This window comes from Primulina eburnea, chromosome 12 (genome assembly GCF_022965805.1).
Source record: "Primulina eburnea isolate SZY01 chromosome 12, ASM2296580v1, whole genome shotgun sequence".
Lineage (NCBI taxonomy): Eukaryota > Viridiplantae > Streptophyta > Magnoliopsida > Lamiales > Gesneriaceae > Primulina > Primulina eburnea.
The window spans coordinates 11,805,464-11,877,552 of NC_133112.1; the positions used below are offsets into that span (position 1 = coordinate 11,805,464).

At 38.2% G+C, this 72,089-nt stretch overlaps 1 protein-coding gene across 1 annotated transcript; it reads left to right on the top strand.

The window, feature by feature from the left end:
* The first annotated feature begins 22,612 nt into the window (after positions 1-22,612).
* LOC140806661 (uncharacterized) lies at positions 22,613-27,386 on the top strand. Its single transcript, XM_073163212.1, has 6 exons — positions 22,613-23,555; positions 23,875-24,408; positions 24,592-24,935; positions 25,606-26,041; positions 26,566-27,204; positions 27,268-27,386. The coding sequence occupies exons 1-6, from the start codon at positions 22,613-22,615 to the stop codon at positions 27,384-27,386; spliced, it is 3,015 nt and encodes a 1,004-aa protein (XP_073019313.1).
* Positions 27,387-72,089: the final 44,703 nt, after the last annotated feature.

Sequence of the window (72,089 nt, forward strand, 5' to 3'; positions counted from 1 at the left end):
TAATTGGTGCAGTCACCAATGCCATTTTTATCTTCTCGAATGCCTGCAAACAATTATCATCAAATATAAAAGTCGACTCCTTTTCAAGTAAATTGCACAGGGGTTTAGTGATCTTAGAAAAATCTTTAATGAATCTACGATAAAACCCCAGCGTGTCCGAGGAAGCTCCTTATTCCCTTGATGTTCTTTGGTGGAGGAAGTTTTTCAATGACAACCACCTTGGCTCTGTCCACTTCTAATCCCCGAGACGACACTTTATGTCCAAGGACTATGCCCTCTTGGACCATAAAGTGGCATTTTTCCCAGTTAAGAACTAAATTCTTTTCTTGGCATCTCTGCAAAACAAGGGATAAGTTATGTAAACAATGGTCAAATGACGAGCCAAATACCGAGAAGTCGTCCATGAAGACTTCCATTATCTCCTCCACCATGTCTGCAAATATGGCCATCATACACCTTTGAAAAGTGGCAGGTGCATTACATAGCCCAAAAGGCATCCTCCTAAAGGCAAACGTGCCATAGGGGCATATGAATGTTGTTTTCTCCTGATCTTCCGGAGCTATAGCAATTTGGTTATAACCTGAATAACCATCTAAGAAACAGTAGTGACAATAACCTGCAAGTCTATCAAGCATCTGATCAATAAAAGGCAATGGAAAATGATCTTTTCGTGTGGCATTGTTCAACTTTCTATAATCAATACATACTCGCCAACCAGTTACAGTACGAGTAGATATTAATTCATCATTTTCATTTTTTACCACTGTCATTCCACCCTTTTTTGGTACTACTTGTACAGGAGATACCCAGCTACTATCAGAAATAGCATAAATTACACCAGCATTTAATAATTTCAGTACCTCATTCTTCACAACATCTTTCATTGCTGGGTTCAACCTCCTCTGATGATCCACATAAGGAGTATACGACTCCTCCATCAAAATTTTATGCATGCATATAGTGGGGCTAATTCCCCTAATATCAGATATCGACCATCCTAAAGCAGTTTTGTATTCTCTCAGCACTCTCAATAATTTATCTTTTTCATCACACGAAAGGAAGGAAGAGATAATTACCGGATACGTCGATTTCTCACCTAAAAAAACATAACACAGGTGGCTTGGCAACTCTTTCAACTCTGGGGAAGGTGGTATTACCTCTAGTTTTTCATTTACATCCAACTCGTCGTGCGTTGCATCGTTTCTCTTTTCTTTTTTTAGTGCTTCAAGAGCCACCAATTGCTCTTTCACTTCCCAGTTATCTTCATCAACAGTTCCTGCAGCACCTATCAGACAGCTCTCCAAGGGATCCCTCATTCCTGCACAATCAAGAGACATACATGAGTCTATAACATTAATGCTTTTACAAGTGCTTACCTCATTCGATCCCTTCATGGAGTGATAGATGTTAAAAATAACTTCTTCTCCACCAACTCTCAAGGTGAGTTCACCCTTATGAACATCAATCAATGCCCTTCCAGTCGCCAAGAATGGTCTCCCAAAGATCAATGGAGCATCATGATCTTCTTCATATCTAAAATCACAAAGTCAGCAGGAAAAATAAACTTATCCACTTTTACCAGTACATCCTCGACGATCCCACGTGGATACGTGAGACTTCTGTCTGCAAGTTGTAGGGTGATAGTAGTTGGTTTAACTTCTCCAAGCTCCAATTTCCTGAAAATAGAAAATGACATCAAATTAATACTTGCTCCTAAATCACATAAAGCTTTAATACAATGAGAACCACCAATAAAACAAGGAATAGTAAAACTCCCTGGATCTTTCAATTTTTGTGGTAATTTCTTTTGTAGGATGGCACTGCACTCCTCAGTAAGCTTCACTGTCTCAAACTCTTGCATCTTCCTCTTTTTAGACATCACATCTTTAATAAACTTTGCATAATTCGGCATTTGCTCCAAAGCATCAGCAAATGGTATGTTGATGTGTATCTTCTTGAAAATTTCCAAGAACTTTGCAAACTGATCATCTAATTTCTTCTTCTTGAATCTCTGAGGATAGGGTAGAGTCGGCTTATACACTGGAGGTGGTTCAACTTTGATTTCAGCCGTGGATCCCTCCACTTCACTTTCTTCAACTGTCTTCTCACTGTCCACTCTCTCTTTGGGACTCTGTACTTCTAAGTCCTTCCCACTCCTCAAAGTGATTGCCTTGCACTGCTCTTTTGGGTTCACCTCTGTGTTACTGGGAAATTGCCCCTTGTTCTGATCTTTTAGGGCGTTGGCCAACTGTACCATTTGCGTTTCCAAAGATTTCATTGTGGCACCCATGTTTCCCATGTGAGTCTCCATATTGTTAAGACGAGATTCAGTTCTCGCCATCCTTTTTCCAGACTCAGCAACAAATGTACCTACCAAATCTTCAAATGAAGGCTTTCCCTCCCCCTTTGATGTATTGAACCCCGGTGGAGGATTCAACACATTCTTATTATTAGCATATGAAAAATTTTCATGATTTCTCAAACCAGGATGATACGTGTTAGAGGGAAGGTTACCTCGATATCCTCCGTAGCCACCAAAATTCCTATTATTGATATAATGAGCCTCATCAGGAATTTGTGGTTCTTCAGTAACAACTGATGCATTTTCAACCTCTGATGTACCAGTCTTATTCATTGCTGCAATTTGAGTTGTTAAAGCTGAAACTTGAGCGGTGAGTGATGTAATAGGATCTATGGCATAAATTCCAGCTTGCTTCTTTACTCCTGATCTCTCAGACGGCCACTGATAACTGTTAATGGTCATCTGTTCAAGCAAATCATATGCTTGATCAGGTGATTTTGCAAATATCGTGCCACCAGCTGCTGCATCCACAGTACCTCTTGTTTGTCCATTCAAACCATTGTAAAACAATTCAATCTGTACCCAATCTTCAAAACCATGGTTTGGACACCTCCTCAACAACTCCTTATAACGTTCCCATGCCTCATATAATTGCTCAAAATCAGTCTGCCTAAAAGTACTTATCTCTATTTTCAACTGTGCAGACTTTGCAGGTGGGAAATATTTTGCAAGAAACTTAGTTGCTAACTTCTGCCATGTAGTGATACTCCCCAAAGGAAGCGATTGGAGCCATCCTCTTGCTTGATCCCTAAGAGAAAAAGGAACAAGCGCAATCGAATTATATCCTCAGAAACACCATTTATTTTTACCGTATCAGTAATTTCAAGGAATGTTCTGAGATGTAGATGAGGATCTGCAGTATCTACTCCCCCAAACTGATTCTGTTGAACCATGTTTATCAATGCAGGCTTGAGCTCAAAGTTGTTTGCATTAATAGTTCCTCGTGCTATACCCGAATAATGAGCATTCAATACCGGCCTAAAATGATCTCTGATGGGTATTGCAGGGGCTGGATTTTCATTATCTCTGTTTTCAGCCATTGCTCGAATCTCTTCTCTTCTTGCCTTTCTTAATCTTCTTGCGGTTCTTTCGATTTTAGGATAAAAAATAAGCAAGTCAAGATTTTGCGATCTTCGCATGCACTGTCAGACAAAGACAATAAACAATTCAATGTTTAATGTAGTATAATAAAAACAGCTCTAAATTAAAATCTAGACTAATTGGTAACAATATTAATATAAATTCAAAATAAACACTCCCCGGCAACGGCGCCAAAAACTTGTTGCGTGTTTTCTTAATTGCTTGCAAGTGCACAACGTCAAGTTATAGTATAATGTAATTTTTGAATACAAGTGTCGATCCCATGAGGAATGTATTTCTAAATTTATATTAATACTTGTAATTGAAATAGTCTCGACTTTATTTAGAATAATCAATTGACAGATTTGTTTATACCAGTATCTAGATTTGAAACTAAATTAAATTATATTACCAAAAAGTAGTGAACAATAATGGAATAAAAGATCTAGAGGTTTGACTTCACGCAACTATCCACCATGTGCTATTTTGTGTAGCTATATTATGATTGTCCTTCTTATTCAGTAACCAATAACTCTATAATTATCTACTCCCTCTCCCGAGTGCTAAGTAGATACTAATTATCTAACAAAAGGTTGTAACGTCCCCAGCAACAATCTATAATTAAATAACACAATAAGCACTAAAATCTTTTAATGGCTTCAATAGCACTATATGTCCTCCCAAACTATATAAATACCATCGATGTATTTTTCCCTTTCTTGTTTATAAATTCCCTTTTCCAAGTGATAATTTATAGACATACAAATCATTCAAGATATGGCCAATAAATGAAAGCATTAAGATTGGAAAAAATACAAATGAACAATAAGGAAACTTATATAGCATAAATCATAAATCCCAACACATGGTTTCTAGTTTTGTTTCATCATTCCTCTAGAAATAAGAATTAGTTCATGATAAAAATAACACAACACACAAATCTTAAACAAGACATAGTAAATAAAAATGAAAGTAAAGAAAGAAAAACTTAGAACAAGAGTTTTTGGAGTTCAAATGAAGCTTTTGTCCAAAGATGTGCAAGAACTTTTCCAAGGATGAACTTGATCTTCAATCTCTTCTTTTTAGCCTCCACTCCTTGCCTTTGCTCTCCAAGATGCCCTAGATGATGAATAATGGATGCTTTTTATAGTCCTAGACAAGTCTTGCACGTAAAACACCAAAGTCTTCAAGTCCCATGCGCAGCACACCAAAGTTTCATGATTTCCGGAATATGTCTGTGCACGACCGCAGGTGTGGTGATAACAAGACCGCGGGTGCGGTTGGCTTTCGGCAGAATTTTTCCTTTGCAGCGTGTGAGACCGCGGGTGCGGTCCTAGCATGACCGCGGGTGCGGTCATGCTTCGGCATGTAGCGCAGGTGCAGTCATGTTTTGGAGCGCGGGTGCTGTCCTGCTTCGTTTTATTTTGTCCTTTGTACCTTCTAATTCATCATTATACTACTCCAAACTCTCATGTCTAAGCTTCCAAACTACAATAACAAAAACAACAACAAATCACATAAAATCTGCTCAAGAATCACAAAATTCCAAGTTAAAAACAAATAATAAAAGTACAATAAATTGCACTTATCAGCCCCTAGGGATATAGAAAGACACTAGGTGTTCTTCCTTGTTCAAGCTGTTATTCCAGCATGTATTTTTTCTTGAATTAATTATGTTCTAATCATATATCATCCTACGTTGGCAGCGTACTCGTTGGAAATCATATCATGATCACATATATGTAAAAACGTTGAAAATTTTTGAAAGTATTTGACAATACGTTAAACCATCGAACGTAAATATTTTTCATGAAAAAACAATTGATAGATGGATATTATGATTTGAATGATGCGTAAAAGAGTTTAGAAAACGTGTTTACGTTTAAAACGATCGAATAAGTGATCGTCGGCGAGGAAGGATGAACGGGCGACGAAGACTTCTAGCTTTTATCCCTTGATGATTTTAGAAATTATGTGAGTGTATTTTTCGGTTGATATGGTGCTCTCAAAAGACTAGGTAACATATTTATAGAATTTAATTTTTTCATGTTAATGGGCTTTGGTTTTGGGCCTCAAAGTATAGGAGCAATTGGGTCCTACTCAATTTAGTAATATTGGGCCCAATAACTCTTAAACTATAAAATTTCATCAAATTTAGTTTCTAAAAATAATATTTTTGATCTTTTAAAATTCCTTCGTTTGCCCAAAACCAACTTCCCGTGAAAAATCGAGCTCGACTCGTAAAATAATTCGAACTCTACTATTTTTAGAATAATTAAATCATTTTAATCATATTAAGAAGCCTTGAACATATTTAGTGAAAAATATTTATTCTTGTCTTTCTCGTCCCCGGTATTCTTTCTGTATATTATCGAATATTCGGGTAGAATCCCTCAATTTCATAAAAACATGTAATAAAATCATTTAATCATACAATCATACCCTTAATTATTTACTAAATATCATGCAAGTTTTAAAAATCAATTAAATAAACAATTAAGCAATTCAAGTAATTTTCATGCATGCGGTTTATGTAGATTTGGTTTTTCGGACGTTACACTACAGCTAACACGAAAGTCGCAAATGAGGACCTGAATTCAAAAAAAAGGGAAACATATACGTATATGATGAAAGAAAATATGATACGATGAAAGGAAAATGTTTATGATTATGTTCATGAAAATCTATTTTCGTAAAAGTATTTTCACTATTGCATGTGGATGTATATGTATTACTTGTTATCCTGATTAAGGTTTGCTGAATCAATAGACTCACTAGGTGTGATCGATGCAGGTAAGCATGATATTAATGTTAACGGAGGTTTTGATGGTTGATCTTGCTAGACTAAAGGTGCATACAACCCGACGATCGTCGTTAGTTTTTCTCAAAATAAAGATTAATTTTAAGATTTATGATTACTAAAAGATTTTACGAGTTATTTATGCTTTTGAGAGAATGTTAGAGTTAAGTTTATTTTTGAAATAATTCTAGTTTAGGTTTGGTTGACGATTCACGATTTTATGTTTTAAATTACTTTCTTTTGGATTTTAAATAATAGTTGGTTGGTTTAATTTTTAAAATGGTGTAAAAAATGTTATATATTTATATATGTATATATTCGGCCGAAAGTATTGTAGAATGAGAAAAAAATTTCAATTATATTTTAAGAAAAATGAGTAGTGGACGTTTCAGTTAGTATCAGAGAAATGTTCCTGCAAAAAGTTGTGCCAACGCCAGTTCTGGAAAGTTCAGTCATCAAGTCTCAAGTACGTAAGTTTAATTGCTTTACATTATTTTTATGATGATATCTGCATGTTTACATGGTTTATATGTTTACGATACATGTTTAATAGCTTTTTAAGGTTAAATGTTAAATATGCTTAAAGTTTCTCAAAAAGGGATTTGTATATGCTGCATGAATAGAAATTTAGACTTACATGCATGTTGGTTACGTTTAGAATTTGGAAAACGTTCAGATATAATGCCTTCTAGACGATCACCTAGTACTGATAGGCAAGTTGAGATTACTGAGGATCGTCAAGGGAATGTACCCCCACCTCCTAATGGGGATGCTGCTATACGTGCTCTTGAGGGTATGGCGTGTTTCTTTGAGTGGCAGTTTCAGCAGGCTCCGAGGCCACAACTCGACGTTTATGATCAGTTCCGGAGGCTAGGTCCAAAGGAATTTTCTAGCACCACCGACCCATTTGCTGCTGAGGGTTGGATTCGATCACTTGAAGTGCACTTTCGTTATCCAGATATGGGAGACACTGACCGAGTTTGGTGTGCTACTTATATATTTCGAGATGATGCTTCTCTTTGGTGGGAAGGCGCTGAACATGGTGTCAATCTAGCCAAATTCACTTGGGAACAATTCAAGAACGTTTTCTATGAGAATTATTTTACTGCCGACGTCCGAGGGCGCCTAAAGAAGGAGTTTATGAGTCTTCTTTAGAAAGACACGACTGTGGCTGAGTTTGTTAGGAGATTTGATAGGGGTTATGACTTTGTACCCCTTATTGCTAAAGATGCTGCTAAGAAATTAAGGCACTTTATGGATGGTCTCGAGCTACCATACGCCGTGATGTGATGATGATGCTACCGGTTGATTATGTAGTTGCCATTACTTGTGCATTCCAAGATGAACAAGCCCTGAAAGATATTGATTTTGAGATGTAACACAAAAGCCAGAAACAACAACAGAACTCACAGCCGAATAAGAGGCAATTCACGGGACCTCCGAAAGCTCAAGGGCAACAAAAGCCTCAAGGACAATGGAAGAAGCCGGGACAGCAAAAGTCACTACAGTCTGGAGCACCAAAATCTGAGGACAGGCCACTATGAAAATAATGCAATCGCTTACACTATTGTAAGTGCATGTGGGGAACATATATGTGCTTTATATGCAAGAAAGAAGGACATAAAGCCGCTGATGGCCCGAAGAAGAAAGTACCAACTGTGGGTAGAGCTTATGTTATGCATGGGGAGGAAGATTAGGAGGAGCCAGATATGACTCCAGTCATTGGTAACCTAGTTATTTAACTTTTTTTGTATTGATTTTATTGCATGAGATGTTAATTTGGTTATGAGAATTTATTTGGGATGATAAAGAACCTATAAAAAAAGTAGGTTGCACGCTCTACGATAGATGGATTAAAGAGATGATATTAAAATTATGGAAATTGAGCATGAAATATGAGCCTTATTAATGCAAATGAGATAATTAAATCCAAAAAAAATTTTAAGGCTTAAAATCGAAAAATAATCAAGAATAAGGGCATGCATGGAATTTTCGAAAGTTATGGGAACCAAAATGCAAAAAAAAAAAAAAAAATCCGAAACATAAAGGACTTAATTGCACATAGCCTAAAGTTTAAGGGGCCAAACCGAATCTTTGAAAAGCCCAAGGACTGAAATTGAGATAGATCAAAAAATTATATGATGAATATGGAATTTTCGAAAAGTTCAGGGACTAAATAGAAAAAATTAAAAAAGTCGAGTGGCTCTTTTGCAAATATTAGACAATTAGGGGCTGCTTTCGTAATTTCTGAAATCCTAAGGGTTAAATTATCAATTTCCAAAAGTATGATGCCTAATTTGATGAATTCAGAATTTATTGGGCAAAAATGCAATTTTTCGAAACTTTTAGAAAATTTAAGGGGTAAACTGCAATTTCTTCCAAGAAATAATATGCTCCAATCACTTAATTTTCAAAAAACTTTGGGAAAAAAACGATAGAAATTCCTTAAGCGTTAACACGAATAGTTTTGACGATGTATTCGTCGCAGGAAAGATATTCATACTAGGTGTAGCTACCTACATTGTTTGATTTGGGAGCTACACACTCACTCATATCCGAGACGTTCGTCAAGCGACTAAAAATTATACATGAGTATATGGGATTGGACTTCAAAGTTTCTATTCTTTCCTGTGATCAAATGGTCACCTCGATCATTGTGAAGAATCTGGAGCTTCGTTTGCATAAAGATGTGGTTCGAGTAGACCTCATCGTACTTCCGATACCTGAATTTGACATTATACTTGACATGGATTTGTTATCATTGAATGGATTAGATAGATTTTTGACAGAGGTCCGTTTCTATTTGACCGTCCAGCAGGAAATCTTTTGTCTTTGAGGCAGCAAAGAACAAGAAAATGCCGAACATTATCTCCTGTATGTGTGCGAGGAAACTTATGAGATGAGAAGCCAAGCTTTTCTAGCATGTATTATTTCAGCGCATGTTACCGACAGACAAAAATTAGAGGATGTTGAGATCGTCAGAGACTTTCCTAGCATCTTTCCTGAGGACGTTTATGTCATTCCACCGGATCGAGAAGTGGAGTTTTACATTGAATTGATGCCGGGCACTGTGCCAATTTCTAAGGCACCCTATCGTTTTAGCACCCGCTAAGATGAAAGAGTTAAAAGATCAAATTCAAGAATTTTTGGGCAAGGGTCTTATTCGCCCTAGTTGTTCTCCATAATGTGCACCAGTGTTATTCGTGAAGAAAAAGATGGAAGTATGCGACTCTGTATTGACTATTGAGAGCTGAATAGGGTCACCATTAAGAATAAGTATCCTCTACCTAGAAATGAAGACTTATTCGATCAGTTACAAGGAGCATCAATATTCTCAAAAATAGATCTTCATTTTAGATACCATCACTTAAAGGTTGAGGATTCGGAGGTTCATAAGACAGCGTTTAGGACTCGATATGGGCATTATGAGTTTATGGTAATGCCATTTGGGTTGACCAATGTGCTAGCGATCTATATGGATCTCATGAATCGCATATTTCAGCCGTATCGGGATAAATTTGTTATAGTCTTCATCGGCGATATTTTGATTTATTCGAGTAGCAAAGAGGAGCATAGTCAGCACTTGAGGACATCACTGCAAATACTGCAAGATAGGAAATTATACGCTAAGTTCAGCAAATGCGAGTTTTGGCTTGAGAGAGTGGTATTCTTAGGCCCATCATTTCTAGAAATGGATTTGAGGTTGATCCGAGTAAAGTTGAGGTAGTGAAAGAATGGCCCGTACCTAAGAGCGTAACCGAGATCTGTAGTTTCTTGGGACTAGCTGCCTACTAATGAAAGTTCATACATGAGGTACCCTTGACCACCTTGAAAACTAAGAATGCAAAATTTATATGGGTATCTGAATGCCAAAAAAGTTTTGACAATTTGAAGCAAGCTTTGATTTGAGCGCCAATATTATTGATTCCATATGGGCAAGGAGAGTATGATCTTTATACGGACACTTGGAAACTTGGATTAGGCGCGGTTCTGATGAAAAATGACCAAGTGATAGCATATGCATCTTGACAGTTGAAGGTACATGAGAAAAATTACCCCACACATGATCTATAGCTCGCAACAGTAGTTTCTGCACTAAAGATTTGAAGACACTACTTATATGTGGAGAAGTGCAAGATTTTCACCGACTATAAAAGTTTGAAGTACTTATTTACCCAAAAGTGAACATGAGGCAATGAAGATGGCTAGAGTTGGTAAAGGACTACGACTGTGACATTAGCTACCATTCGGACAAAGCTAATGTAGTGGCAGATACACTGAGTAGAAAGACATCAGTTATTACTTAATTATCACTTCAGAAAGCATTACAGTCCGAGATTCAGCAATTTTAGCATGCAGTATATGCTATGGGCGAGGCCCCTAATCTTGCCACTATGATAGTACAGTCGACTTTGAGGGATAGAATTCGTGAGGGACAATTTACTGATGAGCAATTGCAAAAGTGGAGGCTAAGAGATGAAGCTAAGGGTCGGAAGCTATATTCCGAGGAGGATGACATAGTCCGATATCGAGACCCACTTTGGGTTCCTAGTGGCGATTCACTTAGAGAAGTCGTTATGAAAGAAGCTCATTATACTCCGTACTCCATTCATCTTGGGAGCACGAAGATGTACAAAGATAAGCAGTTATTGTATTGGTGGCCGGGCATGAAACGAGACATCTTACGTTTTGTGTCCGAGTGTTTGACATGCCAGCAAATCAAAGCCGATCATCAGAGGCCAGCTGGAAAGCTTAAGACACTTCCTATTCCCGAGTGGAAATGGAGAAATATTACCATGTATTTTTTTGTGGGATTGCCAAGGACTATCAAGGGATTCAATGCCATATGGGTGATAGTTGATCGTATTACTAAATCAGCACATTTTCTACCTATTAAGACAACATTCACCATGACGCAGTATGCAGAGCTGTATATTCGAGAGATAGACTGACTGCATGGGATTCCAGTGTCCATGATATTAATGTTAATGGAGGTTTTGATGGTTGATCTTGCTAGACTGAATGTGCACACAACTCGATGATCGTCGTTAGTTTTTCTCAAAATAAAGATTTAGTTTAAGATTTATGATTACTAAAAGGTTTTATGACTTATTTATGCTTTTAGGAAGATGTTAGAGTTACGTTTATTTTTAAAATAATGCTAGTTTTAAAAAAAATCTTTTTTATCTCAATGTAGCCCTTATACGATATAATAATACAATTTGTTTTTATTTTTTTAAATTTTAAGAGTATTATAGTCCAACAAATAAGGTATTAATTGGAGCCATTAACCAAAATTTAGGATAAGATGATAAATTACAATTTTTTCATTTTCAATAATTAATTTCTATAAATAAAATATAGATATTAATTATAATTTTGTAATTTCTAATTAAACTATTTGATAAATATTAATGATCTGGCTGATTTAAAATAAGAAATGATGATATTGGATAATGTGGACGTAAATCAAAATTTTTTTTTTATCGAAAATATAGTTATATATTTATAGATATTAACTTTTATATGAATTATAATTTTTATTTAAAGTTAATACTTAAATTTCTAATTAATTATATTAATTTAATCACAACTTTTATGATGTTTTGCATATTTAGAATATAATGATATTCACTGGGAATTCGTATTTTGGGGAAAAAAATTAGTATGACAATATAATAGATATGTATGTATTTATTTAATTTTAAAATTTAGGAAAATGATGGTTAAAAAAATGTAGGAATTAATTTAAATTTCCAAACGGTAGTACATTTATCAACGCTCCCAGATATATAACAATAAATATTATTCCCCAGAATTTTTGTGTATGATAAAAACAAGACATCACGAAACCAACTATGGTTCATATGTATGACACATATCAGTTCAAACCGCCCAGCTCAATAGTTAAAATATCTTTCTAACCAGCTTAAGCTCAAAGAAGTCTCAACCGCGTATTTCAGACCGCTGATATGATCTTCTTCAAAACCAGATCTTTGAAGATAACTATTTATTGCTCAAAGACATTCTCTGACCGTTTTAATACATTCAAAGTATTACACCGCCTTGAAGTCAACGTAAGTATGCATCAGTTCCAAGAATTATCTGCATTTATATCTCTATCCCAGAAAAAGAAGACCAAGTATAGACTTCAAGTTCTGATGCCAAAAAACGGTTACCATATAAGGAACTACTCAAGAAAAGCGTTTCAGAACTATGCTGAGCAAAAAGAACATTAAATGCGTTTATTGAAGAACACTTAATGCTCTTAATAACGAAAGTGACACATCTGTTCAGACCATCAGGTTAACGTTGTTGTGCTATTCCCGACAGTTACGAAGATCGTGTATATTAACGAAGGAGTTTGCTAGCTAAAAGCACTCTTGATTTTCACATCTGAAACTCTTGTTGCTAGCATACACAAAGATCTCAGAGCGCTATCAAAAGCCTACATACTTCATCGCTCTTTCAGCGTGTTTTGAACATCATTACATTCGATCTTCTAAGGATCAATTTCGTGCTACTCAAGCCAAACTAATTGTTCATATCAGTAATCTTTTTGTTATTTGATTTAGTCTTGGTATCTGGTGAACTAAGTGTTCTTAAAATCCAGAAGTGTAAAGTGATCACTAAGAGTTCCAAAATAGGCAGTGTGATAAGTCCTGATTTGAGTGGGCTGTTGCAAGACGTTTGTAAAGCCAAAGTCTTTTAGTGAAATCCTTCCTAAGAAGGAAGAAGGGGTGACGTAGGAGTATTCATTCTCCTAATATCCATAAAAATCTTGTGTAACTTTACTTATCGCAAGCAATTTTTTTTCTGGTATCTAACTATTGATTAAGCATGTTAACGTGTTTAAGTTTCTATTGGATATTGTGAATCCGTTTCCGCACTTAATAGTGGTTCACTTTTCCAACCATTTGAGAAGAATTTTTCTAACCGCCTAAAAACGGTTGAAACCAACACTTTACACGAGAAAATTTGAAATAATTCATTCACCTCCCTCTAAACTCTTTCCCGATCCTAACAAGTGGTATCAGAGCGGGGTTTTCTTAAACACTGATATCTTTCTAAACACTTATGACTTCTTTCAATAAAATTCCGATGTTCTCTAAAGAAGATTATGATGATTGGAAAATTCGTATGCAGGCACATCTTGCAGCCCAAGATGATGTTATGTGGTATATTATCACTAATGGACCGATGAAAATCCTGAAAGTTAATGCAGCTGCCGCTACAATCGAAGGTGCTCCTCAGATGGTGGAAAAACACAGATCCGAATGGACATCTGAAGACAAAAAGAAGGCAAATCTGGACAACGTTGCAAAAGACATCCTCTACAAGACTCTGGACAAAAATATGTTTGCCAAAATCAAAACTTGAACTACTGCTAAGGAAATATGGAAAAAACTCACTCAATTATGTGAAGGCAACGATCAGACAAAAGAAAACAAGCTAACTGCCGCCATCCAGAAGTTTGATAATGCGAAAATGAAACCAGGAGAAACTCTGGCAGAATTTGATGAACGGTTCAGCGGTATTATTATCTAACTCATTTCATTAGGAAAAGATGATTCTAGTCGCGAAATTGCTTTAAAGGTTATGCAAGCTCTTCCCAGAGAATGGTACGTAAAGAATATAGCAATGCAAGAATCTAAAGATCTAAACAAGCTGGAACTTCATGACCTTTTCGCCGATCTTAAAGCGTATGAGTTCGAACTTGGCATACGAACTGAAGGAGAACCATCCACCTCTCAACAAACGAAGGCATGACATGACAGCTACCACAGTGACGCTTCCGGTCGAAGAGTCCACAATTAAGAAATCAGCCGAGAAATTAAGCAATGAAGCCATGTCTTTATTTCTTAAAAAATTCAGTTAATTCATGCGCAAAAATCAATCACAGATGAATAAACCTCACTTCAACAAGAACCATAATGATGATAGTCAAGCTTGTTTTAACTGTGGAAAAAAAGGTCATTTTATTGCAGAATGCAACATGCCAAAAAAAGATGAAAAGAAATCAAGTGACAGAAGACGAGCTAAAGACAACAAAGGATTCATCAAAAAGAAAAGTCAGCGAGTCTTAGTTGCAGAAGAAAATAAAGGCAAATGGGCTGAATCAGAATCTGAGAAGTCCATCTCTGAGGAATCTTCAAGTGAAAGCGAAGATGAGAAAGTAGAATGTCTCATGGCCAAAGAAGATCAAGAAACTACTGATGAATTGTTATTTGACTTTAACTCTGATGAATCCACACGAGAAGATCTTGTCACCGCACTTCACGACATGGTAAATGAGTTTAAGAGGCTATCACAGCAGTTCAATGAAGACAAAATAGAAAAACAAAACTTGGAAAAGAAGTTTACTATCTCTAGATGTTCGCAGCAAAAAGAAGTTAGCAGTTTGAGAGTAAAGTTAAGTCTGTTAATGGCTGAAAACGATGACCTGCGAAGATTGTTCCATGCTACTTTGAAAGAAAATAAAGGTTGATAAATACAGTCAACACTTGGAACAAGTCCTCTGTTTCTCTTAACATGATGCATAGAATGCAGAAACCAGCCGGAGACAGAACCGAGCTAGGCTATAACATTAATGAATGCAGCACTTCTGGAGCATCAAATCAACCGCTACTAGAGAAAGACGGTTTAAAACTGTTGCGACTTTGATTGTTGCACTCCCAAGAGCAGGTTGTCCACAAGTAGTACAATTCGGTGAGTCCGATATCGTATCCACAGAGGAGTTAAAGTAATTACAAGTTCACTACAATGTCTTTTTGTTTTTGTTTTTGTTTTAATTGGTTGAATCTTTAATAGGTAATTTTTAATTGTTCAAATTTTAATTTAAGTAGTAGAGATTAAAGGATCCACTCTTGGTAAATTAATAAAGTTAACATTCACTACAAGAAAAATGCCATACGACATTGGTTTTTAACCGTTGTCGTAGGCAGTTTAAAACTGTTGTTAAAGCCAGTGTTGTTAAATGGTTCGCTCAAAGACAACGGTTTTTCACTGTTGTCGTAGCTACAATTTGCGACGGTTTTTAAAACCGTCGCAAATGAAAAACCGTTGTGGTAGCTACATTTTGCGACGGTTGTGGATAGCATATATAACCGTCGCTAATTAGCGACTGTTCGTTATGCTGTAACTAAATTTAGCGACGGTTTAGTAAGAACCGTTGCTACATATAGCGACAGTGTTCATGTGCAAAACCGTCTCTACTTAGCGACGGTTACACAATTCCGTCGCTAATATTTTAGGTAAAATTAAAAAAAAATTAAGAATTTAATAAATCTGTGTTTTGAATTGGTTCAATCGTTAAAGATATAAAAAATTTTAGGTGTCGTGAAACGATAAAATCGTGTAAAAGATAAAAATTTTAATTGCTTTGAAATTGTAAAAAAATCGTGTAAGAGATAAAAAATTTAATTGTTTTGAAGTGGTAAAAAAATCGTGTAAGAGATAAAAATTTTAGATGTTGTGAAGTGGTAAAATCGTAAAAGAGATAAAAATTTTAAGTGTTATAAAGTTGTAAAATTGTGTAAGTGAGAAAAATTTAAAGTGTTGTGAAGTGAAGTGGAAGAAAATGGAGCGAATTTGCAGGTATTTATAGAGAGTGGTGGAAGAAAATGGAGGGGAGTTTAGGCGGGATCGAAATTTTTTGAAACGTTGCGAAATTATAAATCGACGACGGTTTAAGGAAAATGGTCGCTAGATTTAGCGACAGTTTATATGAAACTGTAGCCAAATTTAGCGACGGTTGTGGAAAAACCGTCGCTACGTTTAAACATGCGACAGTTTTTCTTTAACTGTCGCAAAATTTAGGGACGGTTTAGATTAAACCGTGGCCGATTTATAATTTAGCGACGGTTATAATTTAGCGACGGTTATTTAAAACCGTCACTTATTTTAGCGACCGTTAAAGAAAAAACCGTCGCTAAATATGCCACAAAAATACACCTCCCACAACGGTTTTCTCTAAAACTGTTGTCGAATGTCCCAAAAAAAAAATCGCTAATAGACAACGGTTCTATAAACCGTTGTCTTTGACCCTAAAAAACGCTCAAAGAGAACGTTTTATAAAACCGTTGTCTTTGACCCTAAAAACCGTTGTCTTTTGCATTCAAAAGACAACGGTTTTATAAAACCGTTGTGGTTTGCCCCCAAAAAACAACGGTTGTATAAAAACCATTGTCTTTTTCTTAAAAAACACACTTTTAACAACGGTTTTCGCTAAAACCGTTGTTAAAAGCTTTTTAACAACGGTTTTAACAAAAACCGTTGTTAAAAGTGTGTTGTCGTTTACCATTTTTCTTGTAGTGATTAATGAACATTGTTGAAATTCACTTAATAAAATGGTTCCAATATATATTAAATAATAATATTTATAATATGTTATATATTATTATCTTATAAGTATATAATATATAATAAAACTTGTAAATTTGGTCAAATATTTATTGTGCTATATATATATAAATAATATATATATAAATATATATATATATATATATATATATATATATATAATATATATATTTGTAAAAACTAAATCAAGATTCTCACTTTAAATGGTTGGTAAAATCAAACAAACGTTTAAGTGGTACCAAGAAATTAATATTATGATATATTCATGTATAATAAATCAAGGCATCCACTATAAATGGTTGGTAAAACCAAAAAAACATTTAAATGGTACCAAGAAATTAATATTATGATATATTCATATATAATAAATCTAGGCATCCACTTTAAATGGTTGGTAATACCAAACTAACATTTAAATGGTTCCAAGAAATTAATATTATGACATATTCATATATAATAAATCAAGGCATCCACTTTAAATGGTTAATAATACAAAACTAACATTTAAATGGTTAATAATACAAAACTAACATTTAAATGGTTCCAAGAATTTAGTGTAACATATAGCAACAATAAATTAAAACTCCCACTTATACATAAGTAGGGTATAATAATACTTAAAAAAATAAATATAATATAAACAATAAATAATGATTAAATAATATAAAACATAGATTCTTAAATTTTAATAACCTTATTATCATGCCAAGAGTTTCACCTTTTCATCTCAACTTTTGGAAGTTAGCTACTCATTATTCAAAAGATAAAATTTGAATATGAAATTAACATGCTAATTATATTTAAATGAAGAAATAAAGGAAAAAAAAAGAGAGAAATATTATGAACTCAAAGGTTTTGTTCATAAAATGAGGGATATCTCAATTCATTACAATGCACCCCTATTTATAGCCAATTTGGAGAGACTACCACAAATAAAATATTATTTTTTTACACATAAATTTTCATTGGTGTTCCAAAAAATTATATTTTAATATACATCACTTTTGAATATCTTCCCATCCGAATTTTCTTTTCCACATAAAACAAAACATGTAGATAATTGAGTTGTTTGAATTGTGATATTTTTTTTAACCATTTGACCAAGTAATTTGAGAGATATGGTCAAAATACTAGAGCATGGTAACACTGCCACTTTTTTGGTACAATATATTTCTCTCTCATTTTTTTCTTTTTTTTAAATTTTTATGAGAGATAAATGGGTCGTAGCATATAACTTAAAAATTACATAGATCTTCAACATCTTTCTTTTTTTTTTTTCAGGAAATATCATTTTTTTTCAAAATAAGAACACAAGATCTAATAAATAGATAACATCTTTAATGATCAATAACGGCTCGCAAGCTGTTTCTCAATCCTCTTCACTCAATCACAAAATATGTGTGAGTTTAAAAATTTTAAGCACTTTTATCAGGTATATATTGGGCCATTTACTTTAATAACTGATTTTATCACAATGATTAATCAATCAAAAAGATTTCATAAATCATATTTTTATAGTGATCAGAATATTAAAATTGACTTTTTTTCAAATAAAAATTTAAACATCCTTAGATAGATTAATACATTTTCTAATTTAAACATGTAATGTAATGATATTTTTGCAAAAAATACTAAGATACAAATAATAAACATAGTTTTATTTGAATTTTTTTTTTAAAATTTGTTCTCTCCCAATCAGAATATGATATTGTCCCTAATGTCAAAATAACTATTAATAAAGAGTACAAAATGAAAGAGATATCACCTGTAATTTTATTGAAGATAACAAACTGAAACAAACGCAAACCAATCCACGACTTTTGAATCAATGATTCAACTTTCTTTTTCTTACTGCTTGATTGCAATCAATTGATTTTTGTTATCATCAGACCAGGCTTATAAACAAAAGCTTCCAAATCATCAATTAATTGGTCAGCAGTCGAAGCAGAGAAGAGCATCCTTCGTGAATTTTCTGAAATGAAATTCTGTTCCACAACTTTATCAACAAATGTCAACAAACTGTCATAGTAATTATTGATATTTAACAAGACCACATGTTTATTATGGATATTAAGTTGTGCCCAAGAAACAGTGTGAAAGATTTTTTCTAATGTACAAAACCACCTGGTAGTGCGATAAAAGCATCAGAATTTTCCATCATTTTGGTGATTCTTTCATACATAGAAGAAACTCTTAATTCCTCCCCAATCGTAACACCTGTAATATTTCCTTCAGCTAAAACTGTAGGAATAATACCCAAAACCTGGCTTCCTCCAAGATGAGCAGATGTTTAAACAGATCTCATTAACCCTATATTACCTCCCCCCATATACCAAGTGATTTTTTCTCTCAGCCAATATCTTTCGAAGATTATTCGCTGCTTCTACAAACACTTCATTTTTTCCAGAACTCGACCTACAAAATACACAAATATTTTTCAATGTGTGCAGAGGATCCAGCCATGTTTTTACTTTCTTTTTGGTCTGCGAAAATAGAGAGAAAGATGAGAGATTTTATAGGGGTAATATGTTATCATGACAAAACTATGGGTCACAGCTGTAAGCAGAATAAACAGTAAAAACAATAATGAAACACATACATATAAACAGTAGTGTGATTGTGGCTCACAATTTTTCTCTAGTTTTACGTCCAGAAATGACTTCAACGCCTTCTATGAGTTGAGGATATGTTTCACATCCAATTTTCTTATAAATTGACAAACAAGATCTTTTTTAGTCGGATTCCAAGACTATGACGCTCATCTTGGAATTGTTTCCATAAACAGAGAAGTTCAATATGCACGTGTCCACTAGAATGTGTCTCAAGAGTCAATAAGATGTTATCTAAAGACTCCTTACTTAGCCCATTCTTAATGAAACAAATTTTATCTTCTCTGTTATTGGAAACATATCTCAAAGATCTGCATCATTTGTCACAAGTCCATCTTGCACATTTATGACAAACCCCTAACCTTTTGGCCCTTTGTTTTTTTCGCATAAGTGCTTTTTCCTAATCCAGGAAAATACCGAATGAGCAATGATTGTGGAACTTCTCCTCTTAATCGGACCTTAGCTTCTATTACAAGACGAATATCTTCTGGAATTTCTTTTTGCATTAGCAATCTCAATCTTTCACACCTATCTACATAAATTTTTCTTAGAGCATTTTCAGAAACAGAGGGAAAATATTTATAAATTTTTTGAGAGAATTTCATCCATTTTCAAAAGAAAAAAAATGATTTTTTTTGTATCAGCAATTGTGGGAAACTAATTTAACCGACTATGAGAGTCACGGAGTACCGTTATCCACAATTTAACCGAGAAATAAAAAGATTAAGGAAACCTGAAATAAAAACAAACAAAATGAAATGAAACATAAAATTTAAAGTTCGGAAAGGGAAATAAACTCTTCTTGAAAGATTTCATTTTCTAAAAATGGTTTAAGCTTTTGTCCATTTACTTTAAAAACATCACCATTTTTAGGATTTTCAATATCTACAGCTCCATAGGATACACATGCTTTACAACATATGGGCATGTCCATCTTGATCGTAATTTTCCTGAGAATATGTGAAGTCGAGAATTATAAAGTGATAAGCAAGTATTATATAACATTTTAGGGATTTTATTTTGTCGTATTCGTGCTTATCTGGCATTTTTATTCCGAGTTTTGCGCTTATTTCGTCTCATTATGGCTATTTGCAGGTTTGACCAAAAGAGGGTGAAAACCAAAGAAGTGAAAGAAATGTCAAACTCCGCAATGCCACGTCAGAAATACCCGGAAGAATAGGAAGAAAGCATGAACCAAACACAGACCCTTACACGGACCCCGTGTAAGGGTCCGTGTCATTCAACCACAAAAGAAGAATTTTGCCGAAGAGACACGGACCCAGGCACGAACCCCGGAGACAGGTCCGTGCCATTCAGTTGCAAGATGCAATTTACAGAGCCTCGACGGACCCCTTGACGGACCCCTACACGGGGTCCGTGTCTTTCATCACCCGAGAACCCAACTTACAGTATGTGGAAGGATCTCCAGACGGACCCCTGCACGGGGTCCGTGTCAGCCATTCTCGAGAAAGAAAAAAAAATCCAGAGCCTACACGGACCCCTCTCCGGATGCAGGCACGGGGTCCGTGTGTGCAATATCAGATCGAGATTTTGGCGAAGATTTGCTCGAGATTTAGAGGAAGAATAAAAGGGAAAATCGAGAGAAAGGATAGGGTTGTTGAATTTCTGGAGAGAGCAGCCGACTTCTGAGCCAAAAGAGGAGATTTCATACTTGTTGAAGAAGGCAACGGATCGGGGAGAAAATCGAGGGAGAAACCAACGCGCTTCACACGCATATCTGCGCGCCATCGCTGAGATTTTCTCGTCTCTTTTAATTTCTTAGTTTTATTCATGAATTCAATTATTAAATTTGATTTTAGTTTTGAATTTATGGAGTAGTTTTCTTTTATGATCGGGACCACGATAGGAACAAACGATTGATTTTTGTTATTCATTGAAGTGTTTGATTTATAACATTGTTCTATGTTATTGATTAATGTTTGCATAAATTTCGTGCTTTTAATTTGGCCAATTATTTGCATGTTTGTTGTTTAATCTTGACTCGAAAGAGAATTGATTAAATTTAGCTTCAAAAATATTAATTAACACGCGGTTAAACCGACTAGAAATAGTATTCGGTTTCAGTGTGCGATTTTAGGCGACAGCTGTGATTCTTTCGTTGATGAATGCGTTTTTGGTTAATTAAATTCAATTAGAAATAGTTGGATTGTTAAATGAAAATAGGATTATAAATTCTAGAACTAGATTTATAATTAATATAGAGAATCGCATCGTAACATCAAATGATCTATAGTTAAATGATTCCATTGCATGATATTAATCAAAAGTCTGTTACCGTCGTGTGTCCCGGTCATTCTATTTAAATTTGAAAATCCCAAGTCTGAAGCATCTCTGATAATTGATTCAGTCATTAAATTAGCATAAATTTGCTTACAATTTACGTAGTTGCAATAATAATCAAATCATTCATTAGTGTTTGCCTAGATTGAACAAAATAATTGAATCTTAGTAATTAAATAATAGTCTCTGTGGGATCGATACTTGGACGTCTGTCCAATTACTATAACTTGACCTAGTCCGCTTGCTAGAATTATTCCCAACCGAAATCGTCGGTCAAGTTTTTGGCGCCGTTGCCGGGGACTATTTATTTGATATTAGGATAAATTATTTGTTTGAGACTAGGCTTTTACTCTTAGTTTAAAATTTTTTATTCTTTCTTTAGCATTTTAATTACTTTAGTTTATTCTACTTATTCTCTCTTGGAGTTTAAATCGTGCACTTAAAATTTTTGATTTCAGGGGTTAGCTCGTGTTATATGAGCCGTGCTCAAGACGTCAAGAATCTAGTGCCACTTGATCTTGAGATTGAAAGCACTCTCCGCAGTATCCGCAGAGCTCGAAGGAATAACAACTTGACTCTGGAATTTGAATCTGAAGCAGAACCTGATTTGGACCATAAACCAGAAGTTGAGGAAATGGCCGGGGAAGAGGATAATCGCACTCTGATGGAGCTTCATAGGCCAGCATTTGGAGGGTATGGTTCTAGTATCATCCGCCCTACGATTCAGGCAAATACATTCGAGCTGAAGCCAAGCATCATCCAGATGATCCAAATGCAAGTAAAGTTTGGTGGAGCACCATCTGAAGACCACAATGCACATCTGGAGAATTTTCTGTCAATCTGTGATACGATCAAGTGCAATGGGGTGAGTACTGATGCCATTCGACTCAGACTATTTCCATTCTCCTTGCAAGGAGAAGCTATGGAGTGGCTTCGCGACCTTCCAGCTGGTTCTATCACTACTTGGGATGGGCTAGTTGAGTTCTTCATGCACAGGTATTTTCCCCCTACTAAGATTACACAACTGCGAAATGAAATCACTTCATTAAACAGAGAGATGGGGAATCACTGAATTCAGCATGGGCGAGGTTTAAAAAGATGTTGAGAATGTGCCCGAGACATGGTTTTTCAGTAGGCCAGCAGGTGGAGACATTTTACTATGGGGTAGATCCTTCTGTGAGATCTATGCTTGATGCGGCAGCAAATGGGAGTTTATACAGGAAAACGCCAACCGCAGCGCTCGAAATCATATCTAATATGGCCGAGAGCAATGTGGGTTGGCAAGACAACCGCAGGGAGAAGAAAGTAGGATTCCTTGAGATGGATGCTTTGACAGCGATTACAGCGAAACTTGATGGATTGACACATCAGATGTCACAGTTACAAGCGCAGAAGTCAATACCAGTCAAGTCAGTGAATCAGATCCAAGGAAATGCTGAAATAGTTGGTGGTCCATCTTGTGACATGCCATTCATGCCGGATATGCCTGGTGAGGAAATACAGTGTTTTGGAGGGGATTCAGTAAATTATTTGGGAAACCAGGGGCGTCAGCAAAACAATCCATACAGTTTCTCGTATAATCCAGGCTGGAGGAATCATCCAAATTTCGGGTGGAGACATTCAGAAAATGCTGTTATGCCACTACAGTTTAATCCTCCACAACATCGTATGCAGCAAAAGCCTCCTCAACAACCACCTAAGCCTCCACAAGGTGTTGGACCCTCTATGCCACCCGGTTTCAAGCCACAAGATGGCAAGTCAAACCTTGAGGACATGCTTGCAAAGTACATAGCAGGAAATGAGATGAGATGGCAAAATCATGATGCCATGATGCAAAGAGTGGAGACTCAACTAGGGCAGTTAGCGACACAGATGGCTACACGAGCTCCGGGTTCACTACCTAGTGACACGGAAAAGAATCCTAAAGGTGTCAATGCAGTCACGGTGACGTCTCCCATAAAGCAGGAAGTGATCGTTGTTGAAAGTGATGTGAAGGAGAAGAGGCCATTAAATCAAGGACCCAACGACGCAAGGGAGGAAGGTAAGTCTCTAAACTCGAACTCTCATATTGATATAAATTCACTCCCTTTTCCCCAAAGAGCTAAGCAACTGCAATTGGATACTCAATTTTCAAAATTCCTTGAGATTTTCAAAAAGCTACACATAAATATCCCATTTGCAGAAGCTTTAGCTCAAATGCCCGCATATGCAAAATTTCTTAAAGAAATCTTATCAAACAAGAGGAAATTGGTTGACTTTGAGACAGTTAAGCTTTCGGAGGAATGTTCTGCTATTTTACAAAATAAATTACCTTCCAAAGCTTAAGGATCCAGGTAGTTTCTCTATCCCTTGTACCATAGGAACTTCATTTTTTGCTAAGGCTTTGTGTGACTTAGGTGCAAGCATTAACTTGATGCCTTATTCATGTTTTGAGAAGCTAGGGATAGGTGAAGTGAAACCAACTACAATTTCTCTACAGTTAGCTGATAGATCAATTAAATTTCCTAGGGGAGTTGTAGAGGATGTGTTGGTGAAAGTCGACAAGTTTATCTTTCCAGTAGATTTTGTTGTGTTAGACATGGAAGAGGATCGTGAGATTCCTCTTATTTTGGGAAGACCATTTTTAGCTACTGGGAAAGCTCTGATAGATGTACAAAAGGGTGAGTTGGTGTTGAGACTGAATGATGAGAGTGTGGTGTTTAATGTTTTTCAGTCCATCAAATATCCTAATGATAAATCTGATTGTTTTAGAATTGATGCTACTGACGAGCTTGTTGAGTGCATCTGGCAGGAATTGATCGGTGAAGATCCTTTGGAGGTCTGTTTGACTGATTCACGTTCAGAAGAGTTGGAGAATGAGGATATTAAGGAATACATGCTTTATCTGGAAGCAGGCAGACCGATTTCGAGAACGGTAAACTCTAGGATTGGGGAGCTTGGGCATGTCCCGAGACCTTTAAGGTCATCCATTGAAGAAGCCCCAATCTTAGAGATGAAACCTCTTCCTTCTCATTTGAAATATTTATTTTTGCTTGATAATGATTAACTGCCAGTAATTGTCTCATCTATTTTGACAGGTTTGGAGGAAGAAAAGCTGCTGCGAGTTCTGAGGGATAATATCAAAGCAATAGGTTGGAGCATTGCAGACATCAAGGGGATCAGTTCATCCATGTGCATGCACAAAATTCTGATGGAGGCTGACCACAAGACTTCTACCCAACCTCAAAGACGACTGAACCCAGCTATGCAAGAGGTGGTAAAGAAAGAGGTGATTAAGCTACTGGACGCAGGTATTATTTACCCGATTTCTGATAGTAGGTGGGTTAGTCCAGTGCAAGTAGTTCCGAAAAAGGGTGGGATCACTGTTGTCAAGAATGAGAATAATGAATTGATCCCTACTAGAACTGTTACAGGGTGGCGTGTTTGCATTGATTATAGAAAACTTAATGACGCCACCCGTAAAGATCACTTCCCCCTCCCTTTTATTGATCAAATGTTGGAAAGGTTAGCTGGACATCCTTTTTACTGTTTCCTGGATGGTTATTCAGGTTATATGCAAATTCCTATTGACCCTGAAGATCAGGAGAAAACCACTTTTACTTGTCCTTATGGGACATTTGCATATAAACGAATGCCATTCGGTCTATGTAATGCACCAGCAACCTTCCAACGATGCATGATGGCAATTTTCCATGATATGATTGAGGATTTCATTGAAATATTTATGGACGATTTTTCTGTATTTGGCTCTTCATTCGATACTTGTTTGATTAATTTGTCTAAAGTTTTGGAGAGATGTGAGGAGTCAAAATTGGTGCTGAACTGGGAAAAATGCCATTTTATGGTGAGAGAGGGGATAGTGTTGGGGCACAAAATTTCTGAAAAGGGGATTGAGGTCGATAAGGCTAAGCTTGAAGTGATAGAGAAACTCCCTGCCCCAACAAACATCCGAGGAGTGCGTAGTTTTTTAGGACATGCATGGTTTTATAGACGTTTTATCAAAAATTTTCCTGATTTCTAAGCCACTGACCAATTTACTGATAAAAGATGTGAAATTTGATTTTTCTGATGAGTGTGTGCAGGCATTTTAGGTCCTGAAGGAGAAGTTGATCACCGCACCAGTGATGATAGCACCTGATTGGGGGTCACCATTTGAGGTGATGTGTGACGCAAGCGACACCGCTCTAGGGGCAGTATTGGGACAAAAGAGAGAAAAATGCATTCATGTCATCTACTATGCTAGTATGACACTATCAGCTGCCCAACTGAACTATGCCACTACAGAAAAGGAGCTTCTTGCCGTGGTTTTTGCTCTTGATAAGTTTAGATCGTATCTGATAGGAAGCAAAGTTGTCGTGCATACTGATCATTTAGCCTTAAAATATTTGATGGCTAAAAAGGACGCAAAGCCAAGACTGATTCGTTGGGTCCTTCTGTTGCAGGAATTTGATTTGAAGATAATCGATAGAAAGGGGACAGAGAACCAAGTTGCAGATCATCTCTCGCGATTGGAGAATCCAAGTACAGGTAATGAAATTATTCGCGATGATTTCCAAGACGAGCAACTATTTGCGATCAACAGTCTACCATGATATGCCGATTTTGTTAATTATCTATCAAGTAAGTTCATTACTCCCCATTTTACATACCAGCAAAAGAAGAAATTCTTCTCAGATTTGAAGTATTATTTGTGGGAGGATCCTTATTTGTTTAGAATATGTGCAGACGGTATAATCCGTAGATGTGTTCCCCAAGAAGAGGTAAGCGAAATTTTGTTTCATTGTCATGCTGGTCCGGCCGGAGGCCACTTTGGGGCAACTAGAACTGCGTCCAAAGTCCTCCAGTCTTGTTTTTATTGGCCTACTTTGTTTAAGGATGCGCATGAGTATGTTACAAAATGTTCAAATTGTCAGCGCACAGGTAATATCTCTAGAAGACATGAAATGCCTCTTAATAATATTTTGGTATGTGAGATATTTGATGTTTGGGGTATAGATTTCATGGGTCCGTTCCCGGTTTCTTTTGGAACAAGTATATATTGGTGGCTGTAGACTATGTATCTAAGTGGGTGGAAGCACTTGCATGCAAAACTAATGACTCCACGGTGGTTGTTCAATTTTTAAAGAAAAACATTTTTTCACGTTTTGGAACACCTAGAGCCATTATTAGCGATGGGGGTACTCATTTCTGCAATCGTCAATTCGACAGTCTGTTGGCAAAGTATGGGGTCCGACATAAGGTGGCTACACCTTACCATCCCCAGACTAGTGGCCAAGTCGAGGTATCAAATCGAGAGATTAAGCGCATTCTTGAGAAGACTGTCGGTGCTTCAAGGAAAGAATGGTCTAGCAAACTTGACGATGCACTGTGGGCGTACCGCACTGCTTTCAAAACCCCCATTGGCATATCTCCTTTTAAACTGTTGTATGGGAAATCGTGTCACCTACCTGTTGAACTTGAACATAAGGCTTACTGGGCGACTAAATTTTTGAATTTTGATGCTAAAGCCACAGGTGATGATAGAGTGCTGCAGTTGAATGAATTGGATGAGTTTCGGTTGGAGGCTTATGAGAATACCAAGCTTTACAAAGAGAAAACAAAACGCTGGCATGATCAGAACATTGTCGGTCGAGAATTTGCGGTGGGACAACATGTTCTATTATACAATTCTCGACTGAAGTTGATGCCAGGTAAGTTGCGTTCATGGTGGTCCGGTCCTTACACCATCACGTAAGTTTTTCCATATGGGACAGTGGAGATCGCTAGTGAGGCAACTGGAGCTTTCAAGGTGAATGGACATAGGCTGAAGGTCTATCATGGTGGTGCCATACCCGATGAGCCGACCACAGTGGATCTGCAGGATCCCAACTGAATCAAGGGAGTACAGTCAGGCTATCGACTCTAAATTTAGCGCTTACTGGGAGGCAACCCAGTGTTTAATCTTATTTTTCTTTCTTGTTTTAGTTTATTTTATCTGTTCTAGTTTACTTTCTTTTTGTTTTTCTAGCATTGCTCGAGAGCTCATCTCAATGAATGGTGGTGCAGGTAATTTATCTACTGGCGGTGGAATTTATCAGGTGTGGGAGAATTTATCAAGGCGATCGATTTTCAAAATCTCGCACAGACCAGGGAAGTTTCTGTACAATTCTTGCATCTTGTGCGCTTGATTGAGTTTAAAATTTGAGTTCTAGATTTATAGAATTGTACATGCATGGTATAACATTTGGGTGTGGGTAGTATATTTGATTTTTTAAAAAAAAAATAAAATAAAATAAAATAAATTTTTGACATTGAAAATTTCGATTCTTATAAGTAGGTCCACGGACCCGTTCCCGGACCCCTACACGGGGTCCGTGTTGCCCACTTCCAAACATGCCGAAATCCAGTAAGTCCACGGACCCTGCTCCGGACCCCTACACGGGGTCCGTGTCTGTCACTTTCCACATAGCAGAAATCCAGTAGGTGCACGGACCTCTACACGGACCCCAGCACGGGGTCCGTGTCCCTTATTTTCGCGTCATATCAGAATAAAATCGCGATTTCTGCTACCCAAATCCCTACATCCCCAAAATCGAATCAACTCCCGTCGCCTCCCTTGCACCACCGCCGCAACTCTCCGTCGCCACCTCTCACGTCATCATCTCTCACATTATCACCTACTCTAGCATCCTCTTGAGCACCTCACCACTCCACTTGCACTTTCCTACAACACACACCACCCCACCTCATCCCGACGCCGTCGCCAACCACCGCCGGAGCACAACCCTTCGCCGAGTTTTCGTCATCACCGTCTTCAAGTTTCTGGTAAGAGTGGCTCAACCTTTTCGCCATTGGTGATTGTCCACATTGGGATTTCGTGCCATCTATTCGCTTATTGTGTGGGTCTCCATCATCGGTTATTAGAGTACCGGATTAAGCTTCTTGGCGGCCTGTTATATCTTCATTTTGGTTTAGTTTTGGGATTGAATGCTTATTGGAGGCTATTGACCGTCGATTGGGGCGTTATTTTCTAATTCTTGAGTTGGTGTGGATTTGTGTATTCTTTGGTTGCTTGGGTGTTGTTCTATTTCATTGCATTAGGATTCGTTGGATCAATTCATATTGGTGTGCTCTGTTTGTTGGGGTATTTCGGATTGGCTGATTGAATTTTTGATATTGAATTGTTGGATTTATTGTGCTTGCATTGTTAGAGTGAATTGATAATGCCTCCTCGCAAGTTGACTGGCAAGCGTGCACGCAGCGTTGCTTCCTCCTCGTCTGGGTCTACCAGATTATCTTTTGACGCTTCGAAATTTACGAGTCGGGCGAACTTCGACTGGTACTCGGCCCTTCACGGGAATTCTGTCATCGTGGAGAGATCTATTCACCCACGTATCGATGCCGAGGTGCCACTCCGGGCAGAGTTTGATAAATTTGGGTGGGGACCCCTGTTGGACATAGCCGGGCCATACCACCCTGATCTGGTGTGGCAATTTTATGCCAATTTTGAAGAAAAGGACAAAACCGGGTTGACATCGATCCGTACTTACGTAAAGGGCATCCCCATCGACATCTCTAGTGATTATCTGGCCTTAATTTTGGGCATCCCAAATGATGGCCCTTGGGTAGTGTTCAACCAGATCGATTTCTTCCACTCCGACAGCACGTACCGGATCCCTGACGCTCGGCACCGTCTCCGGTACGTCACATCTCCCACCGGCTCCCGTCTCAGTGTTCTTCCGACCCGCCTCCCGCTCCTTGATCGACTGATCTGTTATTTCACTGGTGCAAATATAATTCCGCGGAAGGCTGGAAACAATGAGGTCCGTCTGATGGACCTGTACATTATTGACAAGATGCTGAATGGCTTGGGGGCTATTCCTGCTATTCCGGTGGCGTCAATTATCCTTTCACATATGCGTACAGTCGCACACATTGACCCCACCAAGAATAAAAAGCCCTATGCCCCGTACCCCATCATCATATCCCAGATTTTAGCGGCCCATGGCGTTGATCTTACTGGCGAGCCTTCATTCTTGCCCACATCCTCACAGATGCTTTCACCACAGGCTATGCAGGGGATGTACTTCATTTTTAGGCAGGGTGCGTGGTATCGGAATCCCAGGAGTAGCCATATCACTCCTCACCCTCGTGACCCACCAGTGCCTGCCCCTACCATTGACGAGCGCGCCTGGGAAGCCCGTGTCGAGGAGGAAGCTGCTTTGGACGCCCGCGCTGGCCCACAGGATTATGCGCCCCCACGACAGCGTGCACCGAGAGGTATCCGTCCGGTCTTCTCGGCCATCTTTGACACCATGGACGACATTCGCACCCGTTTGGCTCGTATCGAGCATTATCAGTAGGCACAGTCGTCTACCGCCGATATTTTTGCGCCATCCTACGACCGATCTGCACTTGACGGGCTGGAGGACTTGGAGCTAGGATCTGATGAGGAGTAGTTGTTTCATTTTTTTTATTTTCAGACTTTTGGAGGGTTGATTTTTCTCTAGCTTTGATTATTACTTTCCGATGCTTTTGTTGATGTTCTGAGACTTGTTTATTTATGATTATTATCTGCTGGCTTTACTTGTGTGCATGATTGGTTTTTCTGTTCATTTTTACGTTTCCTCGTGTATTCGATGTCGTGTTTTTCAGGAGTTGCTGATTTCTACCACATTTTTACCACTTACTCGACCTGTGTCCAGGGAAGTGTTTTTGCTTTACATATCTTGATCATTCATTTTTTTTTATATATATTGTTTTACACTGAGGGCAGTGTCGATTTCAAAGTGTGGGGGTAGGTCAGTTTAGTTTCACATCGTTGCACACCACTTCACAGCACTTTTCACGTAGGATGAAATTATTTTTAGACAACGAACTCCTGTTTCACTTGATATTCTGATTAATTTGTTAGATTTTGGATCACCCGGGAAATCGTTTCACGCCTAGTATTGAATGAGAGGAGTCGTAGTTTCAAGGAAAGAGTCAGACATTAACTAGTTTTGTATCAACATTTCATTCTATGCACGTGGTCAGATTTTTTGCTCATTAATGGTAAATCGGTGTAAGGTGAACTTAAAAAAAAAAAAAAAAAGGGATTCGAACAACGAACCCTAGAACTTGTCTGATTAGCCCTCGAAGCGAAAATACGAACGATGGTGATTTAGGGATGATTTAGGCAATCTTTGGACCGTTTGAGCCTTTCAAGCCTAACCGATACATCATTTATTGTCTCTAGTAACCTTTTTTGAGCCTACAAAAATCGAATGGTGTGTGTCTATGACACACGATTAGCCCCCATTCGTAATTTATTCAATGTCCCACATCAACTACCTGAAGTTTAGCCTATACACTTTTCCCTACCCACTTGTGAGAGAATTAAACTTCCTGTACACATTGAAATGGTTGAAATACCCCAATGGGTTGAAGAAATATGTGTGAAGGAGTCAATGAATCTTTATAAAATTGAAAAAAAAAACAAAAAACAAAAAACAAAAAAAGAAGAGAAACAAAAGAAAAGAAAAGGGAAGAAAGTGTGTAGTATTGAAAACACCCGAAAAATCTGTGGGTGAAAGTTGATGGACAATGAGAAAGAAAGGAAACGACAGGGCTCTAAAAATGATGAAAATGCAGTAGTCGGTGATGAGTCAAAAGTTAAGTGAATGTGCGACAGGATTAATTTTTTCTATCTTCTCTCACTTTTGATTCCCACGCCTTCTTTTGTAGCCGTTAACCGTGGCCTTACGTTATAAGCTTAAAAAGACCTATTAACCTAGTCATCGTCGTTCAACATTTAGTAGAGAGGGGTATGAAAGTCAAGCATATGGGGCGGTTCGATAAAAAACCAAAGAAGTGATCCTAAAACCAAGTAACTGCTGATGAGTACGGGTCTGACATGCACACTACACACATCTTGTTCCGTTGATCTTTACTGTGACTGTTAGATTTTTAAATTGCAACGAAAACGAATCTTGTGATATGCGAAGCGTGATCTTTTAACTGGGGGTGAACGGATTTGACAAATTGAGAAGCTTTGATTGTGTTACTTGAGCTCTGAATCTGAGATATTTCTCATCTTTATTTTGTCTGATTTGTTCGAGGACGAACAAGGGTTAAGTGTGGGGGAGTTGATAAGCACGTATTATATAACATTTTAGGGATTTTATTTTGTCGTATTCGTGCTTATCTGGCATTTTTATTCCGAGTTTTGCGCTTATTTCGTCTCATTATAGCTATTTGCAAGTTTGACCAAAAGAGGGTGAAAACCAAAGAAGTGAAAGAAATGTCAAACTCCGCAATGCCACGTCAGAAATACCCGGAAGAATAGGAAGAAAGCATGAACCAAACACAGACCCTTACACGGACCCCGTGTAAGGGTTCGTGTCATTCAACCACAAAAGAAGAATTTTGCCGAAGAGACACGGACCCAGGCACGGACCCCGGAGACAGGTCCGTGCCATTCAGTTGCAAAATGCAATTTACAGAGCCTCGACGGACCCCTTGACGGACCCCTACACGGGGTCCGTGTCTTTCATCACCCGAGAACCCAACTTACAGTATGTGGACGGATCTCCAGACGGACCCCTGCACGGGGTCCGTGTCAGCCATTCTCGAGAAAGAAAAAAAATCCAGAGCCTACACGGACCCCTCTCCGGATGCAGGCACGGGGTCCGTGTGTGCAATATCAGATCGAGATTTTGGCGAAGATTTGCTCGAGATTTAGAGGAAGAATAAAAGGGAAAATCGAGAGAAAGGATAGGGTTGTTGAATTTCTGGAGAGAGCAGCCGACTTCTGAGCCAAAAGAAGAGATTTCATACTTGTTGAAGAAGGCAACGGATCGGGGAGAAAATCGAGGGAGAAACCAACGCGCTTCACACGCATATCTGCGCGCCATCGCTGAGATTTTCTCGTCTCTTTTAATTTCTTAGTTTTATTCATGAATTCAATTATTAAATTTGATTTTAGTTTTGAATTTATGGAGTAGTTTTCTTTTATGATCGGGACCACGATAGGAACAAACGATTGATTTTTGTTATTCATTGAAGTGTTTGATTTATAACATTGTTCTATGTTATTGATTAATGTTTGCATAAATTTCGTGCTTTTAATTTGGCCAATTATTTGCATGTTTGTTGTTTAATCTTGACTCGAAAGAGAATTGATTAAATTTAGCTTCAAAAATATTAATTAACACGCGGTTAAACCGACTAGAAATAGTATTCGGTTTCAGTGTGCGATTTTAGGCGACAGCTGTGATTCTTTCGTTGATGAATGCGTTTTTGGTTAATTAAATTCAATTAGAAATAGTTGGATTGTTAAATGAAAATAGGATTATAAATTCTAGAACTAGATTTATAATTAATATAGAGAATCGCATCGTAACATCAAATGATCTATAGTTAAATGATTCCATTGTATGATATTAATCAAAAGTCTGTTACCGTCGTGTGTCCCGGTCATTCTATTTAAATTTGAAAATCCCAAGTCTGAAGCATCTCTGATAATTGATTCAGTCATTAAATTAGCATAAATTTGCTTACAATTTACGTAGTTGCAATAATAATCAAATCATTCATTAGTGTTTGCCTAGATTGAACAAAATAATTGAATCTTAGTAATTAAATAATAATCTCTGTGGGATCGATACTTGGACGTCTGTCCAATTACTATAACTTGACCTAGTCCGCTTGCTAGAATTATTCCCAACCGAAATCGTCGGTCATAAAGCAAAACTTTTTTACCAATCTCAAAAGATTTTCTAAAAATTTTTTTATCATGAAATGATTTGAATTTTGTTTTATAGATCCTTGAATTCTCATATGCATCATTTCAGAGTTCATTAAGTTGTAATTTGCACAATTTGTTTCAATCATCCATGCTTGAATTAAATGTTTTGATCACCCAATAAGCTTTATGTTCCAATTCCATAGGCAAATGACAATGTTTTCCGTAAACCAACCTATAGGGAGACATATTCAATGATGTTTTAAAAGATGTTCGATATGTCCAATGTGCATCATTAAGTCGCAGAGACCAATCTTTTCTATTTGAGTTAACAATTTTTTCCAAAATTTACTTTATCTCCCTATTAGCTAATTCAACTTGTCCATTTGTTTGAGGATGATAAGGAGTAGTTACTTTGTGAGTAATACCATATTTTTCATTAATGAAGCAAATGATTTATCAACAAAGTGAGTTCGCCCATCACTTATCATGGCTCGAGGAATTCCAAATCTACTAAAAATATTTTCTTTCAAAAATTTGATGACGATTTTATGATCATTTGTTCGACATGGAATTGCCTCTATCCATTTGGAAACATAATCAACTGCAACTAAAATATACAAGTATCTAAACGACGATGGAAAATGCCCCATAAAATCAATTCCTCAATAGTCAAAGATTTCAATTTCAATGATAGGATTCAAAGGCATCATGTTTCTTTTTGAAATCGCACCCAATTTTTGATAATTTTCACAGATCTTGCAGATTTTGTGGGTGTATTTAAACAAAGTAGGCCAATAAAATCCACACTGCAAGATTTTTGCAGCCGTTTTCTTTGAAGAAAAATGTCCTCCGCATGCTTCTGAATGACAAAATTTAATGGTACTACTTACCTCATTTTCGGGTATGCAACGTCGAAAAATTTGATCTAGACAATACTTGAACAGATACGGATCATCCCAATAAAAGTTTTTTACCTCATTCAAAAATTTTCTTTTATCTTGGGAACTCCATTGCAGTGGCATTTTTCCTGTCACAAGAAAATTTACTATGTTATCAAATCAATGTGTAGTAGTAACTGAAAATAGATGTTCATCAGGAAAATTATCATTAATTGGTGTCATTTCACAAGATGATCTTGTTACTAGTCTCGATAAATGATCGACTGACGACATTTTTGGTTCTAATCGATGACACATGCACGTAGAAGATCCTCCAAACTCTGGATAACTCTCTCTGACTGACCATCCGTCTGAGGATGGAAGGCTGTGCTAAACAACAAGTTCGTACCCACGGCTGAATGCAGACTTTTCCAAAAAGAGAAAGTGAATCTAGGATCTCGGTCAGATACTATAGAAATGGGAATACCATGAAGTCTGGCTATATCTCGGATATACAACTCTACATACTGAATCATTGTGAAAGTCACCTTAATGGGCAATAAGTGCACTGATTTGGTAAGACGATCAACAATCACCCAGATAGCATTTGATCCTTTGGTTGACTTCGGCAGGCCTACCACGAAGTCCATGGTAATATTCTCCCACTTCCACTCGGGAATAGGAAGAGGCTTGAGCAAGACTGCTGGTCTCTGATGTTCAACTTTCACTAGTTGGCACGTCAGACACTCGGATACAAAACGTCAGATATCCTTCTTCATTCCGGGCCACCAATACAACAACTGCAGGTCTTTGTACATCTTCGTACTCTTAGGATGAATAGAGTACGGCGATATGTGGGCCACAGATAAAATATCTGCTCGAATAAAATCTGCTAGGAACCCACATTCTGTCTCAATAACTCACAATACCGTCGCTAACTGTATACAAAATACTGCCCTTGGCCTCATCTCTCTGCCTCCACTTCGCCAACTGCTCATCTACTGACTGTCCACTGTGAATAAGGTCTAGAAGAGAAGACTGAATCGTCATAGTAGATAGATGGGGAACTCTACCTCGAGGATAAGTCTCTAGGTCAAACCTCTGCATCTCAAACTGAAAAGGTACTCAGAATCGCCAAATGAGTCATCACTGCGACTTTCCTGCTCAGTGCATCCGCAACTACATTAGCTTTGCCCGGGTGGCAGCAAATGTCACAGTCATAGTCTTTCACTAGCTCCAATCAACGCCTCTGACGCATATTCAGCTCTTTCTGCGTAAAGAAGTACTTGAGGCTCTTATGGTCGGTAAAGATCTGGAACTTCTCTCCTGTAAGGGCCAAGATCTTGATTCTGTTAATATGAGATTTTAATTATATTAACATGAGATTATTGAAGTTAAATTGATGTGATTATAGCCGGGCCATTACGAGATCGAATTAAACCAAGCATATGACGTATATAACTTCTCGGACAGAATTGTTGGCGCCCGAGCGATAAAGATCGACCGCCCGAGCGCCAATGTTGCTGTAAAATACGTCGCGGGCAGAGGAGTTGGCGCCCGGGCAGTAGATTATAACCGCCCGAGCGCCAAAGGAGCAAATTGAAAGTGCTCGAGCCGAGAGGGCCGCGCTCGAGCGGTATATTATTACCGCCCGAGCGTCGACCCAAGATCAAGAAAAATAAGCCACGTAGCTGTTACATGCAAGTAGATATATATATAAGTTTATGCCTCAGAATTCAGAATAAGGAAGAAAGAAAAGGAACGAGAAATCTCCGTGAAAATCCTTACGCCTTTATATTTCAATCCGTCCGTCAGATTTTAAATCCGACTTCGGTACCGAGTTCCTATCAGCGTAGGCTACAACTGGACGTAAGTTTTACTACGTTTAACATGTTGTGAAATTATGATGTTGTTAGAATTGAGTACACGTCATATATGTGGTTCTTGACATGTTAGACAGCGTAGAATCGAAGTCAGATTAAGAAACGGACTGAATATGGAATTGTTATGACTTTCAGAATGAAATTGAATGAGATGTGATATCAGATTTGTACAGGGATTGATTATAAATTATTAGAACTGGTATATACTGGTTTGGTATCGCCGGTATCGCAAGATTGTACGGTTGTACCGTCAGAATTTGATAAAACAGAGATGTTGTCATTTGATTAGAATATTTATACAGAATATATTGATATGTCATTGCCAGATTGAGTATTGACAGACCTTCTGTTCGAGACTTCGACAGATTCAGAAAGACAACAAGAAAGGTATAAATAAATGTTGATTCGGGATTGCACAACTCGAGTTAGGTTTGACTTGAGTTTCCCTAAATCACATACTTTATTTTATTGCATTGATATTTGCAGATTATCAGATTGATATGTTAATGTATTGACTTAGAACAGAGTCAGAGTCCGAGTCTAGGGCAGACAGCCTAGCTAGGGCAGAACCGCCGAGTCTTTCTCAGAACCGATAAGACTCTACACTTACGGTGTATCGACGAGCTTCAGATGTAGATCGACGTCTATCTCAGACACACTCGATACAGCATACCAAAGTCTAAATTAGATTGGGATCCCTAGATTTGAGATAAGATAAGATTAGATCACGAGTCATTAATTCATGTAGTCAGACTAGATACATGTTTTGATGATTGTTTATGCTTTTATATATGTTTTATATGATTGCATGTATACATTGTTTATACTGGGATATTCATATCTCACCGGAGTTATTCGGCTGTTGTCTTGTTTGTATGTGTGCATGACAACAGGTGGGACAGGTACAGGGTCACAGAGGTGAAGACAGACTGAGATTAGAGTGGTGATACCGGACTCGGACTAGAGCTAGGGTTTAAACACTTGATAGTAGTTGTTGAACCTGAGTATGTATGATTGTATATTTTATCAGATTTGTACTTTTATACTGATATGTATAGGAGTTTGATTCCATTACCTTCCGCATTTTTTAAAAAAAAAAAATTAGACCCTGTTTATTATAATTGATTAATTAGTCCCAATGACGATTAAGAACATGATTAGCGTCCGGGTCCCCACATCTCCGTACAAATAATGCCTCCAAATCTTCAAGGCAAAAACTACGGCTGCCAACTCTAGATCGTGGGTAGGGTAGTTCTTCTAATGGATTTTCAACTGACAAGAAGCATAAGATGTCAGCTTCCCATGCTGCATCAACACTGCACCTAAACCGAGCTTCGAAGCATCGGTATACAAAACAAAGTCTCCGGGCCCTGACAGCATGGCTAATACTGGTGCTGAGATAAGAGCTTGCTTCAAAGTATCAAAGCTCTTCTGACACTCATCGCTTCACAAAAATTTCTCATTCTTCTTCGTCAACGACGTGAGTGGAACTGCAATAGAGGAGAATCCCTGAATAAACTTCCGATAATATCCTGCTAGTCCAAGGAAACTACGGATCTCTGACGCATTCTGCGGTACAACCCAATCTATGACTGGTGCAACTTTCGCTGGGTCTACCTTGATACCGCTGCTAGAAATCATGTGGCCTAAGAATGCCACATTCTCTAACCAGAACTCGCACTTACTGAACTTCGCGAATAGCTGGTGCTTCCGCAAGGTCTGCAAAACTGCGGTCAGATGTCTACTGTGATCCTCTTGATTCTTTGATTAGACGAGAGTGTCTTCTATGAATACTATCACGAACTGATCAAGATACGGCCGAAATACACGATTTAGGAGATCCATGAAGATCACTGGCGCATTTGTCAAACCGAACGACATCACAAGGAACTCGAAGTGGCCATAACGAGTCATAAAAGCAGTCTTGAGAAAATCGGAATTTTTCACCCTCAACTGGTGATAACCAGAACTCAGATCAATCTTTGAGAATACTGAAGCTCCCTGCAACTGATCAAATAAATTTTCAATCCTCGGGAGTGGGTATTTGTTCCTCACTGTAACCCTATTAAATTCCCGGTAATCAATACAGAGCCTCATCGAACCATCCTTCTTCTTCACAAATAAGACTGGTGCGCGGCGCCCATGGTGAAAAACTCGGACGAATGAACTCTTTGTCGAGAAGTTCTTGAATCTGCTTCTTGAGTTATGTCATCTCTGTCGGTGCTAATTGGTACGATGCTTTTGAGATCGGTGCGGTACCTGGCATAAACTCAATAGAAAACTCCACTTCCCGCACATGTGGCATACCAGAGACGTCATCAGGAAACACGTTTAGAAAATCCCTAACAATTGGGACATCGGAGTCTGACTGACTGGGTGTCTCAGGAACATATACAAAAGTCGCTAAAAATGCTCGACACCCTCTACGCATACGCTTCCTAGCCTGGACACAAGGTATATACGCTGTAAAGGAAAGTATCTGTCTGGTTCGAATAAGAACTGCTCTCTCCCAAGCGGTCGGACTAGAACAGATCTCCTCTGGAAGTCAATCAAAACTCTGTTCCTTAATAGCTAGTCCATACCCAGGATGATATCAAACTCTGGCCATCTGCAGTACGATAAGATCCGCATAAACAAGATTACCATGAAGCTCGAGGTCTATGTCTCGGATTACATTAGTAGCTGCCAGCTCCTCTCCAGAAGGCAATACTACCGAATACGCTACGTCTAGCCCAATGGTCTTGATCTGGAGAAAATTCGCAAAGGTGTCCGAAATGAACGAATGAGTAGCCCCTGAATCTATCAAGGCATTCGTAGCTGAACCAGATATAAAAATTCTCCCTGAAAGGTTGGAACATCAAGCTGAGTCTAATAATTACTAGAACTAACTTATAGACATGCGAATGTCAAAGTTCTTCTAATCTAAATTCTCGAAATAACGCTGATTAGAGCATGCAATCCTATCACAAATTCTAATTTTGAAACCTTAACCCAAACCCTCGAAACATTAACTTTCAAATATAAACTTAAAGCTTTAAGATGCCTATCAAGAGCATCGTCTCCGGGTTCGTCTCCGCTGCATGGAGTGCAAAAAATCTGCCTTGAGTAGGCAGACTGTGGGGACCCGAACTTAATTCAATTCTTAATCACTTTTTGGGAATAATTAATCAATTAAAATAAATCGGGTCTAAATTTTTTTTCTAAATACAAGAGTACGCATCATATGAAATAAGTCCTATTTCATTTACAAGATAACTACTCAGATCTAAGTACAAGTCCTGTACAACAATAAATCATAATAACTACTGTTTCTTCACTACACCTCAGGTGATATAACAGATATACTCCTAAGTTCGGATCTCCACGCTAAGTGTCTTCTCTCATCCTCTTCTTGACCCTGATCCAGCCCCACCTGTTGTCATGCACACATACAAAACAAGACAACAGCTAGATAACTCCGGTGAGAATAAATCCCAGTATAAACAATGTAAACATGCAATCATATAAAAACATATATAAAAGCATAAATAAAATATCATTAACATGTAGCAACTCAACAAACATGAATGATAAGAACTTTAAATCAACTAATCATATCAGACTCAACTCAAACGATGCGTCGTCTCAGACTCGACTCAATCCTACTCTAGGGATCTCGGTGTTTGAATAATGATAAATATATCGAATCTCAGTCGATAGGAATGAATCCACCTCTAAACGGCATCGATATAATTCATATATCCAGTGTCTGGGCGAATCGGCCGCAGAATTGACGAATCAACCAAGGACTTGACGAATCAGCCAATAACCGGACGAATCAACCGGTGACTAGGCGAATCAACCACTAACTAGACGAATCAGCCAGTAACTAGGCGATTCAGCCGATGACTAATGAATCAGCAGCCAACACATACATTGGCTATGAATCAATAGCCCACACACATCAATCTCATCAATTGCAAATATTAATGCAAATCAGAGCAATAAAATACCGTATGTGATTTAGGGAAACTCGAGTCAAAGCTCACTCGAGTTGTGCAATCCCAACTCAACAATAATTTATACCTGTCGTTCTGTTATTCTGACTCTGTCGAAGTCTCGAACTCAAAGCCTGTCAATACTCAATCTGACAATAACAATATCGAGGGTACGGTATCAAAACACCACTCAATCAGTACTGGATATAATCAGAACTCAATCAAATTCCGTTTCAACACCATAACGTCATCATCTCAATATATCCAGTAATATTATATCAGTCAGATATCAATTCTAACATCTCCTACTCGATAATAATACAATTCTGATATCAATTCAACTCCAAAATTCATAACAATTCCATAATCAGTCTGTTTCTTAATCTGACTTCGATTCTATGATGTCTAACATGTCATGAACATCATATATGACATGTATTCAATTCCAACAACATCATAATTTCAAAACATGTCAAAACGTAGTAAAACTTACGTCCAGTCGTAGTCTACGTCGATAGGAACTCAGTACCGTAGTCAGATTCAAAATCATATGGACGGATTTCTCGCAAAAGGCGTAAGGACTCTTTTCCAGAGACCTTTTCTCGATTTCTTTCGTACTTTTTTTCTCAAGAATTGCAAAGTATATATATATATATACACACATACACGTACATGAAATAAGCCAAGTGGCTCGGTGTGCCTACTGCACGTCTCACGCATATGCGCGACCTTCCTCCGCGCATATGCGCGAGGCAATTGGCCCTTACTTGGCGCATATGCGCGAGACCATTATCCGAAATTGCCAACTCTCGGGTTGTCTCGCGCATATGCGCGGATACACGTCGCGCATATGCGCGAGGCCCTCTGAACATGGCTTGCCCAGCTCGCGCATATGCGCGCACACCCACCGCGCATATGCGCGAGTCCCTCTGTCCATTTCGCGCATGTGCGCATCTCATGTCGCGCATGTGCGCGAGAGGTACTGTCCTCGCACATAATTGGTTTCACGCCGACTCAAATCGTGTCCCGATTAATTCTTTTATAATCACCTTAATTAATCCACAAATCATTCCGGATTATCATAATCAAAATCTTGGGCCTTACATTTCTCCCCCCACCCCCCCCCCAAGATATGATTTCGTCCTCGAAATCACCGGTAATTAAAATCATATCAAAAGAAGGTATAACAGAATCAATCATTAAACCCATCTTAGTGACATCAATTCTGAACATCGCTACCTTATATCAGACTCTGTCTTCCAGGTAACCTTTTCGATGTTCTGTTGATTTTATTGCATTTCCAACAACAGAATAGCCTTCATTCTGAGTTTTCATTCAAAAGGTATAATCTTATAATACCGCTTTCAATAACTGGTGATAGAATCAATCTCACAATATCGGTTATCCCACATCCGTATATATCAATCAATAACTCTTAACAACTCAATCTTGGCCTCAAATACCAATAGTCATTGCCCGACGTTGGCATATTTCATATCAATTTCCGAGCTATCTTCATTTGCTTCTGAATCAGTTCCATTTTCTTTATCAAATCTCTGATCCTATCAGATCCAATCTCAGGCATCACCGTAGTATCATTCCCATACAAAGGAAATCTACAGCTCTCACTGTACAATATCTCGACTAAAGCTATTTCGATACTCATCTAATAGCTATTATTGTACAATAATTCATCAAGTGACAAGACATTAGGTCACTAGTGCTAAATTCCAGCACGACATTTCCTGGATATCCTCCAGTATCTAGATAGTTCGCTCCGACTATCCTTCAATCTCTAAATCAGAGATGACAAATCATGCTATACATTCTGCCAAAATACAAAATCAACCAAAAATCACGGTATGATATAATCAACTCTGGAATTTAATAAAATCTGACCCCTTTTCTGAAATACCTCTCAGTCGTCTAGTCATATTTGTACGTCATCCTGTACAATATAACATATGTAGATTTGAACAATCGTTCAATCATAACCACATCCTAGTACAATCTTGGCAAGATTTCGATAAATCTATCACCAGATCCATAGAATTATACTCATATTTTTATTCAGGAATCGATAATCTGTATAACCAATCTCCTGGTTTCTGTCTTCCTGTCTTTATCTGTCAGCGATTTAGATATTTCCATACAAATTCTGACATAACTGATTTCATTTGTTTACATCAAAACTGTCCATTTGAATTTATCCCACATTTTATGTTACCAGAATAATATTGAATCTACTACGGTGTGCATCTGACAATACTTGTCATTTCAAATTCGAAATATCTGGCACAAACAAATCAGCTAATTAAATAAAATAAAGCATTACCTACCTGGTATTCTGATTGACACCCTGTTCTGACTATCGAAATCAAGTTTTGAATAGTCTGATCAAACTTCTGAACTGCTGTAATTTTCAAAATCAACTCTGATTCGGACTGTACACTATGAATTCTCCACTGTCTACTATCTGATTCAAACACGGATTCAAAATAACAACAATATTCAATCAAATTCAAAACATCACTCATCAGTACTGATCTGCTAAACTTATAAACCGCAAATATCTGACACTGATATCCACCTCGGCCAACTAATTACGATTTAATTTTGCTAATGTCAACAGATACATCATTTTCTGATATAACACACCCTGAATGTAATCTATTTCAATCAGGGTTCACCATTTCAACAGTTTCTGATATCACATCAAGGCCAAAATCAATCTCTCTGACTAGAATCAGATCTGAAGTCTTATCTTTGGAAAACATCAATAATTTTCATATCATTGGTAAATCAGCCAATGATAGACTCAACTTCAGTAAATCAACTGAGTACATAAGGAGTACCTCTGCTCTTTTCTGTAATAATCGAATCATAGATAGTACATATATTAAAGGAATTCTCAATCTAGAATCCTTATCGTACAATATTCATCCCTGGGCCATCTCAGGTCCGATTCTCACCATCTTCTGGAACTAATCTATGGTAGCTTTGTACTGGGTCAGCATATCAATATCAGTAATGCAGTCCCAAAATCAGACAACACTAAAACAATACAAGCTACCACACAATCTACCTCGATTTCATTCTCATTCTACTGTAGTATATGATATCTTACAGAATTCACTGATATAAAAACTTTCCCCAACCGGTAAGGATATAAAATATCACAGTAGGTATGAATTCAATAGATAAATCATACATCAATGCAATTCATTCCGAAATCATATATATATATATATGATGTACGAGAATCTCTCAATACATGCCTGGAATAATCATAAAAGAACACTTACCTGCCATATCATCATCTGGTGTCTCCTGAGCCTGCTCTTCTGTCAAAGAGAATACTCTAGCCTGTTTTCTAGGAGGCTGGCCACCAATCTGGCTTCTTCCTGGCCTTTGCTGTGACTGAGATGGTGCTGGCTGAAATGAATGAACAGCAGCTGATCGTCTATCCGACTGTGCCGCTGATCCAGATGATTCGGCTCCCTGGGATCGTTGGGAACCCCGCCGTGGACATACTCTGGCGAAATGTCCCTGTTGTTTGCAGAAATGACAACTACCAAGTACTCCTTGGCATTGCTCAATGTAATGTCTCCCTCCACAAGTTTCGCAATAAACTCCGGTATAACTCTGTTGAGAACCACTGGAGCTAGAAGTGCTGCCATCAGACTTCTTAAATTGTTTGCCTCTGGCTTTCAAAAATTCTTTCTTTCCACCACTGCTACTGCCACTCTCGAATCGGGGAGGTGGTTGTTGTGGTCTCGGTGCTGGAGGAATATGTGCAGCTCCTCTCTGCCTAATCAAGCCTGCTTCAGCTCCCTTTGCTCTATTCATGGCATCAGCAAAGTTATTCGGTCGCCCAGTATTTACCAAAGTAAAAATCTTAGGATTCAAGCCATTGATAAACTGATCAGCAACGGCTTCGTCATTGTCAGCCACATGTGGAGCAAACTTCAACAAGGTAGAGAACTTTGTCACATATTCTTCAATGTTCAGCTGACCTTGTATCAAATTGGCAAACTCCGCCCCCTTGTCTTTCCTGTACGACACTGGAAAGAATATCTGATAAAACTCAGTTTTAAATATATCCCAAGTAATAGTCGTACCTCTATCCTCCAAGGCCCTCTTCATCGTAATCCACCAGTTCTTTGCAACATCATGCAATTGGTGCCCTATCAACTTCACCCTCCTCTCATCAGTATATTCCAAAGATTCGAACAACATCTCTATATCATTTAACCAACTTTCACAATCCACGGAATTCTCTGTTCCTTTCAAAGTTGGCGGTTTAAATGACTGAAACCTTTTCAATAACTTTTCCATTGGAGTTGCTGTTACATCCGTTGGAGGATTTGAGGTGCTGCCTTGTTCTGGTACTCTTCCCGGAGGCATATCTAATAATCAAAAGGATTAGTAACCCAATCCAACAAACCTCTTTCAATTCAGTTCTCTCTCCGATCATCTTACTGCTGATCGGGAATCAGTGCTGATTCATTCTCAATAATACATATTACATAAACAAATCAGATAAATCAAGCAACATAAATTATATAAGGCAGTACAGCATAATAGATTGCTAGAATGCAAAAGCAAGGAAGAAAACTCAATCTACCCCGCTCACTAGCTCCTATCTAACTCAATCTCAAGGATCTATCGCTCTGATACCACTTGTTGTGGGGACCCGAATTAATTCAATTCTTAATCACTTTTTGGGAATAATTAATCAATTAAAATAAACAGGGTCTAAATTATTTTTTTAATACAAGAGTACGCAGCATATGAAATAAGTCCTATCTCATTTAGAAGATCACTACTCAGATCTAAGTACAAGTCCTGTACAACAATAAATCATAATAACTACTGTTTATTCACTACACCTCAGGTGATATAACAGATATACTCCTAAGTCCGGATCTCCACGCTAACTGTCTTCTCTCATCCTCTTCTTGACCCTGATCCAGCCCCACCTGTTGTCATGCACACATACAAAAAAAGACAACAGCCGGATAACTCTGGTGAGAATAAATCCCAGTATAAACAATGTAAACATGCAATCATATAAAAACATATATAAATGCATAAATAAGATATCATTAACATGTAGCAACTCAACAAACATGAATGATAAGAACTTTAAATCAACTAATCATATCAGACTCAACTCAAACGACGCGTCGTCTCAGACTCGACTCAATCCTACTCTAGGGATCCCGGTGTCTGAATAATGATAAATATATCGAATCTCAGTCGATAGGAATGAATCAACCCCTAAACGGCATCTATATAATTCATATATCCAGTGTCTGGGCGAATCGGCCGCAGAATTGACGAATCAACCAAGGACTTGACGAATCAGCCAATAACCGGACGAATCAGCCGGTGACTAGGCGAATCAGCCACTAACTAGACGAATCAGCCAGTAACTAGGCGATTCAGCCGATGACTAATGAATCAGCAGCCAACACATACATTGGCTATGAATCAATAGCCCACACACATCAATCTCATCAATTGCAAATATTAATGCAAATCAGAGCAATAAAATACCGTATGTGATTTAGGGAAACTCGAGTCAAAGCTCACTCGAGTTGTGCAATCCCAACTCAACAATAATTTATACCTGTCGTTCTGTTATTCTGACTCTGTCGAAATCTCGAACTCAAAGTCTGTCAATACTCAATCTGACAATAACAATATCGAGGGTACGGTATCAATACACCACTCAATCAGTACTGGATATAATCAGAACTCAATCAAATTCCGTTTCAACACCATAACATCATCATCTCAATATATCAAGTAATATTATATCAGTCAGATATCAATTCTAACATCTCCTACTCGATAATAATACAATTCTGATATCAATTCAACTCCAAAATTCATAACAATTCCATAATCAGTCCGTTTCTTAATCTGACTTCGATTCTATGATGTCTAACATGTCAAGAACATCATATATGACGTGTATTCAATTCCAACAACATCATAATTTCAAAACATGTCAAAACGTAGTAAAACTTACGTCCAATCGTAGTCTACGTCGATAGGAACTCAGTACCGTAGTCAGATTCAAAATCAGATGGACGGATTTCTCGCAAAAGGCGTAAGGACTCTTTTCCAGAGACCTTTTCTCGATTTCTTTCGTTCTTCTTTTCTCAAGAATTGCAAAGTATATATATATATATATATATACACATACACGTACATGCAATAAGCCAAGTGGCTCGGTGTGCCTACTGCACGTCTCGCGCATATGCGTGACCTTCCTCCGTGCATATGCGCGAGGAAATATGCCCTGGCGTGTGCCAAAACTGCATCTCGTGCATATGCGCGCCCTTACTCGGCGCATATGCGCGAGACCATTGTCCGAAATTGCCAACTCTCGGGTTGTCTCGCGCATATGCGCGAATACACGTCACGCATATGCGCGAGGCCCTCTGAACATGGCTTGCACAGCTCGCGCATATGCGCGCACACCCACCGCGCATATGCGCGAGTCCCTCTGTTCATTTCACGCATGTGCGCATCTCATGTCGCGAATGTGCGCAAGAGGTACTGTCCTCGCACATAATTGGTTTCACGTCGACTCAAATCGTGTCCTGATTAATTCTTTTATAATCACCTTAATTAATCCACAAATCATTCCGGATTATCATAATCAAAATCTTGGGCCTTACACAGACTCCCCTGAGGGCAATACTTCAGTAAGTGGTCAGGACTACCACACTTGTAGCACTTCCCTGAGCCATACAAACAATCCCCAGCGTGACGGCGCATGCACTTAGCACAGACTGGGTACTCTACGGTTCTCGGGACTGCCCTTCCCTGTTGCTGCTGTCCTCTATTCCTGGATGTGCCGTGGAAAGGCCTCTTACTCTGATGATGCTGCTGAGGAGGGCGGTATGGAAATTGGACTGGTCGCTTGCCCTGGCGATCTCTCTCAATATCATTCAGATCCTGCTCTGCAGCTAGAGCTCTGGAGACAGCGAAATTGTAGGTAGTATGGCCAGCCACCCTTACATCACGGCGCAAGATCGGCCGTAGACCATCCATAAATTGCCTCAATTTGGCTCCAGCGTCATTTGCAATCAGGGGTACAAAATGGCAACCCGTCTCAAACTTACGGATGAACTCCGTAACAGTCATGTCTCCCTGCCTCAGGGTCATAAATTCCCTGGTCAACCTGGAACGCACCTTGTCAGTAAAATATTTAGAGTAGAATACCTCTGTAAAGCACGTTCAGCTCAGAGTAGCCACATTCAAGGCTACAGATGCTCTTTCCCACCATAAGCGGGCGTCTCATCCAAACAGATAAGTCGCACAATGAACTCTGTCCTCATCTCCAAGCCCCATGAACTCGAAGATAACCTCAAGGGACTTAATCTAGCCCTCGGCAATCATGGGATCTGTTGTCCCTGAGAACTCCTTCGGTCTCATCTTCATGAACCGCTCATAGGTAGCCTCAGGCCCCGTCTGCCTGACTACCCCATCATTGTTCCCCGCAGACTGTACGAAGAACTGCGTCATTCCGTCTAGCATCTGGGCGTTCATGTCCGGTGAAGGAGGTGGTGGTAAATCTCTCTCCTACCTATGATCCTCATCGTCCTCATGACGATGCTCATAATCTCTCATGCGCTCAGGAATGCGTCTAGGAGGCATACTGTTCCGTACATAACCCATACGTAACTAACATGCATAATTTCTATTATTTATTTAAATTTAAATAAATACTGCATAATCATAATCTGGACATAAATCATTTCATGAAAACATGCTGTTAAAAAATATTTCATGCTTTACACGAAATGCGTAAACGTAAAACTTACAGACCGAAGACGTGACTTCATGAACTTCTCGAGATCAGTAGTAGTACAACCATTTTCAAGAACATAAGCTCTGATACCAACTGTAGAGACCCGTATTTCGTATTTGTAAATTTACGGAATTATTTAAAAAAATTATCTTTAAATAAATAACATGCATCATTCATAAAATAAACTGATAAAAAGATTTAATGTTCAAAGTAACAGCGGAAGTAAATATTGTTTACACAACCACAACTTAAAATAATTCAATATGATGAAAATGAGTTTTGTGCATAAAAAGATAAATAAACTGAAGCATGAGGTCATCGGGTTCCTACTACTGTTGACCAAGCTAGCTCACTGGTCCCCACCCTCGGTCCCGACCTCATCAGTACCTATAACAATCAAGTCTAGTGAGTCTAAAGACTCAGTATGCATATATCGTGAATAACAAGTAAATATATCATAAAATTTCGTGCAACAAAAAAATATTGTATCGTAAAGCGTAAGTTGAAAATCGTGTCATGAGTAATTATAAATACGTGCATATCTGAAAATCATACGTAAAAGCTTTGATGGATAGAGCTCTGTCATAACATATCATATCGTAATTTTTGGTAGAGATAATGTTTCTCAAAAGTGGCCCATAACATAACATGCACGTTTGATCAGACTAAACCACAGTATACTGGGCGGTAGAGATCATCATAGCCCTTGGATTGGATATCCCTACCCATACATAATCGTAAACCGGTCGTAAGTCATCGTGTGAAGCAATCCATAAACGTAAGGTGGCCACAAGTCATATAGCATATATCTAAAAAATAAACATTTATATTTTATGCACATAATATAATTATAACACTGTTTTACCCAATGTGTTGGATCGTTCTCAGGCTTGCTGCGACCTAATTCTAACATGGGAACATGCAAATAAATTTAACTTGACCAACACTTCATAATCGAACTAGAAACGAGACAATTACGCCCAACAAAATTAGTATTCCACCATGGCTTCGTACCAACCTGAACCAACATTGAACCATCGTTTAGCCATGATTAAAATACTCCTAAAATACTGGAAAACATATCCCTAGGGCTGTAATACACGAGAATAGTGAATGGAGGACAAAATGGTAAAACTCTCTTTCCTGAGTCATTTTGGCACATTGTAGCGTAAATTCTCGTACGACTTCTAAACTTAACCAAATCACAAAGGCCAAAAGCATGACCTTCCTAACTCATTGAGGTACTGTCAAGTCCAAGGCCATAGGCTAAAAGCCAACCAAGAACTCGAAACAAGCCTCTGAACCGAAACGAGGCTGCTGTCAAAAATGCGTGACAACAGCTGCTCTAGCTGGGCTTCGTTCAAGGGGCTGCTTGTCATTGGGGCTTCAACCACCGACCAGAGTCCATTACCAATGTCCTAAGGTGTGGCGTGAACCATGGCTAAGGGCCCTAGGCCAACCACAATCCAAACAAACACCCAATACAACCAAAGTTAAAACCGAGAACTCAGAAAATCTGTACTGTGATGTATCGATTCGTTTGCTGTCTTACACCGTTCCAGTGACCATATGATCGACCATGGCTCGATCTAGACTTCACGAGGTATTGTGTGAACCATGGCTAAGGGCTAAAAGCCAAACAAGATCCACCCAAACCTCAAAGGGGCCGAAACAAACTCACACGAAAGAAAACAGAAAAATGAAACGGAGGGACACTTGCATGTTTTGTTTAAAAATCAATGGGACCATGAACCAAGCCTTGAAGAGTCATCTTGGTCACGTCCTAGAAATGCTAAGGAAGGGTTCTAACCATGGTTACAGGCCTTAGACCAACCAAGATTCGAACCCTCACCTTAGACAACAAACAAAGGAAATCGAGACACAAAATTTGCAACTATGGAGAGTTGATGTCCATTTCGTTTTTCTGTGGTGAATGGAATTAAACCGATGGACCAACACATTCCTAACACACTCTAAAACATGCCTAGATGCAGCCTTGTGTGCCTGGAATCGAGCCAACCTCCTGAAACCACAAAACAATCAAAATCGTGAGGCAACAAGAAGGAGCCGAAAAATTCTGTGCAGGTTTTCGAAAAAGGGTGCTGTCAAATTCGATGATTTCGTGCTTCCTGAACATAATATGGTTTAAAAGTGTGTATATGACTTGATTGAAGAGAAAAGAAATGTATAAGCATGCCTGAAATTTGTTTAAGAAGAAAACAAACACTATGACGAACACAGCGCGGCGGAGACGGAGTTTCTTTCTTAATTTCTCTCTCGGTTCCTTGTTGATGGTTCACGATTTTTGTGCAGGTTTTGGTTCTGAATTTCGAAGGTGAGGAGTGGGAAGAAGACTAGGAAAAATGAGGGGAAGGTTACCAATTAAATGGGGATTGAATGGCAAGATAAAAATCTTTCTATCCTTGATTCTTTGGGAGATAAGGAAATGAGGTGATATTATGGGATTTAAGGGAGATTTAGGGGAGGTGATGGCCAATTTTTTAATCAAAAAATGAGGGTAGGGATATTGCTTAATTATTAATTAGTGGAGATTTAAAAATGAAGGAATTATTCTATCATGAAGGGTTAAGGAAAGAATAAAAAATGGAGAGTTGCCAATCAAGATTGACTCTCCAAGGGGGTTGCCGAAATCTTGCTAACAAAATGGGGTAAAATATTGCTTAATTATTGAATTCAACTCCTTAAAGTTTTAAACACTTATTATGTATTTTAGTGAATTAATAACTTAATTTAGGATAGTAATTTTCTTGCATGCATGGTTAAGTCTTAAAATAAATTATTAACATGTTAAGTTACAATTTCTTAAATAAAATAGGTCTAGATTAATTTATCCCAATTGGTTACACCTTTTAATTTAGGCTTTTAATTAATTATTGGACATAAAAGAACTTATTTACTACTTAACTCCAATTAATTAAATAAATCCCTAAACATTATTTTACATTAAAATAAATTATTCTTTGGCTTAAATTAAGTCTAGGAATATTTTCTTATTATTAAAATTTATCTCAATACTCCAACTCTAGTCCGGGCTCGCTTATTTATTCGAAAAGATAAAAACTAAACTTCTGCGTAAAATAAATAATCATGACCTAACAAGTTTCAAAATGAATTAAACACTCCATAAATTGAAAGGGATCGATTTTAGGTGCCCGAATGCACAACGGAAGTTCAAAAATTTGTTTTTCAAGAGCAAAAATCGAGCACCTCATGTACTAGTGTGTAGCAAATACAAAAACACCAAAATTTCATACATAGGGTGTTTTAGAAAATATACCTATCAATCACAATGGATTGATGATGGCTCCAACTTAGTTGTCAAACGACTAAGCTCTTCAAAGGATGACAATCTACAAGTTTCACCTTTCTTTTGGACTCTTTTTTTCAAATTAGGTCCACCACTAACAAGGTAGATCCACTCTAATTTTGCATTAGAAAAATTAGAGAATTTTTCTTTGAAAAGTGTGTGCTTTCATCAACAATTGAAGAAGCAAAAATGGAGAATAATTGGATTCAAATTTTGGTCCATCACATGTGGAGTGAAGTGGAGGATGAATTTTCTTGGTTGTGTAAAAAGTTAAAACCACTTTTTAGCATGCCAAGCCTTGGACATTGAAAAAGTAGTCTCCAACCCTTCACCTCCCATGCATGCAATTCTATTTGGACTTGTAACAATTACAAGTCCCATGGACTTTTATTTAAATGTCTCAAACACATTTGAGACCATTTAACCATTATTTGATTTTACTCAAGCCCACTAGTTTAATAATTATTTCTAATTGAGCTCTACAAGGTCCAATGTTGTTTAATTAATCCAACACTTGAATTAATTTAATTATTTGGACTCTACAAGGTCCATTAGTGTTTAATTAATTCAACACTTGAATTAATTTAATTTAGTCCATTATAATGTATATGAAAATCAAAATTTCAAATACATTGCTCGTTTGGCCAACTTTTAATTTAGGAAAAATTCCTCAAATTAAAATTTATATTCACCTTAAAGAAGTCATACTTCTATTTTTATTTACGCTTATAAACTCCTTTATAAGCCGTTCAACACATTGAACTATTTTACTTCTCAACGGGATCTAAAAAGTTAGCACTTGTGTGACCCTCAATGGTTCAATGATACAATTAGCCATGGGTTCACATCACAATGTGATTCAGGGACTAAACATGTCCTTATATGAGCATACCCCAATTACTCCATTCTTACTTATCAACTCCTAGATAACAAGAATGTTAGAACTCAAGTCTGATAGTACCCTAACCAATCATGTTAAACGCCTAGCAGCAGCGCTTACATGATACCCTAGGTATCAAATGATAGTACCTACAAGAACCATTCTATTATGGTTAGCGTACAATACGGTCCCTTCAACTCATATATCCCGACCGATTCGACAACCATTGGTATATCGAGAGTTGGCAATGAATCGATATTATCTGTCATGTTGTAGTTGCATCGATGGTGTAATCTATGAAACCCTTTTCATAATTACCACCATACTCTGATCAGAGATTTCATACTACATACACATAATATATCCATACCCGAAGGTAAGCGGTGAATCCCCGACTACAATGCATCGAATCCTATATGTTTCGACAAAACACCCAACCTTGCCACCTGATGACCCCATGAGAGTCGGTAAAAAATTCAAAGTGTAATGCTAGCACATAGAGTCTCAATGTTGTCCCGGGTCATAAGGACTAATGGTGTACAACCATAAACTAGGACGTTTCCACTCGATAAGTGAGAACCACTTGGAAAGTCCTTTATGGAGGGTTGTTCAGTGCACTCTACCAGGGGCAGCTATCTGCATGCTCGGACATTACAATGTCCCGTACCAATGAAACATGGTACTCACATCGCAGATACTAGTCTCGAACTCGAGCGGCCTATATCCTTCTTAGCGGCGGCTAAATCGATTAGGAACTATTTAGAATATACAGTATTCCAAATATGAGTTTCATGATACTCATCATATGAGCATCTCATATTCTTTCTACTATTTTTATATTCAAGGGCTTTATCTATGCAACTTAGCATGGGTATACAGATAAAGAAGTGTCAAAATAATAATTTCAAATATTATTAAAATAAAGACTGTTTATACATAGAGTTTCATTGTGAACACTCGACCAACACTTGGCTCGACGTGCACCTACTCTAACATAAATATATAAAAATTATTTTTAATTTAAATAATAGCAATTATGGATGGCTTATACGTAATCTGATTTATCGGGTTCTACATAATAAATGCAAAGTCACGCCTTAATCTCTTTTTCTAATCCTTCACACCATAATATATGCTTGATATATGTTTGCATGCAAAAACATGATAAACTTGATGTATTTTCGTTTGTATGGATACACAGGCATATAATTCATGATTTTGTGGTTCCAAACTTGTTTTAATGATGCACAAAGGGGATTCCATGATATTGTAACTTGGAGAGACATTTTTCCAACATGTTGAGGGTCCATAGAAGCCTAGACAATGGGTGAACAAGTAGGGGAGATTACTCGAATGAAAATCGCATGCCTTGGTGTACTAGGGTTTTGTCTAGGGCTTGTATGGGCCTGCGGCTCTTTGCTGCTGATAGGGCACGACTAGGGGGCACCAAGAGGTTTCATGAGGATCCTAGGGAGGCTGCACGGTGGCTGGCTCGAGGGCTAGGCACAAGCCTCATCGAGGAAAGCCGTGCGAGGAGTCCTAGGGCACGAGTGAAGGGTTGCGGCTTCTAGGCTGGTTAGCTTCTATTCAGTAGCTTTTTGGGGTTTGGTTAGAGTCCTAGGGTCGATGGTTAGGGGCTGGGCACGCTGGTTAGGGCTGGAGCGAGGCATACTAGGATTCAAACCATCTAGAACTAGGACTCTTTGTGCAGAAAATTTCAGAAGGTATCATAGGTGGTTCGAACAGTCTAACGTGATAAGTTTGGGTTGAAAAAAGTTTAGTTACGTGTTATTAAGCTTTGCTCCAAGTTTGGTAAGTTTCTGTTAAGTTTCTAGTCCATACGAGTCAAAATCGGGATATACGTCTAAGTTTTAAAACGAATCGAGGAATATAACGAAAATGTAAATTTTAAGGCTAAGGAAAAATTAAGGGAACAAGTTAAGATTGGAATGATTTGGGACGTCATTTTGAGGTCTAAGGATAAAAATAGAAAGTTAGGTTTTCAGGGGACAAAACGTCATTAAACACCCGAAAAATGTTAGATGTCTTGGCAGTGCCCTGAATGCTGTACTAAATGTTAAAATATTTATTTTTAGATGTTTATGGAATTTTATGAATAAACGTTAATGCTAAAAAACTTGTTGTATGCTTGGTTTAAAAGAAAAATGATTTAAACGTGCGTGAATTTTTATAAGTGATGGAAATATGAAAAGTTGAAGGAGGTGAATTGATTGTGACTAATACATGATACAATAATATGTAAGGCCAAGGTTTAGTTGACGGCTGAGAGTGTCGCTGATATCCCCGCCGCCCGGTACGTGGTAATACGTAGATGGATCAATCGACCTACAACTAATACGAAAGTCACAATTGTGGATCTGAATTCAATAAAAGGGAAACATATTCTTATATGATGAAAGGAAATATGATACGATGAAAGAAAAAATGTTTAAGATTATGTTCATGAAAAGTTATTTTCGTAACAGTATTTTCATTGTTGTATGTGGATGTATATGTATTACTTGTTATCATGATTAAGGTTTGCTTAGTTAATAGACTCACTAGGTGTGATCGATGCAGGTGAGCATGATATTGATGTTAATGGAAGTCTTGATGGTTGATCTTACTGGACTGAAGGTGCACACAATCTGAGGACCGTCGTTAGTTTTCTACAAAATAAAGATTAAGTTTAAGATTTATGATTACAAAAGATTTTACGACTTATTTATGCTTTTGAGTGGTTTTTGATTATTAGTTGGTTGGTTGGTTGAATTTTTAAAATGGTGCAAAAAATGTTATATATTTATATATGTATATATTCGGCCGAAAGTAGTCTAGAATGGGAAAAATAATTTCTAGTATATTTTAAGGAAAAACTAGTAGTGTACGTTTCAGAGAGTGTCGATGATGTCTCCACCGCCTGGTACCATGGTTAAACGTTGATGGATCCATTGACCAACAGATGATACGAAAGTCACAACTAATAATCTGAATTCAATAAAAGAAAATGTATACGTTAACGATGATATGATATGAATATGTTTATATTTATGTTTCGGCTTTGGAGATCATGAAAGTTTTTTTAAATTAGAGTATTTTCAATGTTGCATGATATGTATGCGTACTTTGTTATCACGATTTAGATGTGTTTAGTCTTTAGAATCATTAGGTGTGGTGATGTCATGTTGATGAGAATATTGGGGGTGCTGAGGACTTGGTCGACTGAGCTGGGGGTGCACGAGAAATCCATGGACCTTGTATTTTACGCATTACATGATTATAGGAGGACATGTTTAAACAATATTAAAAAGTTGATTATTTTACTGTGTTGAGGGTTTTTGACAAATTTTACTATGCTTGGTATTTTACGTTTAACAGTAAACCTTTCAGTCGATTATACTTTTAAGTTTTTGAAATACAGTTATTTTATTCAGTAGTTGGACTATTTTATAAAATGCATGGTTCGAATTTTATACGTATTTTTGTGTATATATATTCGGCCGAGACTTAATGATTTTTTTAAAAATCAGTAGTTTAGTAGTAGACTTTTCAGTTAGTATCAGAGCAAGGTTTTTTTGTAGAGGGTTGTGCCACCGCTAGATTTAGAAGCTCAGTCTTCAAGCGTCAAGTCTGTAAGTTTTACATGATTTATTTATATCACCTACATGTTTATATGATTATTATGTTTAAGTACATGTTGATATGTTTATATTTTTGAGGTTAAATGATTTAAAAGCTAGATTGAATTGCATGTTTGTTACGTTTAGAATTTGGACTGTATTCAGATAATATGCCTCCTAGACGAGCTCGTAGTGCTGATAGGCATGATGGCAATCCTAGAGGTGACAGAGCTTTTCCACCACCACCACCAGGAGATCTCGCTACATGACTTTTGGAGGCGATAGCACAGCTGATGGAGCGAGCTCAGCAGACTCCTAGACAGCAGCCCGATACGTATGAACAGTTCATGAGGCTGAGTCCAAAGGAGTTTAGTGGCACCACCGACCCTTTTGTGGCTGAGGTTTGGATCAAGTCCCTAGAGCTGCACTTTATATATTTAGACATGGGGATTTCGACAGGGTAAGATGTGCCACCTACATGCTGCGAAACGACACTTCCTTGTGGTGGGAAGGAGCAGCGCATGCAGTGAATCTAGCTATTCTCACATGAACTATTTCAAGGACCTCTTCTACGTCAGGTATTTTATAGCAGACATCAGGAGGCATTTGACTAGAGAGTTAATGATTCTCCGACAGGGGGACGCGTCTGTTGCAGAGTTTGTCCGGAAGTTTGATAGGGGTTGTCACTTTGTGCCTCTTATTGCAACAGACGTTGCGGAGAAGTTGAGGCACTTCATGATGGCCTCAGACCCATGATCAGCAGGGATGTTATGCTGATGAGGCCGATAGATTACGAGGCTCCCACCGGTTGCCAGGCGGAGAAAGCACTGAGGGACATGGATGTAGAAATGCAGAGGAAGATACATCAGACTCAGCAGAGTTCACAGCCCAACAAAAAGCAGTTCATAGGGCCTCCTAAAAATGAAGGGCAACAGAAGCCCCCTCAGAACTCAAGTATCTCCAAGCCTGAGGAGAGGCATCAATGCAACCGTTTCCATTACGGTAAATGCATATGAGGAACGTTTAAGTAAAGGCCCGTGATTTCGTATTCATAATTTTGCGGAATTAATAAAATTTTTCTAAATAAATAAATAACTTGCCTTATTTATAAAATGAACATGTAAATAATTTAAACTTTAAAAATAACAGCGGAAGTCAACGTAATATTTCATACAACAATTAAACATAATCCAACATATTAAAATCGAGTTTGAAAGATAAAATGGGCATAAAACTAAAACATGAGGTCCTCGGGTTTACTACTGCTGTCCCTTAGATCGCTCACTGGTCTCCGCCCGCGGTCTCGACCTCATCAATACCTACAACAATCAAGTCTAGTGAGTCTAAAGGCTCAACATGTATATATCGTGAATAACAAGTAAATATATCATAAAATCGCATGCAACGTAAAAATAAAGTATCGTAAACCGTAAGGTGAAAATCGTATCATGAATAATTATAACTACGTGCATATCTGAAAAGCATAAGTAAAAGCTTTGCTCAATAGAGCTCTGTCATAACATATCATAATTTTTTGGTAGAGATAATGTTTCTAAGCTAGTGGCCCATAACATAACGTAAGCGCCTGATCAGACTAAACCACAGTATACTGGGCGGTAGAGATCAATCACAGCCCTTGGACTGGATGTCCGTACCCATACATAATCATAAACCTGATCGTAAGTCACTGGGTGGAGAGGTCCTCGGTTGCGCCTACCGACTTCCAAACCCATAAACATAAGGTGGCCACAAGACATATCGCATATATCTCAAAAATAAACATTTTATATTTTTATGCACGTAATATAATTATTATCCTATTTTTACCGGATGAGTTGGATCGTTCCCAGGCTTGCTGCGACTTACTTCTAATATGTGACACATGCAATAAATCTTAACTTGACAAAAATTTAACAATAGACCAAAAACGAGACGATTCGGACCAACAACTTGATTTTTAATCATGGTATCGTACCAACCCGAACCAACATTAAACCGATGTTTAACCATGATTAAAAATACTCCAAACATACTGAAAAATTATGCACAAGGACTGTAAAACAAGAAAATAGGTGAATGGAACTCAAAAACATAAAACGCTCTTTCGAGAGTCATTTTGGCACCTTTCATCGTAAATTCTCATACGACCTCTAAACTCGACCAAATCACAAACGGCCAAAAACATGACCTTCCTAACTCATTGAGGTAATGTCTAGTCCAAGGCCATGGGCTAAAAGCCAACCGAGACTCAAACAAGCGCCAAAACCGAATCTGAAGATTGCTGCCAAATTACAGCAGCGGCAACTTGCTTGTTTGTGGAGTAAACTCTGAAAATAATGACCATGGGCTTGAACCACCGCCAAAGGACTCTTACCGACATCCTAAGGCATGGCTTGGACCATGGCTAAGGGCTAAAATCCAACCACAAACCAAGCAAACAATTAGGACACTCACAGCTCACTACCGAGAGCCTCACTTGCTGTGTAGTGTGCTGTAATGAACTATTTTACTGTCTTGTCTCGCTCCAAGGGTCATTTTATCGACCATGGCTCGATCTAGACATGTTGGAGTGTTGTATGAACCATGGCTACGGGCTAGGAGCCAACCACAATTCAACCAAACTCTCAAACCTGAAAGTTACTCACACAAAAAAAAAAATCAGATTTTGAAAACCGAGGAGCATTTGTCACGTTTCTGTAAAAATCTGAGGAATATATGAAACAAGCTTTGAAAAGATGATTTGGTCACGTCCTAGAAATGATAAGGAAGGGTTCTAACCATGGCTACTGTCCTTTGGACAGCCATAATTCGAACTCACTCCTTAATCAACTAAGAATAACAAAATGTGGCTCAATTCTGCACTCTTGGAAAAGTTGCTGTCATTCCATTATTTGTGAGTGTATGGATGTAAACCAATGGACCAATAACACCTTAAGACACTCTAAATCATTCCTAGAAGTAGCCATGTGTGCCTGGAACCGAGCCAATCCCTGTAAGCAACAAAACAGACCAAAGCCGTGAAGTTGAAAATGAAGGAGCTGAGAAATTCTGTACAGATTTTTTTCTTAAAATGTTGCTGTCCATTTCATGATGTGGCATGAATCATGATTATATATTAGTGTAAAAATATCTATTGGACTTGATTGAAGAGAAAAGAAACAATATATACATGCCTGGAATTTGTTTTGACAAAAACAAATCAATACGACGAATACGGGCAGCGGAACGGAGTTGAATCTCTTTTCTTATTCCTGCTGCCTTTCACTTGATTCTATGCTGTTGTTTTCTGCTAATTTTCGAAGGTGAGGCTGTGGGGAATGTAGGTGATTAAGGTGAACAATATAATAGGTGATAAAGGTGCCATTATATGCCTTTAGTTTGGGAGTTACAAGTCAAGAAGTTGAAGGATTTTGAATTGTTTCTTATTCTCTTGCTTATTGTTGCTGTTGTTTTTCACGATTTCTCAGCTGTTTCCTTCTGATTTTTTTCTAGCATATGAGTGTAGGATATGTGGGTAAGGAAGAGGAAATGTTATAAGTGGTGTTAAAGGACCATAATATACATTAAAATGGGAGTTACATGTGAAGGAGTTGAATGGATTCAAATTGTTTCTAGCTTTCTTGGCTGCCGATTCTTCGCTCTATCTTGCTGTGATTCACGTTATTTTCTAGCATAAAGGGGTTGAGGAGCTTCAAAGGGAATTGTGGTGCATGTATTACCCATAATTATGGAGATTGAAAGTAGGAAATGAATACACTATAAAACCATTTAGTGGTAAATTTGAATGAGGTTTACTACAATTTTTTTGAATTGTCTTAACCAAATATTATTACTACTTCTTGCATGGTATAATAGTGTTTTAATCTTGCATTTTAAATTCTTAAGGTTTAATACACTCATTATATATATTTAGTGAATTTACACATCAAATTTAGGATAGATTATTGCATGGCATTCATGACCTCAAATTTAAATATTCAAATGCTATGATTAATTTCTTGAATATATTATACCTAGATTAATTCATCCCCATATGTTTACATATTTTAATTTAAGCTTTAATTAAATATTAACCTAAAGAACTTATTTAATAACTTAGCTCAAATAAATTTAATAAGTCCTAAAACACTCTTTTTCTTTAAATTAAATTATTCCTTGACTTAATTTAAATTTAGGAATATTTTTCTTATTATTAATATTATTTCTAACCTCCAAACTCCGGTCCGGCCTCGCGTATTTACCCTGAAAAGATAAAACTGAACATCTTCTTTTAAAATAAATAAAACACTTCATATTTTCTTAAAAATTCATTTTTAATTTAAATAATAGAAATTATGCATGGCTTATACGTAATCTGATTTTCGGGTTCTACAGTTTAAGTGCTTCATCTGCAAGGAAGAGGGTCACAAGGCTGCTGAATGCCCAAGGAAATAGGGACCCACTACTGGCATGGCCTATGTGATGAACGCAGAGGAAGTAGCAGCGGAGCCTACACATGACATAGATTACTGGTAACCTATTTGTTTAACATTTTTATATTTCTTGAATTGCATGAAATGTTAAGTTGGTTAGTAAAATTGCTTTTGGAATCAAGAACTTAGAAGAAAATAGGTTGCATGTTCTAACGACCCATGACTAGTAGTGGTACATGGGTACGGACCGAGGCCTATGTTGGTTCAGCCTAATGGCCAATGATCGTTACAAATAAAAAGTGCCTTTTCAACAAGCATCTGCTCCTGTAAATCTGGTGGTGGACGTGGAGGAGTAACCTTCTCCTCACCACGAGCCTCACGGCCTTCCTCTCGAGTCTCACGGGAAACCAAACGTCTAGGAGGCATACTGTTCCAAAATTAAACCTAACACGTAACCAACATGCATGAAAATAATATTCATTTTATATATTAAACGTAAATCAAATCTTAAACATGCATTAAATGAAATCACATTTCTGATGCTCCCAACATACTTTTTTTTTAACTTACAAACTTGAGGCGTGAATTCATGAGCTTCTAGCAATCGGCAGTATGCACAACCCTTTACAAGAACACCTCTCTGACCATGAATAGTAAATAGTACTTAATAAAATCACATGCATTTGAAAGTAACGTGTACAAAATAACAGCTGAACATATATAAACATAGACGTGCCATAACTGCAATAACATTTTCATAAAATTGTTTCCATCATAACATACATAATCATACTTATTTTGCATAGAAATATGTTCAAAGCAAGTGGCCCATAAAATAAATCGCATGATCAAACTAAACCATAATACTAGGCTGTCAGAGATAACCAGAGCCTTTCGATTGGATGTCCACTGCCACATACATAAATCTCCGGTCATAATTTACCCGGTGGAGAGGTCTCCGGTCATGCTTTACCGTATTTCAATCCCATAATCATAAATCTCCAATCATGCTTTACCAGGTGGCCACAAGACAAATCACATACCACTAAAAAAAATATTTTTGCACGCCGATCAAATTTACAAACGTCGTGGGCTTCGTTGGATCTATCTTGGATAACTTTTGTAACATTCTACATAATTAATTCATAACAACCCAAATTTCAAAACTTACCCTAACGACTCCCAAATTAAATAAATAGCTTACGACCTACTGAACGACTTGGGACTCGAACCATACTTAGCCAACGTCCTAACCTACTGTCCAAGAGCCTAAATTATCCGTGAATCATGATCAAACCACCTTAAAACATGGACCAACATCCCATGGAATAAAACTACCCAAGAAGTTATGCTTCGACACATAAACGCTTCTAACGACTTCATGCTTTGACCGACTCGAAGCGGACCCGAACCAAGTCCTAGACTCAACCCTTAGACATGACTTAAGCCCATTGTCAAGCCATTTTTAACTCAGGAGAAGTATCCATCCCATGAAAATGCAGCATCCGTGCAACTCCCACCCGAGGACCACCAAGCACAGCTGCTGTCAATTTGGGTCCAGCCACCTTTTCGACAACCCAGCCTTGAACCAACACCACAAGACCCTCCCTAGTACCGTAAGGTACGACCTTAGCCACTGACCCTAGCCATGGCCTGACCCAAGCCCGAACCCAAGCACATATCCGTGAGCATGCACTCATGAAGTCCAATTCTATACAGCTGCTGGTTTCCTCGTTCCAGTCAACTAACTCCCACTCCAGGCCATGAACCATCATAGCAAGACTCATCCTAGGTACCCTTATACATGCCCCAGACCATAGCCAAGAGCCTTGGTCAAGCCATACAGTGAGCCGGACGGTCAAACCCAAGAACAACCCTTACATCACATAAACTGCGCAAAACTTCATCCCACGACTCCTACTGTACCTGTAGAACCCAAAATCAGTACACGTAAACCATTGCATTTATTAAACGGTTAAAATTATTTATTTAATTCCTAAAATGATTTTTAGTGATGCATGATTGATTATTTTGCATTATTTTAAATTATTACATGTTTATCTGATGCACATTAAAATATTTTCTTGAGTTTTATGTTTCAGGCAAATATTCGATGCGCGATCTTGAAAAGAGATCGGTGACGATTTAAGCGATTCTTGAAATTGTGGTATTTTATTTCAAGTCGAGAAAATTTTTATTTTAATTGATTTTTGGAATTTAAGTATTATAAAGCCTAGTTTAATTTATTAGGTGATTTTGAGATTTTTAAGCTTTTCCACAAAAGTTACTAAGTCGAGTAGTGAGAATTTTAAACCTTGTAAATTAGATTATTAAATATTTTAGTGGGGTTAAGTAATTAGATTATTATTATTTTTATTACTAATTATTTACCTAAGTATGTTTATCCCCTGATTATTTCCCTACACACACACACAAACACACAAACACATACACACACGCGCTTTTCAACACACACAACACACACACATACACGTTTCATATTTTTAGAGAAAATCTAGGGTTCTTGAGGTTCTTTCAGCAGCCATCTCTTCACTTCAAAATTTTTGAAGATTTCGTTGGTTTTTCGAGCAAAAATTGTGCCACAACGCGTCTCGGATCGAGTCTCGTATTCCCTCGTGTCGTTATCCGTCGTTTTGTGAGTTTAATCATCAAAGACATGTATATTCTTTCATTTTTCGCATCGATCTTGTCATAGTAAATATTTGATGTATATTGTGTGTAAAAATCCGTTTATGTTGAGCAAAGTTTGAGGAAAAAATGTTTGAAATGATTTTTAGATCTCAAAAACCGAATCTGCTGTCATTTGAAATCCTGCTAATTTTTGGTCGGTTTCTGGAAAAATTTCAACATATAAATTGTATTACTTTTTGATAGCTTCGATTTGACAGTAAATTCGTAATTTTCGGACAAGAAACGAGTGAGTTATTATCATTTTTGTGTGACTGCTCGAACTGTGTAAAAATGTGTTTTTGTTTGAAGATATTCGAGCCCAACCGAGTAGGCGGCGCCCGAGTGGTAAGATTTTACTGCCCGAGCGCCAAGCTTTCTGGGGAAAAAAAATTAAATTTTTGTCTTGGCAGGCATGCATAATGCATTAGTATGTGCAATGTGCAAAGAAAAAATATTTATGTTTTTGAGGTATGCTAATTGTCTTGTGACCAAATATGAACGGGTTTGGAAGCCGGAGAACGTGTCTGGGGGCTTCTCCGCCCGAGTGTTATTACATGTTGCTTTACGTGTTGGGTAAATGTTGGAATAGTATACCTCCTAGATATATGATTGTTCGAGGAGCAGCTGAACAGAAGAGAGAGGCTCGGGATGAGAAGAGGGCCACTCTCCTCACCCACCGCCAGATATGCAGGCGCAAATGCTTGCAGGAATGACTCAGTTCTTCGCACAGTTTGTGGAGAACAATGCTGGAGTAGATACAGGGGCGAGGCCCAGTCCAGAGGCAGTGTATGAGAGGTTATGGAGGATGGACCAAGAGTTCTCGGGGACTACTGACCCGATGATATCTGAGATATGTATTAAGTCCATCGAGGTGATTTTCGCATTCAGCTACAGGATGTAGACAGAGTTAGATGTTCCACCTTTCTGTTGATAGGGGATGCTAGATTGTGGTGGGAGAGCGCATCTGTGTCAATGAACGTCCAGACTCTGTCTTGGGATGATTTTAAGGAGGTATTCTACTCGAAGTACTTCACTGAGGAAGTACGCTCCAGTCTGACTAGGGAGTTTATGACAGTGCAATAGTGAGACAACAGCGTGGCAGATTTTGTGAGGAAGTTTGAGAGGGGGTGTCACTTTGTGTTCCTAATTGCGAATGATGTCCGGGAGAATTTGAGGCATTTACTTGATGGTTTAAGGTCGATCTTGCGCTGTGATGTTAGAGTTTCTGGTCTTACCACCATGCCGTTGCTGTATCTAGAAACTTGACGGCTGAACAGGACCAAAAAGACATCAAGAATGAGAGACAGGGCAAGAGGCCCCATCAGGAACCTCAGCAGCACCCCTCACCGCAGCAGCAGTTCAAGAGATCTTTCTAGGGGCTGCTGGGAAAGGTGCCATTTCAAGGACCGATGAAAGGCAAATTTCCTATTCCTCGAAAGAAGGATCCTTGGAAGCTGGAGTACCCAGTGTGCCCGAAGTGCAACCGTTAGCACATGAGACAGTGTTTATGGGGTTCTGGCAAATGCTTCAAGTGCAGAGCCTGTAATCATATGTTGAGGGAATGTCCGTAGTGGAGGTATCCAACCAAGAGGAGAGTATTCGCCATGCATGCTGAGGAGGCGAACCCAAACACGACTCTTCTGACTGGTAACCTATTTAATTCAGCACAGTAATTATTTTGGTCATGCATTCTTTGAATTTTGCTTGGGGATATTAGTATGTCGTTTTTGTATTTTCGAGACTTTGGATTGAAATTTCCAACTATGCATGAGGTTAATAATAGTATTTTAGGGTATAAGTTAATGTGTTGTGCTAACGTCTTTCAAGAAAAATTTTCATAAAGAAATTTGCCTCGAAGGCTTTGTTAGATTCCGGGGACACTCACTCTTTTATTTAGCAGACGTTCGCTAATCATTTGGGAGTCAAGTCCATTGGACTCGATTTGAGCTACTCAGTGACAGTCCCATCAGGGAAGAGTTATCAACTACTAGCGTGGTCAGAGATATCGATCTTGAACTACATGGCCATCTAGTTTATACCGACCTGATTGTGTTGCCCATGCAAGAATTTGATCTCATTTTGGGTATGGACTGGCTGACGAAAAACAGAGTTTTAATTGATTTTAAAAAAAGATCAGTGTTGGTAAGAATGTTGGGCATGGAGCAATTTCTTTTTTAGCCAGATAGGTGGAGAAGTTTCCCTCGCATGATCTCTTGCATTGAGGCACGAAAACTTATACATAAGGGGTGTCTGGCATTCTAGGCCAGTATTATTTCAACACCTGACGCACCCAAACCATCGATATCTGATGTAGCCGTTGTCAGAGAATTTCCCGATGTCATCCCCGACGATGTCACAGGCCTTCCACAAGATATGGAATAGCTGATCAAAGGCAAATGAGCTTAAATGACTAAATACTTACAACTGTTAGTTGTCATTAGCTGAAGATTAATACGTACCAGCTAAATCTTATCTACGTCGAACTGATCAGTTGGAAACTGATCAGTTGAAGCAGAATCTAACTGACTGATCAGTTGGAAACTGATCAGTTGAAACAATCAGTTATAAGTTTTCCAGCAAAGTATATTTCAGCTGATCTCACAGCTGTACACATCATCAGTTGAGAACGACAACCGACAAATAGTACAATAGACTGCAACTCGTAGTAGAACGCCGCAATCAGTGTTCGAATATCAGAGAATATTGACGTGGCAATCAACGGATATATGGATACAAATATTATTTAATATTACCGTTGAGAGGGAAGCCTATAAATAGGTGAAGAGGGCAGCTGAGAAAACAACATGAATAACTATTTTATTCAAGCTTGCTGTTACTCTACTAAAATCTCTTATCTTATTAAAATATCAAGAGCTCACTCTTATCAGATATATCAGTAGCAATCAAGGCTATATTTACGAGCTTCTTAACACTTTGAAATCTTTGTTAGATTCATTCAGTCGTGTTATATTCAGTCACGCACTGTAAAAGTTTCTGTGAACTCAGAGTTTCAGTTTTGGCAGTGTTAAATCCAAACTGAAGTGGGTCAGTACAACGTTTGTATTCGATCAAAGTATTTTAGTGAAAATCATATCTTCGTGATAGAATGGGTAACGTAGGAGTTATTCTATTCTCCAAACATCCTGAAACAAACCGTGTGTATTTCATTTCAGTTATTACTTTCAGTTAGTTATTCTATCTCTCAGTTAGTTTACTTCCGCAACTGTTTTTTTCAGTTAAACTGATTGTTATCGACTGACGAGATACCGAGTGTTAGTTAGTCAAACAGAACACAATCTTTGAAAAATATATATAATATGTGAGTGTTTATTCAACCCCCCCCCCCCCCCCCCCCCTCCTTCTAAACACTTATCACCTTAACCGATCCTTTCAGAAACGAAATTTTTGGAAAAGTTTTTTACATCTCATAGAACAAATTATTTGAAAAGGACAGTCATCACTTTCACTCAAAACAAGGAGAAACTTTTTATCAATGTTGGGATAGATATAAAGAATTGCTTAATCTTTGTCCACGTCATGGTTTTGAAATTTTGAGAGTTGTTTCTCAATTTTATGAAGGCTGAACACCTAAAGATAGGCAAATGGTTGAATTTATGTGTAATGAAACATTTGAAGATAAAGATCCAAACAAAGCAATTGATTATCTCGATTCATTAGCTGAGAATGCTCAAAATTGAGACACTATAGGTAAAATCGAACCATCAAACAAGATTCAATCTCAAACATCTGGTGGAGGTATGTACACCCTCAAGAATGAACATGATCTCAAAACCAGATTTACCTCTTTAGCAAGAAAATTTGAGGCACTTGAATTGAAAAAGAATGGTCAATTAAAATATGTTCAAGAAATTGTGTGTCACATCTCTAATACAAGTGATCATTCTACAAAAGATTGTCTAACTTTGCCCTCTTTTAAATAATGTCTCCATGAACAAGCCAATGTTTTGAACAATTTCAAAAGGACAACTTTTGAACCATTTTCTCAAAGTTAGAATGTAGAACCCGTAACTTAGACTACGTATAAGCCATGCATAATTCTAGTATTTTAAATTAAAATGATTTTATTGCATGAGTATTTAAATTTATTTATTTTATGCAGTAGTTTAATTTTTATCATTTCAGTTAATTCAGTGAGGCCGGACTGGAGTTGGAGTTTAGAGATAAAATTTAAGATTCAGAAAACACTTCCATAATTTATTTTAGCTAGCAAGTAAGTTGATTTAAGTTAAAAAGGAGATTTAAGGATTTATTTTAATTACTTGAGGTGAGTATGAAATAAGTCCATATAAGTTCCTATAATTAAGGGATTAATTCACTAAATTATGTAAGGGATTAGTGATGCTTTTAAGAGTTATAAATTTACTAGCTAGAAAACATTTCCCCTTCATTTATTAGTGAGATTTTCGGCCACCCTTATGTCTAGACAACTTCTTTGCCAACTCATCATCTTTGACCTATTCTTTGTTTAGTTAGTATGCAAACCTTTTTAATTAGTGAGCAACCTTAATTAATTAATTAATAAGCCATATCATAACCTATTCCTAGCCTTGAATAATCGGCCACCCCACCCCCTTCAAGCACCAACAAATTAATTGATAGCAACAAAAATTCAAATTTCAAAAGGTAGAGACTTGGTCTTGATTTATCCCCTATATCTTGCACCCACTTCCCTCACTCTCCTAACCATCTTTCCCCCTCTCCCTTGCTCGAAATCTGAGAGAATTTCAAAGCTAAAAACCGTGGGAATTCAGTAGGAAACAAGAGAGAATAATCGAGTGAAGAACAAGCTAGCAAGAGCGCTCCACTCCTGCGCTCGTGTCGTCGTTGTTTCGTTCGTTTTCTTTCAAAACGAAACCAGGCATGCATATATTCTTCCTTGACTCTTCAATCAAGTCATACTATCATTATTTTTATGATTTATGATCATCATTTCATGTATAAACCGAAATCTACCTAGAATTTTCAGAAAAATAAAAGTGCAGAATTTCGGCCCTCCCTTGTGCTCTTCACGGGTTCTCTTGTTTTGGTGTTTCAGGTGGATGGTTCGACTCCAGGCTCACTAGGCTACATCTAGACACATACTAGGGTGTGTCAAGACAATGATGGTCCATTCAAACAAGCCCCATGCATGATAGAAATCGAAAATGACAGCAGCTTTTCTTTCTTGCCATTTGTGTTTCGAAAATTCTGTGTGTGCTATCAAAGGAAATGAATCTGATCATGGCTGCCACAAGGCCTGTAGCCATGGTTAGATCGCTTCCCTAGCATGTCTAAGACGTGACTAAGTCGTCATTTTGGTGGTTTGGTCCTTGGTTTATCGGTTTTTACATAAAACTCAAAGAACAGCCCCTCCTCAATTTCGCCCCTTTCATTTTACAGCATGTATGGTTCGGTTATGGTGGAATGGTGTGGATCTTGTTTGGCCTATGGCCCTTAGCCACGGTTCATACCATGCCCCTAGATGTCTAGATCGTGCCATGGTCAATCAAATGGCCACTGTAGCGACACGAGACAGCAAATGAATCACAAGCAACCTAAGCGCAGCTGCTGGAATTTTGGACAGCAGCTTGCTGCGTCGGTTTGGTGGCTCGTTCGAGTTCTCGGTTGGCTTTTAGCCTATTACCTTGGACTGGATAGTGTCTCATTGAGTTAGGAAGGTCATGTTTTTGACCGTTTGTGATTCGGATCATTTTTGAGGTCGTACGAGAATTTACGGTGCGATGTGCCAAATTGACTCTCGAAAGAGCGTTTCATGTTTTGGCCTCCATTCACCTATATTTCGGCTCTCACCATTTTAGGAGCATTATTGTATCATTTTAGGTGTATTTTAATCATGACTACGTGATGGTTCAGTGTTGGTTCGGGTTGGTTCGGAATCATGATTAAATACGAAGTCGGTAGGCGTAATTGCCACATTTTTGAAGGTTATTGCATAGTTTGGTCCCATAAATCTCTTTCATATTTTTCATGGCACCTTTAGGTTGCAGCAAGCCTGGGAGCGATCCAATCCAAGCAGTAAAAATTATTACAGGATATTTAATTCAGTTATTTAATTATATTACGTGCAAAAATACAAATTTTCAGATTTATGCGATATGGCTTGTGGTCACTTCACTATCATGATTAAATCTGGTCCCCAGTATTGGTCCGATAACCAGTTACCGGTTAGTTCAGTTGTTTAACCCAGTACTGTGGCAGTAGTCTGATGAGGCGTAAATCTGGTCCCCAGTATCGGTCAGCTCAGTTCAGTTCAGGGACCACTTGCATAGACCATAATCTCACCAGAAAATTTATTACAAGCTATTTCAGTACAGGGCTCCAAGGAACAAACATTTTTACTATGATTTTTCAGTTCAGTATGCATGTATTATAATTGCTCATGACATGATATTTTTATAACATGCAAATTTTATTATATTATTTACTCGTTATTTACGATATATGCATGTTGAGTCTTTAGACTCACTAGACTTGATTGTTGTAGGTACTGATGATGTCGGGATCGAGGGCGGGGACCAGTGAGCTAGCTTGGGTCGGCAGTAGTAGAACCCGAGGACCTCAGTTTCAGCACTTGCCATTTTTTTATGTCAAATATTTTATCAGTTGTTGAATACTTTAACTTGTTATTTTGGCAAGTAATAATTTTTTCCGCTGCTATTTTGAACATCAAACTTTATTTATCAGTTCATTTATGAATGAGGCAATTTTATTTATTTAAAAAGAAAAATTTTAAATTTCTCGCAAATTTTCAAAGTAATGATAGTGAGGCCTTTATAGTTGGTATCAGAGCGGTGGTTCTGTAAAGGGTTGCACTACTACTGACCGCGAGAAGCTCGTGAAGTCACGTCCTCGGTCTGTAAGTTTTACATTTACGCATTTCATTTGAAGCATGAATTATTTTCAACAGTATGATTTCATGAGATATTTTTACGCCCAGATTTTTATTGCTCAGTATTTAAATTTAAATTAATGATGGAATTATGCATGTTAGTTACGTATGGGTTATGTATGGAACATTATGCCCCCTACACGTATTCTCGAGCACAATAGAGATGAGGAGCCTCGCCATGAGGACATGGAGGAGCGGAGGCAGGAGAGAGACCTACCACCTCCACCACCGCCCCCACTGGACATGAATGCCTAGATGTTGACTGGGATGACTCATTTCTTCGCACAGTTTGCGGGGAACAATGTTGTGGCGACGAGGCCGACAGGGCCCGAGGCTGTTTATGAGAGATTCATGAAGATGCGTCCAAAGGAGTTTTCAGGGACGTCGGACCACATGATTGCCGAGGGCTGGATCAAGTCCCTCGAGGTTATCTTCGAGTTTATGGAACTTGGGGATGCAGATCGAGTTCGTTGTGCCTCTTATCTTTTCGCAGGAGATGCCCGCTTATGGTGGGAAGGAGCTTCAGTAGCCTTTGACTTGGCTACACTGTCTTGGGTGCGCTTCACGGAGGTGTTCTACTCCAAATATTTTACAGAGGGGTGCGCACCAGGTTGACCACTGAGTTCATGAACCTGAGATAAGGAGATCTGTCAGTTATGGAGTTCATCTGTAAGTTTGAGAGGGGTTGTCATTTTGTGCCCCTGATCGCGAATGATGCCGAGCCAAGTTGATGCATTTCTTGGTGGGTCTACGGCCGATCTTGCACCGTGATGTTAGGGTGTCTGACCCTACTTCTTATGAGGTCACTGTCTCCAAAGCCTTAGCCGCAGAGCGGGATCAGCGGGACATCGAGAGAGACCGTCAGGGCAAGCGTCCAATCCAGGTACCCCACTGCCCTCCTCCTCAGCAGCATCAACATCAGCACAAGAGGCCTTTTCACGGCCCGCCCAGATACAGAGGAGGACCTCAGCAGCAGCAGCAGCAGGAACGTGTTGTCCCGAGGACCTTTGACCACCCAGTCTGTCCAAGTGCTCCCACCGTCATCCTAGAGCATTCATGTTTGGATCAGGGAAATGTTTTAAGTGTGGCAGCACAGACCACGTGCTGCGGCAGTGCCCCCGGAAGAATCTGCCTACCCAAGGCAGATTTTTTGCTCTCCATGTTGCGGAGACGAACCCCGATACCATGTTGATGACAGGTACTTTACAGCTTTAAGTCCACTTTTGCATTCCAATGTTTTGGGAATCGGGATTTAGATTTTTGAACTTAGAATTGCGATAGGATAGTATGCTCTACTTAGCATTATTTTCGGGATTTAGTTAGAAGAACTGTGACCTTTGCATGTCTATAAGCTTAGCTCTTGTGATCATTGGGTTCTGCTTAGTGTTCCGAACTTTTAGGGAGAATTTTCATAGCTGGCTCAGCTACCAAAGCCCTTATAGATTCAGGGGCTACCCATTCATTCATTTCAGAGGTCTTTGCGAACTTTCTCAAGGTTAAGACCATCGGGCTAGATGTAGCCTATTCAGTATCATTGCCTTCCGGAGAGGAGATCACATCCACCAATGTGATCCGAGACATAGACCTTGAGTTGCATGGAAATCTTGTTTATGCGGATCTTATCTTATTACCGATGCCAGATTTTGACATCATTCTGGGGATGGACTGGCTATTGCGGAACAGAGTTTTGATCGATTTTCAGCCGAGATCTATTCTAGTCCGACCGCCTGGAATGAAGCATTTCTTATTTGAGCCGGACAGATACTTTCCTTTACCGCGCATTATTCCTTATGTTCAGGCTAGGAAGCTCATGCATAGAGGGTGTCGAGCGTTTCTAGCGACTTTTATATCTGTCCCTGAGGCACCCAGTCAGTCAGCCTCAGATGTTCCGATTGTTAGAGACTTCTTGGATGTTTTTCCGGAGGACGTATCTGGTATGCCACCTGAGAGGGAGGTGGAGTTTTCCATCGAGCTTATGCCAGGTACGGTTCCGATCTCAAAAGCACCATACCGACTTGCACCGATAGAGATGGCAGAGCTTAAGAAGCAGATTCAGGAACTTCTTGAAAAGGAGTTCATTCGCCCTAGTTTCTCACCTTGGGGCGTGCCAGTCTTGTTTGTTAAGAAGAAAGATGGCACAATGAGGCTTTGTATTGACTATCGGGAGTTGAACAGGGTTACAGTGAAGAATAAATACCCACTTCCGAGGATTGAGGATCTGTTTGACCAGTTGCAGGGAGCTTCGATTTTCTCTAAGATAGATCTGCGTTCCGGTTATCACCAGTTGAGGGTGAGAGACACCGATGTTTCGAAGACAGCTTTCAGGACTCGTTATGGTCACTACGAGTTCCTGGTGATGACGTTCGGTTTGACGAATGCGCCAGCGATCTTCATGGATCTCATGAATCACGTTTTTCAGCCGTACCTCGACCAGTTTGTGATAGTGTTCATAGATGAC

Coding starts and splice junctions, on each gene's coding strand:
- LOC140806661 (XM_073163212.1), top strand. CDS start 22,613: ATGTTGAGAATGTGCCCGAGACATGGTTTTTCAGTAGGCCAGCAGGTG. Junction 24,409..24,591: donor CATGCTTTATCTGGAAGCAG/GCAGACCGATTT, acceptor CTATTTTGACAG/GTTTGGAGGAAGAAAAGCTG. Junction 24,936..25,605: donor GAACTGTTACAGGGTGGCGT/GTTTGCATTGAT, acceptor CAGGCATTTTAG/GTCCTGAAGGAGAAGTTGAT.